Below are 71,679 nucleotides of genomic sequence, written 5' to 3' on the forward strand. Positions count from 1 at the left end.
ACCAACAGCCTTTTACAGCTGAGGGGTGAAAAGTTTTTTATTTGAGGAAAAATGCTTCTTTGGTGTCACTCTATTTGGCTGCTCTATTACAGCATGACATAAACTGTACAGCTGTGTGGTTCTTTCGGGTGACCCAAAATGTTATCTAGAGCCGTCACTGATCTGTGGTGCTGAAGCAGAGCTGTGGACAATTTAAAATAGAAGCTCAAAATACTGAAAGGACAGCATCATATGGCTTTTATCACCAACATCACACACATTTTTTTTTATTGTTGTTGTTAATCTTTGAAACAAAAATTACATTGCGCCTAATTTGACATTGCCTCTGCTTTCTGTGTACTTATACATAACCAGGACATCACCAAGAATGAACTCTTCCTATATTACCAAGTGCAGCTTGTCCAAATGAACATGACTGTGAGTCTTAAAAACAGTACGGCTAGAATAAACCCCAGGTTACAACCTTTAGAGAGAACTGTGATGGCTTTCCACTGAACGAACACACGCACCACCCAGAATGTCCAGCAGGGGGCTCTGTTACCCAGTTCACGTTATTCCGCATATGTAGCCTTGGAAGAGTCCAAAGTTCAGAATTACATCTCAGACAATTATGCCTCCAGGCCTTTAATGACTTGCACAATATACCCGAGTCTAACAATATTATCGCCTTTTGGTCTGATCATGTGACATAATAAGCAAACTAGAGCTGAAAAGCAAAAGGTTACAAGTTATATGGGGGGGAAAAAACTTTTGAAAAAAAGATAGCCATCTTGGATAGACATTAATATGGGCAATTTATTTTTAAAGACATATTTAATATTGTTTCTTTAGTATAATAAGGCATAAGGCCTGGAGAGTATAAATTTAATAGCAGCGCTTAAGGTAGCTTTATCTGTTCAGGTGTATCACAAGTGATAGAAATACGGTGGATAAAGTATATGCACTTATTATTCAACAAGTCAAAGTGCAATAGTGATTCTTTATAGCAGGCAAAAAACTGTTGAGCCCCTATAGTATGGATCTGAAATATTACATTTGTGGCAACGGTCGTTCATTGTACCTGATATAAAGCTTAATAAAATTTGAAGGATTAAACCAGTGATTTCAGTTACAGTGGGAATCCAGTGTAACACGCTTGTCCTATAAATGGTGTGTTTGTACACCCATTGTCAGTGTTCATGAAGAAGTTGAGTGCTATAATATTGTGTATCCTTTCTGTTTTAGTTCTTTTTAAATTATTCTTCTTAATGCCATGCTCTTCCACCCTTTCCTCTCCTTTCTGAGCCCTCCTCTTCCTCTCCCCCTTTTCGTCATTACGTGTTGGCCGGTCAGACCTCCTCGCGCCCTCCCCTCCTCTGTCTCCCCCCTCCTCCTTCCCTCCCTGGGTCTTTTTCTCTGGCTTTTTCCAGGCTTCATGTCATACCACGGCTAATTCCTGAAATTCCTGCCCTCCTCTCGCTTCAAACAAGCGGCTTCAGGAAGGAGACGAGGCAGCAGAAAACAAACAAAGAGGGAAAAAAAATAAGAAGAAAACCCCCTACGGACTCCTTATTTTATTTTTAAAAAAATCATAATAATAAAATAAAATACTACTCTACCTGCCCGCCTGCCTGCCTGCCGGACTGCTAACAGGAGTTTGACCAGGTAAGCCGGTGCAAATGTTTCACAGTTTTCTGAGTGTTGAGCGCTGTTCAGGTTTCAGTTGCGGGGTCTGTCGGAGTGAAACTTTCAGTTTGTTGAACAATGTGGATGTGAAGTCAGTTGTTTGAGCGCCTTCTCTCTGAAACAGCTCACACTCGCTGTCGGAGACAACATTCCATAAATTACTCGCATTTCTTCGCTGGAATTCCTGCATTTCCCCCCCTTCTTTTAATTCCAGCGGTGGAGTAAGTGAGCTCTGACTTTCTGTGCTTTAGCCGGAACCTTTCTCCTTCTCTCTCTCTTTCTTTTTTTTTAGTGTGAGGGAATAACGTCAGGGCTGTGCGGTCAAACATTAGCGCCCGTCTGGGTAAAGTTTTACTCCGGGATCATTCAAACGGTGTATTTATTAACCCGCAGGATTAATTAAGTTTTCTGCCCTCCACCACTCCCCTTCTTTTCTTCTCAACAAGTGTGAGTAGTGTGTAAGTGTTTTGACAGGGTAGTGCCTTCTCAGTCTGCTATTGATTGAATTGTATTTAAGTGTGATTAAAAGCTGGGATAAATGATGTCATCAGTGGGACGATGAGGTAGAACTTCAAGTAGAATCGTACTAGCAAAATAAAAAAAAATTGCTTCGTGTCTTTTTAAACTATAATTTATTATGTCATGAACTGTGGTACTCCCGATGGGTTTTTTTTTTTATTTAATTTTTTTAAATGTCTAATATATTTGTTTAGTTCGGCAAATAGGCTACAGTCAGCGGAATTAAAGACATGACGTGTTTTGCATGTATGCATTTACCCTGCGCTCTAGATTATAATCAAAGCAGTTTTTTGGCCATTTAAAATATCTGTTATGTTATATTTGTTGCCGTTTCTGCTGCTCTCTTGACCAGGTCTGTCTCGAAAAAGAGTTTTGAAATCTCAGACTATTTAAAGGATGTATAAAAATCACTTGAACAAACAATGATTGTAGCTTCTACCTTGTGGACAGAAGGGTTCTTAGATGACTTGATATCATTCACGAGGGATCTGCTTTGATACCTTACAGGTCGACAAGCCATTTACAGCAGTTTAATTACTGCCAATACTTTATTTTATTTTATTTATTTATTTTGAATACTGGTGTTGTGCAAAAAAAAGTGATCAACTGTCAAAAGTCATTTCCGATGTTTGTGTGTAAATATCTACCAAATTGCTTATACTGGTAACTTGAATGTAGTCAGGATAAAGAAATGACATGTCTCGTTGGTATCTTTATGATTGTGCTTTATTGTCTTTTTTGGTTGTTTAAATGTCCCACAGAACTGTGATGTTGTATTTTTTGCAGTCTCTGCCTTCGTCTTGGCCAGATCTCTTTTAAAAAATACATTTTAATGTTCTTTTTGGCTAAAATGACTTGATATCATTCATTAGAGATATGGGGTTGTTGTTTTTTTTGTTTGTTTTTTTTACTTTTTAGGACATATGTAAGAGGTAAGATGGAGCTGTCATTTGCTTTTTAGTGTATATCCACTTAATAGTTGTAGTCATGCTTTAAGGCGTAATGTACTCATCATAGTGTTGCACACTGAAGAGGAGTTGAGTTCAGCTTTTAACAGTTGTGTAAATCATTACAAGACTTGTTCTCATACTCTTTATTTTCAAAGAAGCTGTACCTGAAAAAATAAAAATAAATGGAAATAAACAAGCAGAGAAGAAGCCCTGCGTATTTGCACTTAAGCAAAATCCAAAAATACAGTGTAATTAGTTGCTGTACACTGCGTCAATGCACACATACTCCTCAGCTTTTAGTGGTGGTAGTAATGAAGTTTAAAATAGTTATGCAGTTCTACTTTATGCGTGTATTTGATTTGGCAGCTCAAAGTTTTGCAGATTATGACAAATTGGTGCGATGTGAATCACAATAACAGCATGTAGTGTGGTAAACCTCTTAGAGTTAGAAAGCAACTGTCTGCACTCATCAACGCACTATATTGTCTAAATTCTCATTACACTGTAACGCATCAGCAGCGGTGTATCAGTCAACACAAGATGTAAATGTGGTTTGGATAGGAGGCCTTCATGCTTATGCTGGATTATAGATTCTGGATCATGTTTCTTTTTGTAATACCCACAGTGACATGGGAATCTGTGGAACTGCTAGAAATGAAATACAAGAAAAGAAAATCTACACAAAGCAATTTTATAGTGTATAAGTCTCTATTAATAGGTGAGCTGTGAAAACGATCTTTAAAAAAAAACAAAAAACTAGTTTGCAAAGCTTTATTGATGTTTTCAGTTAAGTGTGTGTGTGTGTACAGTGTGTACAGTGGCTGGGACAATTGCATTTAAGCAGCTTTGCTTCAAAGCGAAAAGAAAAAAAGTATTTCATATTATTATTTTTGTCTCAATTTCTGATTTTAGCTTTACTGCTGTGTCCATTTTGGCTCATCCAGATGAATACCTGTCATGTCCCTTAGGTCAGGCTGCTAAACACAAGAAAAGGTCCTATCAAGACTTGTTGATTAGTTTGTCTGTTCTGGGCTACTGTAGAAACATGGTGGTATCTACCATGGATCGATTCCCTGGCTACTCTGAAGTGCATGTCGAATTATCCTTGGGCAGGATACTGAACCCTGAGTTGCCCCTGATGAATCCATCATCAGTGTGTATGAGTGTTACACAAAGCAGTTATAGAATCAAATCAAATCACTTTTATTGTCACATCACATGTGCAGGTACATTGGTACAGCACATGTGAGTGAAATTCTTGTGTGCGAGCTTCACAAGCAACAGAGTTGTGCAAAATACAATAATGTAAACAAGCAAAATACAAGAATGGCTACATCTGAAACTAATAAATATATGTACAATATATAATAATATATGCATTTCTGGATGTGTATACTAAATATTTTTCTACGTGTGTGTGTGTGTGTACACATATTTTACAAATTAAATAGAGTAAACAATAAATAAAATATATAAAAATATACAGAGTTAGAAAAATGCATGAATGTGTGTGTCATTGAGTGAATGAGGTTTGTAGTAAAAGTTTTGAGTAGAAAAGCGCGGTCCATTCACTCACTACTTCGCAAAGGAGAACAGAACTAATAGAACCAAAGCAGTTCCTATTTTCAGGTATTAATACACAAAGCAAAGCATGCTTATAGATACTTTATTCCTTTCCTCCTGCATATCCACCAAAATCCTACACACCGGATCTTTAAAACAATAAAAATACTCAGATTTCAACCTTATGAGTGTATTATAGACTTTTCATTGTTCAATATATTTTAATACATGTACAGTTCAGAGTGTGGATCGTGTGTGTGTGTGTTATGGTGTTTGTAGGTCAGCTGAGTGAGTATATTTTTCAGAGGAGCAACAGGTGTGAAGGAGCAGGAGTGACTGTGATGGAAGGGTAAAAATCACACCTGCCAGAGCCTCCTCTGAAGAGTCTGGCAGCTAGAGGAGTTGGCCTTTCTGTTTTCAAGGCTTTGGGTTCACTCTTGTCCCAGACACATGAATTATAATGTAATCTGAACTCTAAGGTTGCTTTGTTCACACTGGAGTAGCATTTGTGTGCGTGTGGGTGGATGTGGCTGGGCCTAGAGGTGGATGTGTTTGTGTGTTTGTGTGGGTGAATGAGTGGAACGAGAGGGGAGGTTAAAAAAGGTGTGTGATCAAGAAGAGAAATATGTGCGCTTTCATCCTTGTTTGGGAATCATTGTGTGTTTGTGTGTGCATAGCTGCCCTGAGACAGGTCCTCTCCACAGTGGAGGAGTTTCTTTTTTTTTTTTTCCTGTACTCATCCCACATAGCGATCATTCCTCCTCCGCTTGCACGAGAAAAACGAATAATGCCTCAGATATGAGCCTTGTAGAACAAAGACTTTTTGCACAGCCCTCCCCTCCTTTTCTGCTAACGCTGCTGAGCACCCGTAGCACTGTGCAGTGTGTGTCTGTGTTGTCTATTGATTCCAGACAGTCTGATAAATCTTTACATTTGGATTATCTGGGATTCATATGAAAGACCTCAGCTCTTTTTCCCACTGGCATGTAGAAAGGGCAGAAGTTAAGTCTTAACTGTGGGATTCTGTATTATAATAGCAAATTAACAAAAGAAGCAAAAGTCTTTACCAGCCCTCATCATGTTCAAGCAGTTACGGAAGCATTTACACCTTGGACTGTTGAGAACAACCACTCCACTAACTTTTGGCAGCTTAACATACCGCATGTTATTAGTGTTAATAGTTTGTTGTCATTACCTGCTTATCAGCCCAGCATTTGGAGCCCCCTGTTTTACTTAGTTTAAACCCACCATGACTGATTTTATTTGCACAGCTTCCTGTCGCCACAAGTCTATAAGACTCTTGATTGATGCTGGGAATTTAGAGCAGCCTGCTGCAGGTGAACGCTACATCTGGCTGCAAGCGGTGAGACCAAATGATCATAGAGGGGTTGTGGACTGTGCAACCAGGCAGAGCTGTCAGATGATCATTTGCACTTTAAGTGCTAATCAGTCAACTGATCAATATATCGACAGGATGATTGTGAAAACAACCTTTGGCTGCTGCTTGTGATGTGTAAATATACTGTGAGGGGTTGACATTGCCGTATCAAAGTCGTCCTTTTATGTCTAATATGCAAAATATGCAAAAGCCACTGTGTTTGTTTAGTGTGTGGAGCTCGGAGACTCCCGCTGGGGCAGCCCAGTGGGACTCGGTGCCAGAGAACACGTGCTCTCAGCAAAAACCTAACAAAACAAACCTGTTTGCAGCCAGAGGCTCTCACTGCCACTTTATTTCTATCACGTAGCCTGATCCCATACTACTGCCTTTTTGCCAGAATGTTTTCTGCCTGTCTTTACATTCCCGGCCCGATTAGTGGAGATTGTGACCACTTCAGCACAACGCACACACTCGCACACAGACACACTCTGTGAGTGTAGCAAGTACTGTGACTTCTGGATATCTACACAGTATCTGTCTCAGTCTCTGTGTCCCTGTGTGGCCTCATGCTCACAGTAACACTGCTAATAGGTGAAAATTGTTTCCTTCTGAAGAACATGAGGTTTTACGCTAAAACCACTAAGATGAAGCTCGGGGTGCAATTAAAATAATCAGGACATTACCAAAGTCATTAGCAGTGTCTGCCAGTACAGTGTTTCCAATAACTAGTGTTGTTGGTGTTGAACTGCACAGCTGATTGACGTTGTTTATAAAAAGCTGCCCTGCTTGCCCACCTGGCTGGCTCTGGTCCAGAACAACCTGAGGCTCAACTACCTGCAGCTGCTTGTTGCTCATGTTTTACAATATGTGTCAGTGTGTGTGTCAGAGGGAAGGTTTCATTGTTTCTCTGTATGTGTGCCTCAGCCTTGCATACGACCCTGCTCTGATAAAGTCTTTGTTAGCGTTTTAACTTGTGTATGTGTGGGCATATTTGTGTTTTTGTGTGTCCCAAGTGTGTTTTTTTTTTCCCCCTCTGTCTCACAAGTTTTAACCATGACCGGGTTTGCTTAGTTGGTCAGTGTGTACAGTTGTGTAAAGGAGTCGGGGCAGCCAAGGGGTTACGTGGCCCCTTGACCACAGCACCAGCTGGGGGATTATCCTGTTGAGCAGATCCAGTGTAGAGGGGCCACGCTGGGGCTGGTCTGGAGGCGTGAGGGAGGGGAGAGGGCTGTTTTAAGGCATGGCTTAGGTTAATTAACCTCCTGGACGCTTCGAGAGAGGCACAGAGCTCCACACTAATGGTTTATGGCCCCCACAGTTCTCACTTTGACATGCAGTGACCCTGAACTGGAGTTGTGTTTAGTTTAAAATCACGTCCATAAACAATAGAAATGTCACACTGGGATTATATCTGTCAGTTTCAGAAAGTTTAGTTTTATCGCAATCCATTAGCTCTTGACTAGCTGGTGAGCTTGTGATCGAGATTACGCCTTACATAAGCTTTTTAACTAGTTTGAGTTATGTGAGGGATTTAATTCAGAAAACTTAGGTTGGATAAGGCTGGAGGGATCGTTTAAGCGAGCCATGTTATGTGACTTGGTTTCCTAGTTTTCTTCTTAATGGCAATAGGTCTGTTAAAATCTGTGGATAAACTAACGCCACTCCGTTACACCGCACATGTCACACAGATGCTTGGCTAGGCCGAGTATTTTTTAAGCATACGTTATAAAAGCAGTGCCACTTTGACCTTCACAGCGTCACAAGAGAAGATCTGTTAACTAGTTGATTATGAACAATGTCACACTTTGAGTGCAGGATCAGGTCAGATTTTTTTCCTTGAGGGTTATCCAGAGTTCAAAGGTTTGACTCCTGTTTACAAATGAATCATCACCTGGACACACGGCGAGTGCGTTATGCATTTTATTAATGATTAAATCTTTAAAATGGGAATTCTCGCAGTTTATAGAGATGAAACCATGAAACCTTATCCAATGGATGCTTCAAATGCTTCTTTCACAAACCCTAATCCTAAGTAGAACCGTTTTCCTGAATCCTTTTTATATTTTAAACGTCAGAATTAAACACTGAGAAGAATTGCTCATAGGTTTGTGTATGGACAGTCTGCTCCCTTAGTAAATATGGCATACTGCTTTTAGTGTTTTCTGACTTTTTGCTTTTCATGTGTTGGAGTTTGTGTGGGTTCAAGTTGTTTTTAAAATCTATATCCGTTGTTGTTTGTACACATGTAAGTTCATGCGTGTGTAAGAAACAGAATTTGATGGGGCCGAATGGCTGACTGGCCGGACGCCTTGCAGGAAGCTTTGTGGAACATCGGGGCGCTCAGAGGAAGTGCAGGGGTGGGGAGAGCAGGGGGTGGGGGATGGCTGGAGAGTCTTACTCACTCCCCAGATCTCTTGCCAATCACAGCCTTTTTCGTTTGAGATCCTTGTACTCTCTCCACACACGTTCAGGTTTGGCATTATAACTGACGTAATGGTCACCGCTTTTCTCGTTGCTGCCCTAAATGGCCATGGAGAGCACCGGCAGGAAAAAAGTCAGTGACACAAACCCCTGTTTGTATTGACTCATGAGTGCGGAGCTCTTTCTTCACCGCGTCCTACTATTGTGGCCGTTCTCCCGTTTTTCTCCTCCTTCTCCATTTGTCAAGAGGAAGCGGTGGAGCCGACAACTGTCTCATTCTCCCCTCCCAAATATACATAAGGGCTGTGTGCATATCCTAAAGAAATTGGTGCGTAGGGAAAACAGGATGTGAATCTGCTGCGACTCAAACATCCCTACACTGTCACCCTTCCCTCTGGATTTCAGCACTGTTTAGAAGTTTGTTTGTTTTCCCCCCCTGTCGCAAACAGTCACAGGAATGCATAAGTTAATCGTTTTAATAACTCATCTTGTTGTTACAACACTCTTACACCCCAAACAATGCATAAACACATTGATTAGGACCTCAGCTGAGGATTGTAATAACACAGTCACTTATAGCGCTGGTGAAGAAATGGACAATCCTTAAAAAAGCCCCATGGCTTTAATATCCTGCTGTGATTCCACTTGGCATGTGGGTCTAAGTGTGTCTGAGGATGCAACTTGCAACGTGACGCAACTTTAATGTGTCTTCTCATTTGTCACACCCCTCCTCTCCTCCAACACCACATGCCCTCCGTTATTTGTTTTCATGTTGGCATTAAACTTATTATTAATCTTTTTTTCCCCCAGTGAGGGTTAGCAGATGTTGAGCTGATGTGATCTAATAATGGCCCTAATGTAGCAGCTAGGTTGCTAATAGTGTAGCTAAGAACTGGGTCTCAGTGACATTTCCTCAACATGATTCACTTTTCTGAAGATATTATGAAGGCATGAAGATATTTGCTCAGTATTAAGAAAATAATAACATCCCACTGCCCCTTACATCTTCAGCATATCCCTTTTGCTTTCCATCCCTGTGATCTGTTGATGATGCTGTTGTAAATCAACATTTATTACTTAAGCATAAGTTAGCTACTGAAAAAAAGCGAGCAGAAACAGAATAGAAATGTTAAATTGCAATTAAAAAAGTTTTTTAAAGGTGCCGTGTAGTTTCAAACTGCAGCTTTTCAAACAGCTCCAAAAATTTGTCACAAAATGTTTCTGTGAGCTAAATGTACAGTTTCTCCCAGGGAGAGACCCCCCCCCCCAAATAAAAAAGGAGAGGAAAGGACAGGTGTAGCTGCTCAGCTAGTATATTTTCCTAATCTTTCAATTTTATTGTCCTGATTTATTAGTTTTAATTCCGATATTGGATATTGTGTTTTTGTGTTTTTGTGAAATGTCATGAAAAATAAGTTGTTACTAGTTTTGTGTTATTCACTGGTTACCAGGCACTTTAGTCCAGGCTACCTTTTATACTAACTTTGTAGTGTCTAGGTGATCGAAATCTGCCATGTAGCTCACTTAAGATCTGCTTATATCAGTTGTCAAAATCCACAAAGAGCAGTGATGTCGGAGTAGCAACACAAATCAGCTGATCACATTCTGTACACAAAGAACATTGTACTGGAATGCACAAAACAAATTATTATGTGACTCTTTTCTGGTTAATTCTGCATTGCTACACCTGATCTTCAGGTTCCCCAACGCACCGAAGTCCATTTTAACCCCTGCTTCTAAATGAAAGAACTAAGATTTTGAATAATGGTCTTTACAGGCTGTGTGTGGTAACTGTTGTAGCTGCTGACCAAATAAGCTGAATAAATGATAAAATTATAAAATGTTAGTTAATAACAGTCATTGGTTTTGTGAAATGCTTATCATAGGAAATGTTCTATTGTTGCTGTTTTAGTAACAGCACAAATGATATCAAACGTTTAAAAGCATACATATAAGTGGTTGTCCTTGTTAGATAACAAAAAACACTATTGTTATCTACACACTATTTTGGAAATAATGTAAAATCATTAAAACATTTTGTGTAAACTGACAGAGCACCACTTCAATTTTTTCCTCTTCTGCCTTTCTTTTCTGTCCTGCCACATCCAGACGCAGCATCACCATCACACCTGTGCAGTTCATACAGACAGATTTGCTCCCTGCGGACACCTCGATCTCCTTCCACGTCCATCTACCACAAAGCTCAGACCCTCTACCACTCGCTCTGTGGTCCTCTCTCTGTCATCCCACCACGTCTGCAGAGTGGGTGCCAGCTCCCTCCCCCAGGGGTGGGAGTGAGGAGCTGGGGGACGGACTCGACAAACCCCTAGAGAATGATGCCGAGGGTGTGTGGAGCCCTGACATCGAGCAGAGCTTCCAGGAGGCCCTGGCCATCTACCCACCCTGTGGCCGTAGGAAGATCATCCTCTCAGATGAGGGCAAGATGTACGGTACGCCCATCTCTATAGTCTACTCTCCCTGTGAAGGACAGGATGATGTTCTCATGTGAACCAGGGTTGAGGATAATTCTCCTTAAATTAAACAAGTCAAGAAGTCTCCAATTTGATTTAACAATATGTTACACTTTCAGACACACAGGTCCTTAATGCATAGTGTATCATATTTGATACACAGAGTCTTTATGAGTTGTTAAGACTTCTACATCATTGGTGTGTGTTTTTGTTCTTTTCTCTACCAAAAAAACCTACAACTCTATAATATGTTTTCAAGTGCTAAACTGCAAAAAAAAAAAATGCTGGATGTAGCAAATATGACACAAATTAAAACATATATATAGAAATGGATGATTTTTTAAATTTGTCAGAAAGTTTAATAATCACTTCCCCCAAAAAAAGAATTTTATGACAATTAATTCACAGTTGAGGCTTTAAAGGGTTAAGCCATATTCACTTGCTATATATATATATGCACTCTTGACTCTTGACAACCATGCAAATCATTTGGCTTACTAAGACACTCAGAAATTGGCATGTCACAGCTGACCTTTTTATATTATAGACTAGGGGTGTCAAACATAAGGCCCTGGGAACTTAATCAGCCTGGCAAAGACTCCGGCAACAACAAAAACCTTCTGCTTTATAAATACAGAACAGTCTGGGCAACGAACCTTTTCTTTAATTGTACACATTTATTTCTCAAGATTTAGGTCCAAAGATTTCTGCAGCATTTCTTTAGCATTTAAAAAAACTGAGATGAAATTACATTTCTTTTTCTCATATTGACATTTCTCAGGGATTAAATTACTTTACACTGAAAGAAAGGGGATTTTTACTGGTCTTGCCACTTAAGATCAAAGTGAGCTGTATGTGGCTCATGATGTAAGATGCATTTGACATCCGTAGCAAGAGTGTTAAAGTATTACATTTATAAATTAAGAATGATTTTATTTTTTTTACATTCACAACACAAATGTTGGTCATGGCATATAAAGCAAATAGTGTGAAGGTATCTCCATGAATTAGATTTTGCCTCAACAGAAAAGACAGCTGAGGTGGGATCCAAATTCTTTGACTGTGCTAAATGTGCTGTTTGAATAATATATTGATTAATATACAGTTAACTTTTCTGATGCATTCAAAACTGTGAGAAATTAATGTGTTCATTGCTGGTTTGTCAGTAACATAATGATTTCTTGTAACTGGACTATTGTGAAAATCCACCTGTGAGCCTCTTTGAATACTTCCAAACCTTTATAACTTGTTGTGGGGCAAAAAGAGATAAATATTCACCCCCACACACGCCTCATTATAAACTGAACTGTATATCTGCTTAAATTAGGGCCAGTGACATTTTTAGATATGTGTTTGCATATACATGCATGGGTTTAGGTTAACTGGTGATCCAAAAATGCCCTTAGGAGTGAATGTGAGCATGAATAGTTGCTCTGCGACAGACTGGCAACCTGTCTAGGGCGTACCGTGCCTCGTGGCCTTTGACAGCTAGGTTTCGAACACATCTACATATCAGTGTTTGGCAATTATCATAGGGCCACCAAGTGGATACAGGAAATATTTCATGCTTTGATGTACTTCTTCCTCCTGTTATATGACAGATAACCAGAAACCTTCAGACCTTGAGTCCTGGCTATATTTAAAAAATTCTGAGCTTGCATAGAATGGTGCATCCTATCAGTATGGTAAATGCGAAGTTACTGTAGAGGTAATAGGGATGCTTAAAAACAGTATGAAATATCGAACACACTGAGATGTGGTAGCAGCTTTTCAGTTTTTATGGGTCTTGCATGTGAGAGTGGCGAAATGGCTCTATAGCACCAGCACAAAATTTCAAAAAAGAAGCCCTACATTTCATCTTCATATATGAAATCTAACATCCCAAATTCAACCCTAAAATAGTCGTCTTTAGTTTGTAGTTGCTACATAACTACACTGCAGGTCTTTCGATAATGAATGTGTGGAAAATGTCATTCCCAAACAGGTGTTGGGAAGGTGAGGTGACATGCCTTTACAGCATTTTGCTGAAAGATGTTTGGCGACAGATGGTTTGGCCCCCTGAGTGACTGTTTGATAGTAGATCTGGTAGGTGGAAAACAGAGCAGCCAGAGGTAGTGGTGCTTTCAGACAGACTCTGTCATCGCCTTGTTTTGTCACCGTGCCAGACAGCTCCTTTAACTGTTAGCTTTGCCTGGCCTAGCTTGGTGACCTATTGAGGTCATGGCCATCCTCTGATCATCACTTAAACCCTTATAAAGCCTGTAATAATAGTTGGAGTAGGGCATGAGAGAGGGGCAGGTGTGTCACTCTGTGTCACGGGGCCGTGGCGAGGGGTGGGGGAGGACTGGATCAGCAAAGATGTGGGGTTAGGGGTTTTTTTTTGTCAAGGAAAGCACTGAGGGACCCCTTCCTCCCTGTGGGGGTCAGGGGCAGGCGATGCGTGCCAGGGAGTGCGTCGGCTTGCCAAGAATGGCATGCACGCTTGAAGCCCGGGGGTTCAAGGCAGCTTGGCTGTAACCCTAAACCAGAATAGACGTTTACCCTTTGAGCGCCTGGAGGGGGGAGGAGGGGTGGACAAATAAACACCAAGGTGGGCAGCGGTGTCGTGTATGGCCTCGATGCACGGCACAACTCTCTCACACCTGTCTCAGCTGTGCGTATATCTGTCAGTTTCATTTTAGGTAGAAGTCATATTCTGTTTTTCTGCTATCTCTGATTTACCGCCCTCATATCTTTTAGTCTCAGTCTCTTTTCGTTCTTAATGAACAACCGCTTTTCTCTCTCTCTCTCGTGTCTGCTGGTGTAGCCGCCTTTCATTTCGCCTCCAGCTGTTCCCTGAGTTCAACCTGACAGCCTTGTGGCAAATCCGGATTTATGACTTGAGAAATGAGGCAGGACTGAGCCCATGCATGGCCCACTTTGCCCCCATTGCCTCTAAACAGAAAGAGCAGCCCGTCCCTTAAAGCCTTTGCAGCCCCTGCAGCTCCCCTTTTATCGCCATCCCCGAGGTCACCGGTGGCCAACAACTCAAGTTATTCAAGCAACCACAATCGATGCAAAGCCACTTTGAAGGTCTTTAGTGTCGTTAATGTTGTTAAAGCGCAGATGGGTGGTCTTTAATCAGGTAGCTAAATCAAATATCAACTTAGAATATCTCTAAAGGCATACATGAAATAGTAAATCCATGACTTAATGCTTTTAGAAATGTGATTTACAGTGGGGCAAAAAAGTATTTAGTCAGCCACCGATTGTGCAAGTTCCCCCACTTAAAATGATGACAGAGGTCAGTAATTTGCACCAGAGGTACACTTCAACTGTGAGAGACAGAATGTGAAAAAAAAATCCATGAATCCACATGGTAGGATTTGTAAAGAATTTATTCGTAAATCAGGGTGGAAAATAAGTATTTGGTCAATAACAAAAATACAACTCAATACTTTGTAACATAACCTTTGTTGGCAATAACAGAGGTCAAACGTTTACTATAGGTCTTTACCAGGTTTGCACACACAGTAGCTGGTATTTTGGCCCATTCCTCCATGCAGATCTTCTCGAGAGCAGTGATGTTTTGGGGCTGTCGCCGAGCAACACGGACTTTCAACTCCCGCCACAGATTTTCTATGGGGTTGAGGTCTGGAGACTGGCTAGGCCACTCCAGGACTTTCAAATGCTTCTTACGGAGCCACTCCTTTGTTGCCTGGGCGGTGTGTTTTGGATCATTCTCATGTTGGAAGACCCAGCCTCTTTTCATCTTCAAAGTTCTCACTGATGGAAGGAGGTTTTGGCTCAAAATCTCACGATACATGGCCCCATTCATTCTGTCCTTAACACGGATCAGTCGTCCTGTCCCCTTGGCAGAAAAACAGCTCCATAGCATGATGTTTCCACCCCCATGCTTCACAGTAGGTATGGTGTTCTTGGGATGCAACTCAGTATTCTTCTTCCTCCAAACACGACGAGTTGAGTTTATACCAAAAAGTTCTACTTTGGTTTCATCTGACCACATGACATTCTCCCAATCCTCTGCTGTATCATCCATGTGCTCTCTGGCAAACTTCAGACGGGCCTGGACATGCACTGGCTTCAGCAGCGGAACACGTCTGGCACTGCGGGATTTGATTCCCTGCCGTTGTAGTGTGTTACTGATGGTGACCTTTGTTACTTTGGTCCCAGCTCTCTGCAGGTCATTCACCAGGTCCCCCCGTGTGGTTCTGGGATCTTTGCTCACCGTTCTCATGATCATTTTGACCCCACGGGATGAGATCTTGCGTGGAGCCCCAGATCGAGGGAGATTATCAGTGGTCTTGTATGTCTTCCATTTTCTGATGATTGCTCCCACAGTTGATTTCTTCACACCAAGCTGCTTGCCTATTGAAGATTCACTCTTCCCAGTCTGGTGCAGGTCTACAATACTTTTCCTGGTGTCCTTCGAAAGCTCTTTGGTCTTGGCCATGGCGGAGTTTGGAGTCTGACTGTTTGAGGCTGTGGACAGGTGTCTTTTATACAGATGATGAGTTCAAACAGGTGCCATTCATACAGGTAACGAGTGGGGGACAGAAAAGCTTCTTACAGAAGACGTTACAGGTCTGTGAGAGCCAGAGATTTTCCTTGTTTGAGGTGACCAAATACTTTTTTTCCACCCTAATTTACGAATAAATTCTTTACAAATCCTACCATGTGGATTCATGGATTTTTTTTTCACATTCTGTCTCTCACAGTTGAAGTGTACCTCTGGTGCAAATTACTGACCTCTGTCATCATTTTAAGTGGGGGAACTTGCACAATCGGTGGCTGACTAAATACTTTTTTGCCCCACTGTAGTTGTCTAGTGCAGGTTAAATATGGATACATAGACAAAACAAACTGTTAGCAAAATAACTGTGTGTCTGTTGGCTGAGGACGACATGCTCCGAATTTCAGGTTGAATTCCACTTCGAAGAATGAATGCCATTCTTTGCTAAACAATATGATATTGAGTCTCCAGGCAGGCAAAACAGAAGCAGAGTGTTTGGATCACCTTCTGCATTGTAAATTCCTAAATCGAATAAAAGCTTTTTCACTGCATACTCTGCATATACGCGCCACATTTTTTCCCATAATACCATGTATTGCCCCGGCCCCCGTGCCCATTACTCAACAGACGTATTAGCTTGCTTATTAGGGACGGTGTCACGGAAATTGTGGCGGTTATGTGCTTCAGCAGTAATTCGACATGCATCTGCCAAGGAAAACATTTCCTGCCTTGTGTGGCTCTCAGCAAGCGATGTGCCCCGTGGTCAGAACGAAGGCCCCATGCTGCAATAATGGAAAGAAAGTCCCAAAATGTGTTGACAGCTCTCACTAAAAGAATGTAGCTCTGGAAATATGATTATCTCCCCCCGTTTATTTGTGGCCATATATCTGCCACGCTAATTTATGTGCTGCTTTTGCAAATGTAATTGTTTTCTTTTAATGATGTCTTTTTAATACCTTCCTTTTTTAAATTTAGCAGCATTATCTCTTTTTTATTATCTCTTGCGTCACACAAAGTTTTATGCAGCTGTTTGGTTTTGTCATTCTGGATTTCATAACATCTGTGTAGGGAGCACTTTTCTCACATTTTGACGTGTCTTATTTCCTCTTTGGAAAAAAAAAAAGTCTGTGTTAGTGAAGTGAATAAACTCAACAAAGCTCCCGACAGTAGTGACATATTCTTTCTGTCAGTTCAGAACAAAGAATACCCACACAGTGAATCATGCTCCCACCGCGCTTGGCTTGCGCAACGTGTCAGCCCATTGTCGCTTTTTGTCAGGCGATGCAAACGTGTTTTTGTCTCAAGTCGTGCTCCTAATGAACATAACGGTAAAGGTCAGTGGAAAGCTAACAGCGAGTCCTCACCTAGGTCCAGACTGTGGCAGTAAAGTGAGAGATTCACCAGCAGTGTTGACCCGGTGACCTTTGAGGAAGCTGAAGGCCTGTGTTTTCAAGTGGTTTCCTTCAGTAGCTCTGCCTCAGTTGCCTGCTTGAAGAAGTGAGATCATATATGTAGGTAGAGGTGAAATGAAGACACTGATACAGACATAGTGCCATCGTTTGGAAAAATGAATAATGTGTTTTTTTATTTACTTAGGGGTTTTTTTGTAGCAGTCCAGATTTTGAATTAGTGACATTATTTGTTTAACCTGAAAATAATTTAGAAATAATAGAAAGTCATTTATTTAATCACCTTAATGAACTGATAATAGTATACTGCCACACAAGTGTTTGTGGATATATTTTTCCTGCAATTACATTGCATATGAATCATTTATGGGAGACACCCAAACCTTAGTGATGATAGGATGATGATAGGATGACATGGAAGGTTCTCATGAGAAATCTGGAGTCTTTACTCCAGGTTTAAGGCTGTCATGGGATTTGATGCTGTCCGGAGACACCCCCCCTTTGCTGACTTCTGGAATCTTACACACTACTCTCTCGCCTTTTTTTCACCAATGACTTCTCTCTCTGTCTCAGAGTGCAACCAGTAAGATATGGTGAGCAGCACCATCCATGCAACAGGGTTGCCTCTGCCACTTTATTTAATCTTTTCAGATCTACAAGGTTGAAAGAAACAAGTAGAAAGATGTGCCTGCAAAATTACACACACACTTCCCTGCGTAAGTCATAGCAACTCTTAAGACACTAGTGGATTTGAAATCTGTTAGATCTTCACGCCTCTGCTCTAGTCTGATCATGGAAGTTACTCTGATATAGGGCTGCCACAAACGATTATTTTGATAGTCGACTAGTCACCGATTATTTTTGCAATTAGTGACTAATCAGATCATCATCCATTGGACGTAAAACGTACAGCTTATTACACCAGCAGCATCTGCTCTTATATAACTATCATTAGCTTACAGCTTTAAGTGTTTAAGGTATGTGCTAACTAAAAATAAAGACAATATGATAGTTTATTAAATTTTAATGAAATTTGCAGATTGTTTCGGTGAAGTTTAATAAACTCCTTGCTATCTAAAATATAACAGGACACTGGAGTATATTCTCGAGCATCTCACACTTCTGATAATCAGCTGTCTGCTTGACGTTTATTCAGTTGTGTAAAACTATAACTTTAATCTCAGCCAAACCGATTTACCCCAGAACTTTAAAAAAAAAAAGCCAAACAATAACATTTTTAAGTTATCTAAGTGACTTATATATGTTTAACCTGAGTAGCAAAAGACCGTGGGGAGTTTGAAAACGATTTGCGGGGAGTCCGGTGTTCTCACGGCTCTAGTTAGCCTTGCCCCCGGCTAGCTATCGAGCTAGTGGGTAACAGACGTCTCCGAAAACGTCGGAGCGCTTTTGAAAATATGTGGCGTCTTGATAAACTGAGCAGATATTTGAGGTTTACACAGCTACATTCTCGCCTGAAAATATGTTAAACGTTTATTTTGTGACCCAGAAAGAATAATAAGAGTAATATTAAAACTAACTAGCTACCGCCATTGTTGGAAACTGAGCTGAGCTGCGCTATGAATTCTGGGACACAGCTTCTTCTTCTTCGGGGTTTAACGGCAGCTGGCATCCTTGTACATGCAGTGCTGCCATCTTCGGTTTCAGTCCGTTATTACACTCTTAAATTCTACTACTTTTTCCTGCGTCTTTTGTGATCTTACAAAGCTTCAAACGACGCGTCGACTATTAAATGAGTCGTCGACGATTTTGATAGTCAAGGTAATCGTGACTAGTCGACTAGTCGACTACTGTGATAGGACAGTTTGGTTTTTGGAAGTATGCATGACACATAGAAACTCATAGAAACACACAAATACAAAGGTCAGATACAAATACAAAGACACATCAAATACAGATGTGTCTTTGGAGAGTATCATAGGAATTTCTAAACAGTTATTATTACTATTGTTATTAACGCTTAAATATGGCAAAGATGCAACACAGCGTAGTGTATGGATATTTGACACATTGTTTTATGTGTATCAGTTAATGTGGTATGGATATCCATAGGACTTTATGCAAAAAGGGTTATTTATTTACACATATATACATATATAATGGATAAAAGAAAATGTCAAAACAGTCCATGCAGGACCCAGCACACCAGTCGGTGTCTATATGGTAATGTCATGAATGCACTGGGTAGAGAGAAACACTGAAAAGCAGAGGGAGTGAGATCAGACCGGGCCAGTTATAACTGCATCTGCATCTCTGAAGGGCAAATTTATGAATTTTACTACCAGCCAGGCCCGGCGGTTGACTTTGACAGAACTTTACAAAACCCGTCCACTTTTCCCTGATCTTTATCAACAGGCCTGAGGAGGAAGAGGAGAAGACAAAAGACAAAAGAAGGCAACAGCTTTTCTAACGTCTTGCATGACTTTTTTTTTCTCCATTACTGAATACAGTTAAGAGATGTTTTCAATTGTCTACAGGCTGGAACAGGGGCAGCTGTTTTTATGCTTCTTTTATACAAATAGAAATGTTTCTTTTAAAATAACTTTATTTCAACACCAGTATTTTATTTGAAACCCACCTCCCAACTATTAGTTTGATAATCCAAACAACTAATTTGATTAGCATTTGGCATACAAAAAGTGTACATGTTCTAAAAATACGAAATCAGATGTGCAACATTCATAACTTATAACTCTACTTTGCTGAAATGTAACCACTTGTCACCGTTGTAAGTTAACTGTTATATAAATGACAAATCAGATTGCTGTGAGGGGGTACATGCTTTTCTATGTAATATTACTATGCCTTGAAGGTTCTGTAAGGACTGTCACATTCAGAGGTGGGTAATATATTTCCTATAGCAATGATATCACAATATGACATCACATAAACATTTATACCTGTATAATCACGGGCGATATGACAAGGCATGACACTAGTGACATTATAACTTTAAATTGGAGGAAAAGAGAACACCGAGTCACAACCCAGTGACTCAGTATTGGCCAGTGCCCTAAAATGAGGTGTCAAAATTCTTATCTGAAGTGAAAAAGCTGGATCATGTCACACATCTTGTTTGCTGACCACGCGATTTTTACTTGTGGTATTGTTGCAGTACATGTTGGATGTTGTAAATACATTTTACTTTGGCTTATTCAAAAAATATTACGCAACTAACAAAGTATACATTAACCTTCCACTAACCATTCAGTTGTCTTGTTAACAGTTAACAGGTGTGTCTCTTTGAATGGTGGTCCAAGTGTGAAATAATGTTATAGATGATTTTTTTTATAGTAATGTTATTACAGCTTTATAGAAGCTCTTCTAACTTACACTTTTCCCTCACTCATATGGTGGTGATATTATTATAAACTTTTTCCTACATTGCAAAGCCCAGCAGTATATCTTGAGCGCAGTAAAACCCTGACTTGGCTTCTTCTACATCACTTTTCGTACCCTTAAGAAATGTTTCCAGAATCAGATTCCCCCTTAGACGAGTCCGTGACTGCAGGCAGTGTGATAAACAACATCAGACCGCTGACCACTGGGTGATGGTATAATGTTCCTACTGACTTTCCTGCAGCCTTGGCTGGCACTGGTTCTCTGTCTGTGCTGGTCCCATTGGATATCATGATCTCATCGCTGTGTGACTGAGTCGCCTCTCTGATCTCATGGGTGTGTTGGAGGGTATTTTTGAGGGGCCCTTCCCCAAGCACACTAGGAGTGGCAGGGCATCTGATATGTGAGCATGAGGCGAAGTGTGTTTGACGGCTCCTTAATGACGTTGTGTATCGCTTGGAATACATACAATATTGTCATACTGTCCATCGCTATGGTGACAGAATAATTTTGAAATCATTCAATTTTGAATTGAATTGTTAAATTGTTTCACTTTACTATAGAACAGAAAAACAATAGCTCTTAGGAGCTGTTGTTTTTTTTTGTTTTTTTTTAACCATACAGCCTTTCAGGAAGCTACAGCTCTAGGTTAGAGCTACAGCTCTAACCTCACTGTCTTTTGCTTGCTCTAAGAATGGCACTTTACAGGTTGATCAAGTTTTACAACAACTTACATTCAGGGCATGACAAAGGTTCAAAAAATCTGGCGAGAAAAATGACAAAATTGAAGAACTGCATTCATCTGTGGAGACATGCTCACACATCTGTGTCTGCTACTTTGAAAATCCCTATTGGATATGCAACGTACATCTTACTGTACACTGAAGATAAATCGGTGGGAACTGGAAGAACTTGCTGCTGTAATGTGAGGAACTCAATGCAGGCAACTTAATGTTCATTTGAGGTCAAGTACTGTGAGGACTTTGACAAAGCTCTGTGTTCGTCTTTTCAAGAGTTTGATTGCAAGGAAATGTGGAACACTTTCTTAATCCCTGGGGAATTAAAGAAATATGCATTTAGGGGCTCAAACAATCGGCCAGCGAGTGCACCTCCTGATAAACACTAAACGGTTGAGGAGTTACAGCCCTGAAAGGAAAATAAGATTGAGACGGAATGAATGCCGCAGCTGGGGCTGGAGTGTGTGTGTGTGTGTGTGTGTGTGTGTGTGTGTGTGTGTGTGTGCCAGTATATGTCTATATCGACTTGTGTGGTTGTGTGTATAAACTGGAGTGCAAAGCATTTTGGAGCAGGGTTTAGTCCACAAAAGCCTTATACAAAAGCAGTCCTACAGTTGGATAATACTGAATGTGTGTGTGAGTGTGTATGTGTTTCAGGGGCCTGAAGCTTTAGGCAGAATAATATCGACCATTTTTTCCTCTTTTACTCTCCAAACCGACTCTCATTTATTCTAATTCATGTCCTTATACCTTGACCATAGCAGCACGTTAAGAAAACACATTTTCTGCATATTTCAACCGTGTTATATAATGTGTAACACTTTTAGAGTTTTTACATGAACTGTAGTCCTTTTGACTCAGACCACCAGATCAGTAAAGTCTTCCACATGTTTTTCTAGTGGGAAAGGAGGAATAATATATTTTATTGTTAATTCCTCAGTGGCACCATAGACCTATAGGTTGCTCATTGTTTTATTTTATTTTATTTTTTGTGCAGTAGGAATTTGTGAGTCCCACATTTCCAAAAGCGTTTCATCAAGCTGATCTAAGTTTAAGTCATTTATAGCTATTTGAGTTGGTTCAGGCAGCCAACAAAGTCAAGCTTGGCCTCAAGTTGCCTAAGTTGCTTTAGTTGCTCACTGTTTTGTTTTCAAGCGATGTCTGACGTAATCAGTGGCAATGAATGTCCTGGCTCAAATACCTGAATACAAGAATATGAATATATATACATAGAAATCATAGATCTGCCTTTGAGTTTTTGCAGTAAGGCCATCAAACCTTTGCTTGTGCTCGACCCAATCTCTCACTGCTTAGTATTTTTACTACAGTTGGATTGCTGAGGTCGGGAAATATAACACAAGTCTCCTGGGGCAAGAAACACATGCCGTCACAGAGTCAGTTTTTTAAACTGACTTGGAGTAAAAAACTATAAACTTACTACAAAAGCAGACCCAGACAAAACGGATGGCTTGTTTTAAACTGGTTAGTCTGCCAGTTGGTGTTACTCAATGTCTGACTTCTTGGAATGGTGTTCTGCGCTGGTTCGAGAGCTTTGAGTAGAGTGAGAGTGATGGTGCAAATGGTGAAACCAAGACAAGAACTTGTGATGAAATGTAATTCTAGTTTTGATTTAACTGATACTTAATCAGTGCATCAAAGCTCTCCATCCAGAACACAACGTGGGTTGTAATACGTTATAATTATCTATTTGAGGTTTCAAGAAAGCGCTTTACAAGTGGCAGATGTCTGGTTGAAAGGTTGTCTGTTTGTATATTTAGCAGCAAAGCCTTCGTTAACACGTGCTTTCGAAAAGCATTAGGTGGAAATTCATGTCTGAGTGAACTGCATGGGTGGGATCTAAGTTTACCATGATCTCCGAGTAGAAACTGTTTTGAATTCCGCACAAAATCTGATCACTTTTACTGGCTGACAAAATGTTTGATGGGGCTTGAGCCAGGTGTTAGGTTTCCATTTTTTCATCATTCAGAGTCATCTGATTGGCCGGTTTGAGTAGCGTTGTGAGGTCTGACCCAAACATCACTATGTGAGGGGAAAATCTGACGGGTTTATACCAGGTTGTGTGTCGTGACTGATCCGTGTGTTAATTCACATGGAGATGTGGTGCCAGGGGAAAAATGACCGTGTTTAAGAGGTGGTGCAAAGACTAGCAAACTCTTGTGTGACTGGTTGTTTATATTTTTGTGAGTTTGCGTGGGTGCACGAGAGGTCCTTCGAGAGTGATTCACTCAGTATGTGAGTGATCCGGGGAGTTTGTCTGTGTCCTCGCTTTTTCGTAGTGCCTAAAATAATGTGAATGTGTTGCTGCAGGGTTTCCATTAATAAATATGTTTCTAATTGCTCCCTTGAATAATCAATTATGAAAAAAAAGCCTCTTCGAATTTCCTAGCACCCACGTTGACATTAAACTGGTTATTTTGTGATCATTTACACTTACAAAAGAGTCACATGGTTGAGAAATTGCAGCCAGGTAATATGTGACCCTTTGGTCAGTGGCCTGTGTCGTGTCTGTCCTGAGTCCGGTCTGAGGATCGCATGGCTGCAGCCTCCACCTGCTCTGCCAATTGGACCTGTCTGTCAGCAGTGGCAGAGCACAGGCACACACTGTGGGGATATGAGCTCAGCGTATACTGGGGGGGGGGTCACCCCGGGACTGATGCAAGCTCTCTCACAGGCAGACATGTAAACTTAGCGATATACTTACACTTTCTGCCTTCAGCGTTGACACATTTGACAGCCTTGTGGTTACTTCGGGCACGTGTGTTTGCAAAGTTCTCTATACGTACAGCCATCTAAATGCTTACAACAATGTGCACACTCAGGCAAATCTGTTTCAAGCTATTCATTTTGCTGATTATATTCCTGATATGTGAACACGTAAACAGAGATTGTCTTGCCTTATCTATTCAATTGTTTCAGTTTTCCTAACAAAGAAGCCGCGACAATCAATTCATGTCCATCAGTACGATTGCAATGCACTAGATGATGAGTTAGATCTGTTTCAAACCTCTGTAAAATTTCCAGTAACTGGTCCTTGTAATTAAAAAGTAAAATATGTTTTTTTCTCTCTCTCTTTTTGGACCCTTGCAGGAAGAAATGAGTTGATTGCACGATACATCAAACTTCGCACAGGGAAAACGCGGACCAGGAAGCAGGTGAGTTCTCTGCAAATACCATTTGTAGCAGCCTCTATTTTTGAACCCCTTCAGAAAATCCACTCCTGTTGAGTGATGCGCCAACACCCTATACATCCCCCCCCACTGAACCCTCAATCCCTGGAGGGCTGGAGATGATGATTGATTTAGGGCCGTGGCCCAATGCACAGATGCTATAAGATCATGTGTCGGTGTTGTATCTTCACCACCTTGTGGATCTGGTGCTTGTTAGTAGGGAAACGAAGCTGGGGAAAACAGTGGTCTGGATGGGAAACTGAGGCAGGACGTGGAGGGATTTGGAACTCAATCCTCAGTCCGGTATCTGATATGGAAGAACTGATGTATGAGGCTGTGATGGATGTGGAGAGAAAGGGTCTCTGCTAAGTCATCTGTCGGAGACACTGTGGGAATGAAAAGAGATGATTAGAGATGGAAACAGAAGGAGGGGCAGTGGTAGATCAGAGATGAGTAGTAAGACAGGTTGGAGGCAGAGAGGGACACCTGCTGGTTTATCTGTGGCAAACTGACTGCTGTTCTCCAGAATGACTACATAAGACTATAGACCCCATAATTATAGAATTCAAGCGAGAAATGGGATGAAAATGACAGTGTTTCAATAAAAATACATAAAAGCAAATTAGTTATCAATGAGTTTGTTTAACAGGTCATAACTTAAAAACTGAAACTTGAACTAGTGTGTAGTTTGTACACTTTTTACTTATCGTTTTATTAAAGTATATACATTTCAGTTACATGTCTATCACTGTTTTTTTTCTTGTTTTATAGTTTTTGTTTATTAGTGAATGAAGGGAATAAAACATTTGAATCCATGTAAGCATCTCCATGTGGCAGAGGCCCAAAATGCAAAGCATTTATACCACATTGTTGTTAAAGCAGCTACGCACACCAAAGCTCTGCGTTACAAACATACATCCAACTCTTGAGATCTGCTTTTAGACACTGTCTCATGCACCACCGCAGACAGATCAAAACTTCTTTTTTCTTTGACTTCAGTAACACACAGCAGCAGGTTAAACAATTCAGTTAAATCCAATTTCTTTATGTAGCATCAAAATACAACAACAGTCACCTCAAGATGCTTCATATGGTAAAGACCCTAAAATAGTATAGAGAAAACCCCAGTAATCAGATGACCCCCTATGAGCAAGCACTTGGTGACAGTGGGAAGGGAAAAATCATTTTAACAGGAACAACCAGAATCAGAGAGGGACAGCCATCTGCTGCCACCATTTGGTGGTGAAAGGGGGGAAGACAGGACAAAAGACACACTGTGGAGGAGAGCCAGAGATTAATAATAGCTAATTCTATCTCCAAAGTGAGAAAAGGAGCTGTGCACAATTTGAGTAAGTGGCACATTTGTCCTCTGGGGTTTCATTTTGGTCTTACATATCCAAACTGTGTGGTTTTTTGGGGGGGTTTTTTTGTGCACATCAGACAGCTGTGCTACGCATGTATTCAGTTCCTACAGTGAGATCATTGGGAAAACATGGATTGTGCTCAGGATTGATCCATCACAACTGTAGCTAAGTTTTAATTATTATTATTATTATTTCCTCTAGAGAATCATTATTCTTTAAAAGTGTTCAATTACTGAAGGAATTTCAGTTTTGCACCATAAATGCAGTATCATTTGCAAAAGTGATATTGCTGTGAGTATGAAACCTATCTAATCATTTAAGTATATAAAAAATAAGGCAACAGACAGGTGGTTAAGAAATCTATGTTCAGCCTATAGGTTTACTTTAGATACCACTTTTGCTAAGTGGTATCTTTTCTTTATATGCACACCTGGAATGTCAGAATTCCCGGAAAAAGAAAATAAATGTTGATACTTTTCACCGGGCTTTACAGATTTCAGTGTTCCTCATTTAAAAGGCTGTTTAACCAGAAAGCACTGTACATAAATACATTTTTTTAAACACACCAAGAGAAAACAGGACTGAAAAATAACACATAAAATTTTAGCTGCAACAAATCTTCCCAGGAACAGTCTTTGCAACTCTGAGTATCCCAGAAGAAAAAAGTAACTACTTTAATAAACTCCTAGGCACTAAACTCAGTGGACAATGGTTCACTTTTCTCATAAACCATAAATCTCATAAATCCTAATTTAACCCCTGGATATACCATACATTTCCTATCAAATAACAGGTATCAAATAACAGTGACAACGTGAAAGGGATCACTTATAGTGATGCACATGTGGCTTGAAAACAACTTCAGATGGATGATAATGTTTGTCTCTGACTACTGGACATGTAATAGTAATTAATATTAGTTGACCTTAGGTTTAAATTAACACCGTTTTTTAAAGTTGCTGATCGTCCGTGGATTAGAAAAAGAATAGCTCGTAGTTGCCACGCGGTCAAACATGTACACCTTTGGCCAGAGTTTCCAGTTCACCTGCCTTTGTCTTTTAAACTGTGCGAGGAAGCTCGACCAGTGGGAAAACCATGTAAACAGACCGTTTTTGTGGTTTATTACATTCAGTTGTTTTTGTTGTCTGTGCTTTCCAGGTGTCTAGTCATATCCAGGTTCTAGCTCGACGGAAGGCCAGGGAGATCCAGGTGAAGCTGAAGGTACGCTACGTGAGTCAAACTATTTTTATACATTCTCAAAATGCTTTTGACTATTCAAGATGTTGTTATTATCACTATTACTGCTAGATTTGACTTCAGGCTATAATCAGACCAAAGTATCAGAACTGAGGTGCCGTTAATGCGGTGATATTAATCAGCTTGAGCAGTAACAGATGGAAAAGGGGTGAAAATATAATTACCCTATATTATTTTCTTTCATACTGAAGAAAAAAGCGCTGCCGTTCACATTCCTTTAAAACAAATACACAAATGACCAGCTATCTTAATTGCACCCTCTAATTGGTGCCGGTTTTAAATGCGATGCTGGCACATTTCAGTGAAATGTGAACATGTTTCCCCAAAGCCCGAGGCTTTCTGTGCACGCCTGTGAATATGATGATCCAAACACAGTTTTCAGGAAATATATGAATCCCTGCATTATTACTGCCAGGTATTACATTTATTAAGTGCCACAATAAAAGTGTTCCGAGTGGTACGCTGAGCATTTACACATCCCTGTCCCCCCAGTACTTTCTCAGTTTGCATTTCTCATCCGCATGCGCTCGCATAGTCGCAGTCACAGCAGGCAACAGGACTCTTCCTCGCCTTGGATGGTAGCCACGAGGGTTCAGCTGGCAGGGCTCTGCGCTGGTCACAGGGTTGGCCCCTGTGACAGGCCTTTTTTAAATGCGTCTTTGGTGTAACTGAGATCCCTGCCACATGTACCCCCCATATTTCAGCTATGCCCTTGTGTTAGCCAGTTCTGGGAAGAAGAATGCACCCCGTGGCCTTGCCCATTTGGGCTTGGCGGCAAGTGCTTGTAGTCCTCTGTGGTCTGCGGCCTGCTGAAGGAGTGGATTCAAAAACAAGAGCGATATCACTTTACAGTATTCCTCATAGTTTAAACATTTTGTCCTTTATCTCTTTTAAAAAAATCCTTTTTGTGACATTAGAATTTACCAGTTCTGGGATTGTTATGGTAAGCATATCAACATATCACCCCGTTGCCTGCAGTGACTTAAAGTATGACCTCTAACAGAAGCTAGTTGTCATCACTGGCTTGCCCCTGCCAAAGCAATAAACTTAACTCTTGACCTAAAGGTCCTTGACTGTAATATCACCTTCTCTGCAGCTCTCTGACTGGCAGGGATTCACCGATGATGCAAGCTGGCCTCTGCCTTTCATTTCCCCTTTAAGGGCTCTGCTTGTGTTAGTGGAGAAGTAGGACGCAGACTTAAATGGAGTCTGATGAGTGCTGTCCTTTTGCTTTCTACTGTCTGTTTAATCTTACTCTCGCTCTCTCGTCTTCTGTCTCTGTAGGATCAGGCTGCCAAAGACAAGGCCCTCCAGAGCATGGCCACCATGTCATCAGCCCAGATCATATCGCCCACAGCCTTCCAGAACAAGATGGCTCTCCAGGGCCTGTCTCGGCCAGCTTACCCCACTAGTGGTGGGGTGAGTCTTCACGTCTTCCTAAAACCCTGAGCAGTAGCACAGAATCCATCAAGGATTCTGTGGGTTTAATCCAAATGTTTTAAAAATCATATACTCGTACATGTATATCATATTCTGGTAGGCGAGTTATTTGGTGAATTCAGATTGTCTGCTTACAATTTTTACCTTTCAATTGTGAATAAGGAAGCTTGATTTCTTTTAAGAAGCACTTGTCAGCTCAGGCTTACATCTTGAATACATAATAAGCACCTCAGTATGAGGATTACTGGTATGATGCAACAATTTAATGTACTTTCCCTTCTTTCTGTTTTGTAAGTTTTGGCACGGGGCACTTCCAGCACAGCCAGGAAGCCATGAAGAGTAAGTAGTTGCTGTCTATCATTAGTTTCTCATGCTATAAGTTTATTAACCATCAGATAAATTTCACCTGGGGAATTCATCTCAAAGCAAATGAAAACACATCAGTGCAATTATAAAGAAAAGTCTTCAGCTGCCTGACATTCAGCATACCACTCTAGCTCCTGCGTCTTTAGAGGTCAGGTGCTCCAATTAGTAAATGAGAAGGGGTCATGAGGCCAAGACGGTGCATAATGTCTCTCCCCCTCTCTTGTCTGTCTCTTCTCTCCAGCATTAAGCCCTTTTCCCAACAGAGCTATGCCATGCAAGCGTCTGGCCCTGCCCCGATAACAGGTGGGTGTTGACAGAAGGCTGTCGTGTCAGCAAAGTGCCGAGACAACCCAGCTCATCATAAAGAGCTTGCATAATGCTCACACAAATCGCAGCAATTTTGCTGCATTATCAACTTTTACTCAAGTCACAGTCAAACGACACGTTCACATGGTTGCGGCCTTTCCTTCTGCAGTTTATGATAACACACAGGGGCTGTCCATGTCTCCTGGTGCCCCCCCTTGGCAGGGTCGAAGTATTGCCAGCTCCAAGCTGCGAATGCTGGAGTTCTCCGCCTTCCTAGAGCAACCTCAAGACCCGGAGACTGTAAGTAAAGTGGATCCATCAGTGGTTTAGTTAGCGTTATTATTACCATAGTTGAAACAAAGGCTTACTCTTAAAAAATGAAAATGAATAAATAAAAGAATCCTGCTCACTTCATTTACACCTGACAGTGGTCCTTATACCTTGATTAGGAAATATTTTTGTCCTATAAACAAAAGTAAAGCTACAAATTCTGAAGGCAATAAGTAACTTTTCTGCTACTTTTGATTTTATTTTATGGCAAAAGCCGATGTTAAAAGCTAATCTGGCAATTGAAAACTGCATTGAACTATCCAAGTGTGACTGCAACTAAAAAAAGATCATGAGATGATCTCAAAGAATACACACAACACATCAGATGATCAGGAATGTTGCAAGTGGAAAGAAAAAGGGTGGGACCCTTGAGACAGGTGATGGGATATCACAATGAAGGCGATCAAATGTAGCGGCTGGCTTCTTATAACAGATGTCAGATAGCAGCCAACAGAGCTCGGCATTCAGCAAATGAAACATTTGCCATTTCTGGATGCGTTCATTTCCTGATATGCACTTTTGTTTCTCCAGTTCAACAAGCACCTGTTTGTGCATATCGGCCAGTCCAATCCGAGCTACAGCGACCCCTATCTGGAGTCGGTGGACATCAGGCAGATCTATGACAAGTTCCCAGAGAAGAAAGGGGGCCTGAAAGAGCTGTTTGACAAGGGGCCACCCAACGCTTTCTTTCTCGTCAAGTTCTGGGTAAAACATTTCTCTGCATTTGTTTTTTTTTAATCTCTTAATAGTTTTATATGATCTTCCCTTGTTTCTTCCTTCTAAGCTCACTTCGTTTATCTCAAACTAATTTCAGATGAAAACCTCCACTGTAATTTTTTACTCCATATAAAGCCCAGTATGATAGCTGTGTGTGGCATGTTTTATACATCATCATATAATCCTCCTGAAGTCAAGAAGGTGAAGTGAGAGTACAGTGAATGCTCTTGTTAATGTTTTGTACCACCTGTTGGCTGTTAATGGCCTTACGGTGTTAACTGTGTTGAGATAGCTTAAGCATTGGAGTTAAATGAACTTAAGTGTGATTTAGGGCTAGAATGAATGGAAAGTCATGGCTCCCTGACCTGATTGGTGGTTTATATGCCAGCAAAGAAGGCCTTGCTGTCCAACATGCATTTGCCTTGTGCGTATTTGTATATTTGCCTGTGATGTGTGTGTATGTGAGTGTGTGAATGTGTGTGTGTGACAGGAACCTTGGGGAGAGTGGCAGGCCTGATCTTTCACTAGGAGAAATGTGATCCGAGACACCTGTCTCTGCACTATTAGACTGACCAACCCTCATACCCCCTCCTTATATTCTTATTTATAGATAAGCCCCACCAAAAGTGCATACACACACACACACACACACACACACACACACACACACACACACACACACACACACACACACACACAGACAACAACGAATCACTCTCATTACCCCCACCATCACACATTGAGAGTGATTTAGGGAATAAAGCATGATAACAAAGTCAGCATAAGATACAAGCAGACGAATAGATGGTAGTGTGATTCCCGATTATCCACTGGAAATCTGAGGAAACTCCAAGTTGAGGACATAAAAATGGGACAGAGAAGGGAGAAAGAGAGCAAGAGACACAGACATTGACTTTGTTCATTCTTTTGATTTGTTTCTCTGGCCATGTTGCTTTAGTATTTGCCTCACTTCTCCACATAATATCAAATAAAAACACTTTTAAAAGGACCAACTCTGAAGTAAATAAATGACAGAAAATCAAGGATGGACAGCCTCTTTGCCAGTGGCTGTGATAGAGCAGGTCATCTGCTAACCTAAAGGTTGGTGGTTCAATCACTGGTTCCCTGGTTACTCCAGTCAAAGTATTATTGTACAAGATGCTGAACTCCAAGTTGCCCTCCAGTGGATTCATCCAAGATAGGAAAATAGAAAAAAATGTGGTAAATGACGACAGTGTAGAGTAGATAAAACAATCGGTCTATTTACCAGTAAGACTTAGTGAGTTTATAAGAATCCAACAACAATATATAACTTGGCTATGGGCAGACAGTTAAGGCTTATGCATTATTTTAGTGTGTGAAGGGTTGTGTGGGGTTAAATCTATGTGACAAACACATCCAAAGCAGAGGTTTTGCTGTCTGAGACAGACGGCAGTGCTCAGTGTTTCCCACTGATGTTCAATAAACAGATCGGCATCCAACAGTTGCCGAATCTGACACATTGGGGTGGGGTGGAATTACCTTTAAGCTTAAAATGAGTTGAAAGTACGTTTGAGGAGAAGCGTTGTAAACAGCCATAGGTTTCATACAGCCTTGTGTATACTTTCACCACTTTGCTGTGTTGCTTGCATGTTGATGGCTGAGGCAGAATGGAGGCTGAAGTAACTAAAAACAGTCAAATCTTACTGCTTTAACAAATTACTGAATCGTTTCACACAAAAATATGGCCATGTCAAGGTGACATGGTATATTAAAGCGTTAACTGCTGCTGTGTGACGCCTCCAAAGATGCTGAATGTCAGGTTCAAAGTGCCGCCTTGCATCCGATTCCACCAGATGGCTTCGTATGTATGCCATTACCCTTCTCACATGCTTGACTTACATATTATTTATTGTAGACAGATAAAAGACATTGGTGAGTGGCACCATATTGGAAGTAGTTTACTCCAGGGTTGGGAAGAGCAGCTGGTCGAGCTGTGGCATTTGAATCGGGGGCGAGGGGAAGAAGGGGATGAGTAGCCTCGCCATATATCACTGAAAGAAAAGAGAGCAAGACAGCAATAACGGGCAGGAGGTAGAAATAGAGACACAGAAGGTGTGAACAAGAGATAGGGATAGCAGGATAAATGCTGGGTGGCATTAACCCAACAATTCACCATTGAAATATTACTCTCTTGATTCATGTCAGAGCCTGGTGGAGTCAACAGTTATGACATATCCAACTTGCTAGAGGAAAACAAGCTCATAACACTGTCCCCCCCTCCCCCCAAGCCTGTTCATTTTATCATGTCCCAAGGGGGTCCTCCAATTCTCAAGGCATCCATGACAAAACCCAGAAATGCTGCAAAAACAGCTGGGTATTTCAACAGCTACAGTGGAGAAACCCCCAGAAAAGACGCTCTTGGCCATGAGAATAAGCAAAATGAAATCCTTAACACATCTGAAAATATGATAACCTTATTTAAGCCATTGTAAAAGCTGGAAAGAGGCTATTTGGTATCACTGCAGTCATATAGCCACATAGCAGGTTGTGACTTCGGGGTGTGCTGAGGCGCAGGTTGGCATGGTGATGGTGACAGGCGGCTGACCCGTCTCCAAAGCTATGGTATTCTAGATTGAATTTCCAGCAAACCTCCCTGTCGGCCACTCTCTGCCCTGCTCCTCTCCCCATCTTCCTCTCCTTCACCCCCTCGGCGCCCGTGGCCCTGTCCTAACGGATTGTCTCACGCCTTTGAAGTGCAGAGGGAATCTGATTTGAGCTGGCTCTGCTAAATTGTTACACAGCCAGCCTGCCCACCATGATCTAATCAGCCAATTGCACGCTGCTGATTGTAATTGGATGAATTCCCTCGCAGGCTGTTAGGGAAGCAGGGAATGGCAGTTTGAGGAGGGTCACTAGGCCCCAGGGATGAAGACAAATAGAGGAATTACATGAGCCAGGGATGAAGATGAACGGGGTGATGAAGAGATGAGAGGAGGCTGAGCGGTGTCTCAATGGCCCATTAGGAGACAAGAGCCCGACAGGGGAAAAGGTAAAGCAGCTCAGCTGTCTGACAGAAGAGGCGTCACCTCAGTCTGATCCAAAATCTGATTATGCTCACCTCAGTTCAAACTTGAGCCAGTGGGGGGATTAGAGGTGGGTGAAGCTGCTTCATCTGAGAATAAAGAAAGTTGAATCTAAGCTGCCTTTGAACTTGTGAGGCCATATTCTTCTCATAGAAACGGTTCAGCATTCCAGCACTTTTGGTTCTTGCTTATGACAGATGTCAAAATAGTTTCTTTTTCACAATCTATGCAACTTATCGTCTTGCCTCGGGCTGCTACATGTTATATAGATTTTGTGATTTTTGATTAGAAACACTACAAGTCCAAGATAAATCCAGTGGACGCTTCTTGTAAGTAGAGTGAACACAATGCCACTGGAATGCAAAATCATCTTGCACGCTTATACATACAGCGAGGCAGAGGAATTATATGAGCCATGAAGATGAACGGGGTGATGAAGAGATGAGAGGGGAGCTAGGCGGTACATCTTGGCAATCTTTAGGCTGGATTCGACTTGGGTAAATGAGGATCTGTCCTGTAAGCACTTCTTGGCTTACCAAGGTTACCTCTCAAGCTTTGTTGAGCCGGAGCACCTTTGACGCAGAGATCCATAGGTGTGGAAATTTGTAGATTACAGAGCTGTATGAACTGTTTATCCTCAAGTATGTGAATGTGCAGTGTGGTGCATGGGTAGTGCACACATCTCCATTTAAAGGGGCTGAGGTTTGTAGGTCTTTATACACCACCAAGCTGTTTTAATCACCATGGTTCCCTTTGGCCAAGTATATATTAACACATTATCTCTTTCTTCCTTCCAGGCGGACCTTAGTGTAAACCTGCAGGATGACAGCAGCTTCTTTTATGGTGTGTCCAGCCAGTACGAGAGCTCTGAGAACATGATTATCACCTCATCCACCAAGGTCTGTTCCTTTGGCAAACAGGTGGTGGAGAAAGTTGAGGTAAGAATGCGATACTGGAAGGTGTCAAGTGTCATTTGTTATGTCATCTTTTATTAGAGTATATACACTTATGCTGCCATGTTAATGGAATTTTTGCACTATTTTGCATATGTTTTCGGCACAATTTGTTTTTCTTACTTTTTCCAGCCTATTCATCCAAATGTGCCCATTGGGCAAAGAGTCAGGCTTCCTCTTATTTGTTTGGGGTCCCAGTAGAGATGTTATCTAACAGATGTGGCTAACTTCTTGGCTCGGAGCAATGCCGTCTTCAGAGTTTATTAAAGAGGCCCTTTGAAATATTTATGACATGAGCAGAAATGACATTTTATGATTTTATAGCTGTTCCTTTTATGAGAATTGTTTATGAAAAAAACTCTTGTCGGACCAATAAACGTCATATAACCTGTAATTCTAGCTGCTGTCACTCTGGAAATGTACCCAGCAACAGACTGGGATATCTCTACATGCTAGTCAGGACTGAGAAAAATTAAATTTGCAGCTTTTTTGTTAAATAAGATAGTTATGTTTGAAAGATTTTAATCGCTATTAAAAATGTTCTTATTGAGAAGATGTGAATTTCATCCAAAACTAGATTCAGCTGGAGGAATATTTTTAGTCATCAGTGATTCAATTTTTTTGTTGGTGAGATATGAATATTAAATTAATACATTACAAAATGTGACCACTTAATTTTTAAGCAACATTTATTAGTCAGCCATTTTTTTCCTGTAAATATCATTTTTTAGTTTAGCTGCTTTACAAAACTGACACCTTCCACTTTTCCCATTTATCGGCAGTAACGTATATATTTGGCTCCAATTCAGGAAGTTTGCGTCACCGATTGAATGATGGAGGAGTGATGTTACGACATAAAGAGGTCATGACCACATCAAAAGCCACACTTATCACACTGGGGAGTGAATAACCCCCACCGCAGATTCCAGTCAGTTACTGCTGATCTGTGGTCTGTAAACTGACGCGATTCACAAATTTCCCCAATATGAATAACTGTTATGTTTCCCGTTAACCGTACACAATAGCCGCCCCCACTCGCTGCTGATGGATTGTACAATATAAGCACATACACACATATCCCTAGGTAGAGCCATCTGCCTCAATCGGCCACATGATGATATTTAATGGCTTCATTATTTGATTACGGTTGTCACAAGAAATATGTTTATTGTCATATCTGGCATGCCATATGCCGCATTAGGTATATTATATTACAAACAATACTGCTTATCACATACAGTAGACCTAGACGTTCATATCCAATGCATCCATTTGAGTTTCAGTGGCCTATGTATCCCTGCGTTTTTGCAACAGATTTCACATTTCATCCATACATTTTTAAATTCTCTTTCAGTGTGATATATGTTCGCAGATATTAAACTTCACTCGTATGTGTCTGTTCCCCTAGACGGAGTACGCGCGTTTCGAAAATGGACGCTATGTGTTTCGGATCCACCGCTCTCCGTTGTGCGAATACATGATCAACTTTATCCACAAGCTTAAACACCTGCCGGAGAAGTACATGATGAACAGCGTACTGGAAAACTTCACTATCTTACAGGTACCAACTTTCAAATCTGTGTAGTACGTATAAAACTGCAGCTTACCTTTCCCCAGGCTGTTAATGACAAGAAATAAGCTTCTTCTCTTAAGCTGCACTGATATCATATAGTTTGGACTCAAATTATGAGCAGCAGAGTGGGGTCGAAGTATTTCACATCACAACTCAGAAACTAGACTCAAAATAAACAGTTTAGCCAGCTAGTAAATACTAATGGAGAATACAAAACTATAATCACTTGTTTTCATAAAATCATATATTTCCACACTACTTCACCCTGGATTCACTTGCTAACTAATTACAAATATGCAACAACAGAAAATAAATTTTGGTTTTGTTTGAGTCGTAATTTAGGCATCTAAATTCTTTTTGTTTTAGTCTAGTTTTAGTTGAATAAATCAAATCAAGCGATTATCCAGCTGACTAAAGTATAAAGTGTAAAAGTTTTGGTCCACACAGTCAGTCTTCTTTTAAGGGTCTTATTTTCAATATCAAATGCAACCTGTTTCTATTCTTATCTTTCTCCCAAGCATTGACATTTTGTCATGTTTTCGTGAGAAACAAGGAGCTTGGAAGCAACTGTTACCCCCCCCCATGACAGACCAGAAACAGCTGGAACCATTTTAATTTTATGCCTTCTAGTTGGACTTTTCTGAATGAGCCGGTGTGCTCCTCAGTGGATAGTGGGGTGTATTGTCATAGTAACCAGAGGGGCCTAAAAGACAGGGTTTTTAAAAATGTGTTTCTTCTATTGGAGGCTCCATTCCTACACTCCTAGCAAAGGCACAATGACCATATTGAGCCCACACTGATGACTACATGGCAGCATGTCATTAGGCTTCTCAATGGAGTTATTTAGCTCATATGAACCACAAACGTCTCATACACAGATGTTCACATACATATAGATGACAATACACACAGACAATGCTGCAGGGCTGAGCACAATGATGTGACAAAAGTTGCTTTCAGTGCAACGTTGTTAAACATAAGGAGTTTTTTTTCCTGTCATGTTATGCATGTTGCCTTTCCATGAATGCCAAGCAGTACTTTAGATACATATCAGCCTTATGTATAGAATAGCACCATTTCAGCCAAGGGATTGTGTGTCCAGTTACTCATTATTAGTGTGTATGTGTCAGTAATTAGTCAGTATATTTAACTAATGAACCGGCCAGGGAGACTAGTTAGGGTTAGGTGTCTAGGCTCTAAGCTCATCACTCCACATGAATGTGCTACATTTAAAACTGGGAAGCGATAAGTAAATACGCCCTATCCACCATCCCCACAGCCTAAAGGTTGATGCTGGGCTGGTGGAGAGGTTGAAACGGCGAGCACTGATGAAGGGAACTGGTGGCAATGTGATGTCCAAGTGAGCATCGGGAAACTTTACTGCTTAAATCAACTGCCAAATTGGGAGGGTGTATTCGGTATCGGCGTGAGAAGAGGGAGGCATGTTACGTGGGTATGACGCAGTGGAGCTCGAGTTGCCTGCCTAAACTAGCTGGCAGGCTCACTTCATTAGTGATGTAGCAGAAAGCCACAGCTCTGCCAGAACCACAAAAAAAAAAAAATAAGAAGAAGCTATAAAAATCGGTGTTGTCCAAACTGTGGGTAAATTTACATTGTAAGTAAAAACACGACAAACGAAGCTTCACAATATGACACCAGTTTGTGTTTGTCTACAGGTGGTGACTAACAGGGACACACTGGAGACCCTGCTGTGCATAGCCTACGTCTTCGAGGTGTCCACTAGCGAGCACGGAGCGCAGCATCATATTTACAGGCTAGTCAAAGACTGACACGGCCTCTCACTCTGAACTTACCAGTTCTAGACCCATTGTAGCACACCGGTGAGCAACAACACTAAACAATAGACTACTTCCTCTACAAGATGAATTCATACGAGGCGGTCGGGAGCCTGGAGAAGCACAGGCTGTGACGGTTTGTGCAGGAACACAACTACTGCTGAACAAGAGTTAGATTTGGGACTGTGGAAGTTGAAACTGGCTGTGTGTGAAGAGGAGGACCACTGTGTACACTGTGGTTTCTATGCCAAAGGAGCCAAACATAGCTAAGAAGACCTGCATGAGAGAGTTGTAATTGGTGGTGTTTTTTTCCATCTCATTTTTACTAGCGCTTGTTTTTAATTTAGATTCTTTTACACACATGCATGTGCAGGGGATGTTTGTGACAGAGAAGTCTGGCTGCCTCAGGGTGCCATCTAGTGACTTAAATATAAATATATATAAAAATGGGAAAAATAATAAAAGTATACTGAGAATCCCTTATTTGCACATCCGAAAGAAAAAAAATCACTGTTTTTTTGTGCCAATGTTTTGCGATTATGTACAGTGCCACAACCTTCTCTTAACAGAGTTACGTTGACAGGTGGCTAAAACGATTTAAAAGAACTTGTATTCACTTTGTTTGATGTTGAATGTTGAATGTTTCTTGTCTTACTGTTTTTTGATTGAAAACTGTCTGACTGCAACAAAAGGCACATAATAACACTGCTAACTTGAACCAGATTTGGACTTGTAAGCCGATTATCGAAGTTGTCTGCATCTGTAACTTGCCCTGAGGTGTCACATGAAAATACAAGTGTTTCTTACATAAGTCCTCGCTGGTTTTGTAGTATTTCCACTAACTGCTACACGCTGCATAAACGTGTTTAGGAGAATTATAAAATGTGCAGGATTTGACAGAGCTGTCAGAGAGACTTTCCTTTGACAGCTTTTTACAGCTTTCCCAGTATGTTGTGTGCACACTGGAAAGGTGATAAAATAAATATATTGAAAGTTTAAAGTGTGCATAGTAAATCAGTTTACTTTTGGAAGGTGTTGTTGATGAGCACCATACTGTTCTATAGTGTATGAACAGCCTCATGCTGAAGAAAGTCAAAACTAATTGCAGATGGCAGTGCTTTTGCTCCAGTGAGGCCCCGGAAACCAAAAAGTAAGTATTTAAGGGTGCAGATTAAAATGACTGATTAACCTGTTGGTCGTTAATTTTCTCTGATTGTTAATGTAGAGAGGATTGTGTAAGCAAATCATCACATTTAAGAGGCTAAAGTAAAAAATAATTTCAGCTATTTTTACTAAATAGCTGACCAAAATCATGAATTAGTTATCAACATAAATGTGTAACAACATTTTAATTTCTCTTAGTGGGTTTTTTGGTGGGCAGTGTCACTACATGCTCACAGTTTTAATCACATCCACGTATGCATCCGATATTTTATATTTAAAAAAAAAGAACTACTACAGCAAGCGCAGAGAATACACTTTTTTAATGTAGTAGAGACACAGATGTTGTTAACAGTAGTGACGATTGCCATCTAGTGGTGTTTTGGCAACATTACACTTTGTTAGTTTGATTTAACTTGGTAGGTTAGAATCGGTGTAAGAAGTGTAGAAGCAAATCACAAATGTAGTATTTCAAGGCGCCATATTTTGTATTGTAAGAAACCTTACACATCATACTCCGATGCTCATGTGACTTTATTAATATGTGAACTCGCACTTACAACTTCTTATCCAGTCCATGGTAACAGGGAGCTGGAGCCTGTCCCAGCAATCATAGTGCGAAAGACAAAGTACAGTTCAACGGGGTTAAACCAAACCTTCTTTTTATTATTTTATTATTTATTTTTAAAAAAAATCCACTTGATTGCTTCTATTTTTAAATCACTCTATCAACTTTAGTCTGCTATGGTATTTGTTAGAGCTGCATTATGCTACAGAGAGTGCATAGTTAAAAATAAATACACAAATAAATAAACACTGGCATACTTTGTGGTAAAATATAAAGTACGTACATTTTAAAGGGGGTAACAGATAATACAGATATGTCTTTTGGTGCCATTATTCTGGTAATGTCATTTGACCGACCTAACCCGTAAGAGCCCAGACCGGTCAGAAAAACTACGGGAGAGTCAATGGCTGTGTCCCAATTCAGGGTCTGCACGCTTGAAGTACGCATTTTAAGTGCGGTTACGTCACCGCCACGCGACGACGGCTGTCCCAATTCGAAGTGTGCTTCAAATGCATACTCCAAATGCGCCGTCGATTTCCCCAAATATCAAGCGTGGTCCGGTGCACGCTTCGTGGTCCCATATATCCCACAATTCATAGCGCGGCGGTGGGTGGAGCGGCTGAAGAGGTTTTTTCTTTTTTTTTTCAAAACTTTTTTGAAATTATAAAGCGAACAGTCAGTCATTCCAGTTCAGTTTGTACAGTAGACATACAAGGCAAATAAGAGTAACAATATACAGTACAATGAAATAAGAAGGATAAATAAATAAAGGATAAAAAAGAAAAAAAGAAAAAAAAAGGGGGGAGTGACAGACTTCATAACAACTTTGTACTTGAAAGTTGTGACAGCTCATTCGTTAAACATTTCTGAATGAATTTCAATCAATGTTAAACCTTTTATATTGGAAGGTAATTTAAGAGAGTTCGAGTAATATTCAATTTCAATCAAAAACAAATTAAATGATGGGGTTGAGTCTTGAAATTGACATTTATGTATATGGAATTTCCCTAATAAGATGGAGCGGCCGAAGAGTGAACTGTCAAAAGTACTGAATATGACGTCACTTATTTATGTGCGAATGTTTAATAATTAAAGTCAGTCATATATCCACAAACACAACAAGCTGAAAGTCAGATATATATATATATATATATATATATATATATATATATATATATATATATATCACAATAATCTGACAATAATATATATATATGTATATATATATATATATAATATATATATATATATATATATATATAACGAAAACGAAAACGAATGCAGATTATGAAACGTATTTATGGCCACAGTGTAAATTCACATAATTTGAACATTTGAATATCAACATTTGTTGATTTTATTTGTAAAGTAAGTTGATCCCATTATGTTGGTCAAGCAGCCTAGTGCACTCACACGTGGCACAGCCCTGGACACCTTACGCACGGCTGGGTCTCCACCTCCTGTAGGTGCGTAGTTGTGACACAGCTGGCACCAGTAAAACCAAAGCACTGGCCCCATTTCATGCCTGTCAACTCCAAGTAATCAGCTCCCAAATATGTCGAGGCTTTGTCTTGATTGCAATCTAACATGGTGTGATTTACAATATGCGCAATGAACGCCGCATGGGGTTTGCTGGCGGTTTTCAGTCTGGTGTGTCGCGTTGAGTCGAGGTGCTCACCGACCTCCTATTATAAGAACTGCTGGATTAGACGGTTCCCGGGGATTTTCATCGATATTGAGGAATCTCAGAGGAGAGGGGCGCAGCTTTTGAAGCATTATCAAGAAGAGACCGCGCTGAAATGCAGCCGCACCTGTTGCCTTACCAGAAACTGTGAGTTATACGATCATCACTGGTTTTCTCTTCTTTTACTCCTGATTAATCCTCTTTCTGTCTTTTCTCATAGTTTCCTGTAATCTGGCTATATTCCACTATGATACCACTCAAGAAATCTTGAACTGCTTTCACCTCCACTGTCCGACTCTGGGGAGCTGCATTCTGAGTCACAGAGACAACGTTGTTCTCTACAATATCACAAAGGGTAGGTCGCTTTAGTGTCTGGTAGAGGTGGACTTCTGTTCTTTTAATGATATGAATACTGTGCATATCAAATCCTTTTAGATCCTGTTAGATTCTTAGGGATTAGATGTAAATTTGAAATAACAATTTCAAAATACTATATCTTACAGTAAATGTCTATAACTATAGATGGTTCAAATTCTGCATACAGTACTGTGTAAAAGTCTTGAGTCACCCCTGATTTTGTGTATTTTGCTTCCAAGGAGTCAGACTTCCTTGGAATTTGGAAGTCAAGTGGTCTTGAGCAATAGTTCTCCAGGCTTTCTGAAGCCCTTTCAATTTTTTTTTCTTTGGACAGTGGCTGCTTTTCACTCATTTGTTCCTGACTATTTTCATATAACTTTGTGTGTGTCTGTGTGTTAAGGCTCTTAACATTCAAGTATAAAAAACAATACAAACCTCCCCCCAATTTTAAATTGTATCTTTAGCACCTTGTTAATATCAGCCTCTGGCAAAAACACATAACATGTTTGATGTTCAAGTTATCATCAGTATTTACAGAGGAGGTCAGGAGAGAGGCATCGGTGTAACTTTGTGCTGAACATGGGGGGGTCAAGATCTCTGTCTAAATAAATAAATAAATCTGGGTAAATTCCCAGATGATTAAACATGCGACTATTTTGCTGGTAATAAAGAAAATCAACAGTCTATTTATGCAAGATAATTCATAATTTTATTGGGGGGGGGGGTTATATTGGTTGGGTCTGATCATTGAGGGGGTCATAACCCTCCTGGAAATTACACCCCTGGAGAGAGGTACAGCAGTGGGTGTCTACAGCAAAACATGGACATGATGGTGTAAATAAAAAAAGTACAGTCAGATTTTTGATCCATCATGCAATGCCATCTGGAAAGTATCTTATTGGCAATGATTTAATTTTTTTGCATGAAAATGATCCCAAACTCACTGCCTAATGCAGTCGATGTATACCTGGACAATAAAGTGTACAGTGGAACACTTTTAGTCATGCATTGGCCTTCCCCAGAGCCCCCAACCTTAATGTCACTGAAGCAGGGTGGGATCATCTTGACAAAGAACAGAACTAAAGGCAGCCAACACCCAAAGAAGAGCTTTGAATGTCCTTCAAGAAGTCTGGAGAACTATTGCTGAAGACTGCTTAAAGAAATTACAAGAAAGCTCACTCAGAGAGTTCAGGCTGTGATGGAGAATAAAAGTCATTATATCAAATACTGACTTTTGTTAGACTTGTACAACCACTGTTTTTACCTTGTATACTGCATTTCCATGTAGGTTTACATGTAGGTAAACTGTTGCACCTACTTCACTTACTTTAAAAAAAATGTAAAGACATGAGTTGTTTGGAACTTTTGCATAGTACTATGTAAAAAATATGATTGATCAGTCGATAAAATATTTATCCAAGTGACCAATAGTAGTTAAAACGATCCCCACCAGCGGCAAAGCAAATATATACGACTGAGAATCAAATATTTCTAATATTTCTTCTTCTGATTTTAGCATGTTGCATAGGAGATTCCCAACTTCAGTGAAGTAAATTATCTGAAAATCGTTTTGCTTCCAGCTTTGCTTTTCTTGCAAAAGATGCATAGCATTTGTAGTTGTCACTTATTTTGGAATAACAAAAAAAATCACTCGCTATTAAACGTTTAGATAAAAACACCAGCAAAAACATGAAAAGCAAACAAACAAGCACATTTTTTCGTATTCTAGGTGTGGATCCTGATCTGTTGGTGTTTGGAAAATACTTCACCTCTAACGTGCGTGTGTTACCCCACCACTACAGCCGCAATAACGCCTCAGAGCCATTGCTGTCAGACAAGCGCCAATTTATTCATCCGCCTCCGCCCGTTAAACCCTCCACTACAGCTGGCAGAGTTCATGCCCCCACAGAGGCGTCTGTCATTGCCACCACAGCACTGCAGAGCACCGGTCAGCCTTTAGCAGTTTCCACAACTACGACTGCTGTGCCTTCCACTGAAAAAACTCCCCCATCTTCAAAAAAGTATGCACAAACAACAGCCGCAGTTGTCTCCACCACTTCTCTTCCAGATAGCATTACTCCATCTCCTTCATTCACCACAGTTAGCACTCTGGGCCATTACAATTCCAAGATTCTGTCTGCTTTTTCTACCACAAGTCCACAATCCCCAGTATCCACCCCTACCCGTCATCCCACCGCCACTTTCTCTCAGTTGGCCAGCAGCCCTCCAACTTCTGCAGCTCTTATAAGCTACACAGAAAGCAGCAAGCTGTATCTAAATGAGACCAAGGGCAACCATGGGAGGAACCACACAGTAAGCAACGAGGGAGCCAGTGGAGATGACACCCTACCAGGCCTCGGACATGGGTGGTATGTGGCTGCTGACACCTTGCTGGTTGCTGTGGCCATTTGTATCACAGTGCTGCTGAGCTGCTGTTGCTCTATCCTGCTGGTGGTGAGCTGGAGGGGTCAAAGAAAGAGGATGGGACGCTACAGTACATCATGGAGAGGGAAACGAGACTCCATGCGTCTGATAAAATACGTGCTGGTCAAGGAGAGCTCCTGAAAGTGAGGATATTTTGTAACATTGTTGAGGAAGAAATCCAAAATGAAAGGACAATTTACTTAGAATGTATATGATTACATAAAGGATTATTTTAGGTTAAAGTATTTTGTTTTATTCTAACTAGATGGGGATGGACAGCTAAGGCAGCTCACCTGTGTTTTCCAGTTCTATAAAAGCTGGACCAGATAAACTGCTTAGTCTCTTTCTGCCACTCCGACAGGACTCAACCTATTTGTGATGTTTATCTGTTGGTTAGATTATGTTAATTAAATTATTTTTTTATTTCTGTAAACCTTTTGTGTGGACTTGCTCCTTATCACCTAATTTGTGCCAATTTGTCATAAATGGGGGCTTGTCCGGGATATTGAAACCTGTTGGTAAGATTAAAGTGTATGCAGTGTTGATGGCTAAGTTTAGCTTATGGTTTGATAAATACTTAGCCTAGTTTGGATATTTAACACTGTGACCAAAGTTTTAGGGACTTCCACACATGAATTAGATTAATTAATTACATACATTAATTAATTTTGAGTTATTTTTTTAGGCGATGTTGGAAGAGAGCAGGATTAATCCCTATTTTTTAAATTGGTCTTCAAACCAAATGTCTTTATCTTTTTGAGTGAGTCTAACCACATGTGTAAGAGCCATGCATCCCATCAGATTAAACTGGTTTATTAGGAGACCAACCAAGTTTTTTTTTTTTTTGTTTTTTTTTAGTGAGCCTTGAGGCACCTGTTGTTGTGATTTGGCACTATATAAATAAAAAAATACCATGAATTGAATAGTGTGGTGGAGAATGTGGTTGATGAAATTGTCTTTGGAACATTTCTGTTTTCTTTCCAAAAACTACAAAGTTTCTGGCTCGTTGGTGCCAGTGGAACTGGTGGTGCAAGCACTAACAAGTATATGTCTAAAGACTGAGATTAAGATTAGTTTGTACTCAATAAATAGGACTAGATAGCCTGCACTCTGTGGTTAGTTCATCACTATTGAACTTCTTATGAGTAGTCCTCCTTGCTCTCCTGCAAGCCTTACAAATGTGTTTGGAATTCTCAAAGATATTTGTGGTACAATTGCGTGCAGTAAATGTACACAACTGGTAAATGTATGATGGGTAAGAACTGCAATTAGTTCGGTTCCCTCTTTGTTAACGTTTTAGACATCTTGATTGGTTCGATAGCCTTGCTTTGGAGGAACCTTGTTGTATGATACTTTGGTTCATACTCAAACTTTAATTCCAGGTTTGTTTGTAGCTGGAATATTTGCAAAGAAGTGTGATGTTTGTTTGTAGCTGCAGGCAGGCCATATGGTGCTGGGATCATTGTGAGGAACTCTGGTGTTCATTCAGGGAGCAACGCTTTGATTTGCTGTTGAAATTAACCAGTTTTCTTGCAAGATTAAAACTGCTATTTAAGGGAGGAAACTTGTTGCGCTTTTCTCTATGCCAGTTTGATTTTTTTTTTTTAAACAAACTGTTTTAAGCACCTTACTCTATGATACCTTCTTTACTGGTAGTTTCCCGTTGCCCTTCATTTGCTCTGACAAGGGAAAACCTGGGCTGGTAAGATGGGTGGAGCTGGCAGGGAGTACAGGTAGTTTGCGGTTGCCACTTTAATGACTGGGTATATTTTTTACATTTTCTGTTACCTTGATTTATAACTTTTTAGGTTAAGTTCTAGTTTTGAGGTGGAACCTTGATTTTAAGATGGTGTGGGGGGTGACACCATCTCAATGTCTGAAGGAACTCCTGGCCTGTTATCAATTGCCTGACATGGGAGGATTGTCAGCTAGTGCAGATCCCTTGTGCCTTTCAGGCTCTAGATTAACTGTTTAGTCTCTCTTAGACTCCACTTGGATTCAACCCATTTGTAATGTTTGTCTGTTGGTTAGATTATGTTGAATAAATTATCTTCTATTTAAGAAAACCTCTTGTGTGGACTCTCTCCTTTGAGCCAATTTGTGACATTAAGGTTTAGGTGAAACAACCAAAAACATAGCTGCAATGGTTCTGGTTTCATTCTGATGCAATGAATGAACACAAGAGCTGCCTACACCCATTTTCTTTAAGAAATTCGATATAGTGTCCTTTTGGCTGGCCTACATTTTGATGTACTTCAGTCACTTTAAATGTAATTGATGCCAAACCTCAAAACATTGGCCACTTGTCTACACCAGTAGTAGGTGGAACTTAATGGGCACTTTTAAGCAATTAATGACTACGATTCAAGGATTGTTTAGGTCATCAATTAGTCGTCTTTAGTGGGATTGATGACAGATTGCTTTTGGATCTGTGGCTTTTAGTGTTTAACCTTTAATTCATCACACCAGGCTGCCCCTGACCTAAAAGTGCACAGATCACAGATGAAACTAAAAGTACCTTTCAACAGCTTGCTGGTGAAAGCGTGCATTCACGGGGTGCTGTTCTCTGAATTCACAGTGCGGGAAAGGGATAGACGTTAGAGCAGTAACTCTTACAGTATGTTTTTATTGCGTTAAAGCATCGCCTTGTCATGAAACACTCCGCATACAGTTTTATCTTTGTATTAATGACCTCCTCGCATGCCAGTGAATATTTGTGAAAATATATACAACTAACACATTCAGACCCATGATGTTGAAATATCCTGATGCATTATGTACAGGGACAATTCCAAGTATGTAAAAATGTTTCTTCTTGTTGCTCTTGTTCACTGACATTACATATTGAATACTTTCTTGACTGCCTCTTTGTACTGCAGCATGCTGCTCTCGCTCTCCCCTTCGTTCTTCAGCCGTGTGACCGAGTCTTTATAGTCTTGAACGTCTTTCCTTCCCAGCAGCTGCTGTCGCACTTCTTCACCATCTCCCTCTCCTGTCACTTTCATGCGTAGGATTACATCCAAGATATTCTTCTGAGACGGGCTGTCCTCCCAACTGTAGTCCTCCATGTCTGCCACAGTCTTCTCGGCCTCCCAGGCCTCAGTTTTCTAAAGAAAGAAAGAGAATAACATTTCTAACTTTAAACAAGCAAAACAAATGACCACAGGTTAAATTATGAAAAAGAAAAAGAAAGTTTGGATTTGTAATTCAAGCCACATTTTGATTGGAGTTCTGGTTCAGCAATTCCCACTCTTTGAAGCTCCTCTCACAGAGATGGTATTTCCCATATGTAACTCTCCGTTTGCCGCCTGTCTCGTTCTCATCACATTCCCTGAAGAACAATACGACCCATTGTGCAGCAGCTTAAAGCAGGGCAGCAACAGGGTCCTGCTCGCAGGTGTTTGGAGGTTAATGACCATCATTAGCTACATATATGTATATTTGATCCCCATGCTGTCTCCAGCAAGTCCAGATCTAGTGACTGAAGAGCAATCAATACTTCAGAATAGGTAAGCAGCAGCTATTCTACTGTTAATCACAAGCATGAAGCAGTTCTTCAGCCTTGTGACTGAGTCTTAATGAATAATAGCTTTACATTTTTTGGAGTGGGTTTGCAGCTGACACACTGACGCTCTAACATTTTATTTTTCCACATTTAGAGATTAATACAAAATAAAACAATGCAAAGTGTTGTGATGTTTGCTGTATGCAATGCTCAGTAGTTTGATCAACAGGCAGGATATTTGATAGCTCACCAGTGGGTTAAATGCCCCCCAGTTTCTTGAAATGACAGGTGCTAGGCATGCGGGCACAAAAGCAGGCAGAGTGCCTCTTAGTGGTAAATGCGTGTGCATGTTGGAGGCAGCTTTGAGCGGTCAGCCCAAACGCTGGCCTGAATTAGCACACACTGGAATTAACAGGCAAAGTCCATCTCTCTGACTGAGGAGATATAATCACCTCGGTGGCTGCTAACAATTGGCCCCTTTGTGAGCTATCGTTACAACCTGATCAGTACGCCACTCTCACAGCTTCCACAAGCCTGCTGGACAAGCACTGTGCCTTCCATTGTGTGTTCAAAAGGGCAGTGGACAGTGTTTTGCTTCCTGGCTTTAACAGCCTTTTCTCAACTTAAACTGGCTAAGCCATGTCAGGAAGAGCTCCTAAAGGCAGAGGTTGCACAATCGTGCTCTTTTATGTGGCTGGCTGCAGATTCATGCCAACAGTGCCTAAGCACTGTTGGCCTGGTGGCACACCTCTCCGATGTGGCATGGTTTGCTTAATGTGAATGAGTATCAAGGTCAACACCTGAGAGGGGAGTCTGTTTTCTCCTCTTCTGTGGGTAAATGTCAACTGGACAATGCTGCTGTTTGCCATCCTTCTGCCCATTCAACTCTGCTACCTCCCTAATGGGCTTTAGTCTCTCAGATCGCTAAGCAAGATGGACAAGATTGCCCACAGTGAAAGGTGTGCCATGTTGCTAGTTGTACGTAAATGCCACCAAAGATGAAACGATATGAAAACATTTTCAGTTTTTGTGTAACTTGGTGTACCCCAGGCTTTGACCCAGTTTCTCTTCCTTACAAATGGCTTCTTGACAGCTGTCATTCGACTGAGACCATTTCTGAGGAGACTTCAGTGAACAATAGATGGACCAACTGAAGGGTCAAAAAATGTTTTGGGTCCGTGTCGGATGTTTGCTGGATTTTTTTCGTTTCTTAAGGACATGACCTTTAGATAATGTTCATCTGCTGTCGATAGTTTTTTAGGACACTTCTTGTTTTCTACTCTCCCATTTTCCTCAAATTTTTTTAGGGAAACACTGCACACCATGTCAAGATATGCCAAGTTTTAGTAGCTCTTGGGGAACCACCTCGTGGCTACAAAAATACTTTACATTTGTAGATGTAACTGCAGATTCAACTAAAGAAATGGGAACAAGTTAAGCAGTTTTGTGACATGCTGTTATTAACAAAGTGCCTAAAAATACAATTAAAATCAGTTGTTTGCTAATTATCTGTTATGTGTAGACACAGCAATGGTTTAGCCCCTTAAGTTACTTGACCTGTTGTGCTTGAATGATTCATATTCTATCAAAATTTAAACTAATGTCCTCATGTGTGGATCTGGCACAAAAAAAAAAAAAGGTAATTCTTTGTTTTTACATTCATCAGGTCCCAATCAGCCCAAATAGCAAAGAGAAATTAAAAATGCATGCCATGAAAGAGTTCAGGTCTTAGGAGGTTATTAAAAAAGAAAATTTCCTTTGGAAGTGGTCTGAAAATTAGTGAAAAAGTAGCCAATACCCGAAGATTATTTTAAAGACCTTCAGAAATGCTGCAGAACTATTGCTCAGGATTACTTTTAAAAAATGTATAAGAAAGTCAAAATATAACGAAAGGGGGTTACTCAAGATCTCAGCACTGCATTTATTCCAATCTGGGGTGATCATGATATGATCATGACAAAGAAGGGATTTCATATGAAAAGAAGCTACAAATATAAAAATATTAGAAATCTGAAAAAGAAATGCCGTCAAAATAAGACTTCACTGGCTTTTCTGCTAAATGGTCTAAGGTACCAATTTGTTGGTATCTAGTGCAGGAGATACTGTTTTTTCTAAAATATTGAAGTTTTGCCTTTTGTCCTCATAAACCAAATATACAAGACAACACACAAAATCTCCCCCACATCAGCGCTGTGTTTATATTTCACATATCCACACTAAAAAGCAATTATTTTAAATTACATATCTTTTTATAATGGCAAAAAATAGATCAAGTAAGAACCCTCCGCTGATGAAGGCCCTGTGACACTTGTACATTGCATAGAGTGGTGCATTAGGTAAGACATCATGATGCATTTGAACTAAAACCTCTCCAGGGCAAATGCGTTAAAAGTGACAGCGGGTTGTAGAGGGTACGAGTAATGCCAGACAGCACCTGGCCTTTAAATGAATGGATGCTTGTTGAAAGAAGACAAAAGGTTAGAAAACAAAAAGAGAAACTCAAGTGGACGTAGAAAAGGCACAAATATCCCATCTAACACCAGGTAGAGTTGCGGAGTTGGGCCGAAGACTTTTACCATGGATATCCTGTTTGAAACTGTGAGTTCAGTAAGTCCGACTCACTCAGTTTACTGCTCCTTCAGTATTCAGTCACTGAGGCCAATTTATCGGACCTCCCTTCAGTTGACACAAGAACTAGTTAGAGTGGAAGAAAAATGTACAACTTACCCAAGACTCGTGGTAGAGAACTGTGAGCAGATACATGGCATAGTCATAGTTCTGCTGTCTCAGCGGGCAGCTAGCAGAGAGGAGAAGAAAAAAAAAATGTACGAGGACATCAGTTTAATCTTCTTTTAACCCTATATTTTCAGGAAGAGGTGTTTACCTGTCAGTTTTGATGGTGAGGACATCTGTGTTTTTGCAGTATCTCTCGCCAAGGAGTTTGATCATTTTCTTCCTTGCATGGTCATCTAAGTTCAAACTGGACAGCTTTACCTTGAAAGTTGAAGATGTGAATAGATTACCACATAATTTAAATCTAGTCCTTCCGTGACACTTCACTAAATAAAGAGACGTTCACAACGAGATTAGGGCAAATGTGATGTGCTTATGTGCTATAACTCCACCATACATCTGTCTCTAAGGATTTAAGAATAAAACCTAAAGTCTGAACTGCAATATGTAATATTTATTTTTTTAACCTTTGCAAAGCTTAGACTGCGTGGATTAAAAAAAACCCTATAATTTTTACAGATCAAACACATGCCGTGTCCCAGAATCACATAAGCTGCTTGTAGAGATGATAGATTTTACCTCCACTGCATTGTTTATGGCTCTGCTTTGAACAATGCAACATTACTCCATTTATAGGTAATACAAAGCACAGGTGAACATTTATTTTGTGCACTGCACTGAGGTACTGCTGTTACAAACATGCACAGAGCTGCTACAATGGTTGAGACTATGTGTCCAGCATAAATAAACCTCTGTCACAGAATTGATTTCCAGGATTTTCCTCCTATAAAATATTAAACCACAAATCAAAAATAGAAAATATATGTTAATTCAAATATTGATGCCCCCCACCCCTCTTACAAATAAGGGCTTAGTCAACTTGTTCTAGATTTGGAATCTAACTGTGTGAGATTTGCCCTTCAATCTATCTCCCTGCCTAATCCACCTGGATTACTGTTTAATTCCTATCTTGCTGATATAATCTAAGGCAATGTGTCAGGAGCAGATGGCTGGCGATTAATGGTAAAAAAAAACAAAACAAAAAAAAGCCAAACCCCAAACATTCCAGTCTGGGAAAGAAATCGCACATTTGTCAAAGGCAGTTTGTGATGCAAAGCAGGATTTCTTTGGCACTTTTTGGAGTTAAAATGACTACAGGCAGTGTGATAGAATGGGACAAGGAAACAACAGCTTTGTTTGTCAAGGTTCAGCTGAAGGAAGTTGTGTTTTTCTCTCCTCTACCCTTAACATCACCCTGTAAAATAGAACACAGGCCCAGTAACTTCACAATTAAGAGGGCATTATTTATTACATTTAATTGATTCTTGCAGTTAAGTTAAAGAGACGTGCATTTCCATGTATGGTCCTGCTCATAGGGAAGGATTGCATATTGATCGATTAGTTTTGGGAGGGGGATTAAAAAGAATATTAAAATGTCTCAGCAAATATTATTTTTAAAAAAAATGTTGTTACTTCTTTTATTGAAAACTAAAAAGTTGCCAAAAACCCCATAACAATTAACAAGAATATTGACAGAGCCTTGGCACAGGAAATATAAAGTAATGACCAAAGACTAATCTCTCTGTTGACTCAATAGCATCATTTTGCAGATTTTAGGTCACTAGACGATGAAGATCTTTCTAGGAAGTCAGACAGACACGATGTCAGCTGGTGATTATGTATCCCAGTAAATCTTTAATCTCATTTTACATGTGAGGTTTTTGATCACCTGTACATTAACAAAACCCAGTTAAAGTCAGCATCAAGTAAAAATGGCAAAACTCACTCTGAGACGGACGATACGAGCTGAAGGGTTTCTGAGAGAAGGGCCAGCGGACACATACTCTTTGCTCTCTAATTTAATGGGGAAATGCTCATCACACTTGGTATCAGTCTCCAAGGCAGAGGGCCACTCTGTACAGAAAGCTGATAGCACAGAAAGGCATTTAAATGTGCTGCTGAACAATAATGAAAGAAAGAAACTGCTTTTCTCTAACTAGATTAGTAAAATATGAACTTACGTTTCAGAGCTTCACAGTGTTTCTTAATGGCTGCTGGTGTCAAATGTAGAAAGTTTGGTATCTGAAACAGAGAAAAAGAGAAACGTGACAAACTTTCCCTCTCTTGATTTCACTCTCTTGGCAAACTTAAATCAGCAAGTCTACAAACTGTGAAAAAGTATTTGCCCACTACCTGATTTCTTTGTTCTTTTGCATATTTGCCAAACTTACATGCTTCAGATCAAACAATATTAGTCAAAGATAACCAGAGTAAATACAAAATGTCATTTTTAAATTTGGGTGTGGGTAAGTTGGGTTAACTTGAACAGAACCTTTCTGACAAAGTGAAGCAGGCTAAAAAAACAAACAAAAAATAAAACAAATCACAGTTAAAGTCATCCACAAATGGAGAATAACCCAAGAGTGACTGGCCTATAAACATGTCCAAGAGTCCATCAACGACTCATCCAGGGGGTCACAAAATAACCCAGAACAAGACTTAAAGAACTACAGTTCTCACTTGGTTCAGTTAAGGTCAGTGTTCATGATTCAACAATAAGAAAGAGACCAAAAAAAACGAGTTACAAGGTGAAAACCACAGCTGACCAAAAAGAACACAAACCCTGGTCTCATCTGCTGAAAAAAACAAAACATCTCCATGAACCCAAAGGACTTTTGGGAAAATATTCTGTAGACTGACAATACACAGGTGGAACCTTTTAGAAGGTTCGAGTCCTGTTACATCTGGCATAAAACTAACACAGCACTTCATTAAAAGAACATCAGACCAACTGTCAAGCATGGTGGTGGTATTGTGATGATGTGTGGCTGTTTTGCTACATCAGAACCTGGACGTCTTATTGAAATTGATGGAATCATGAATTCTGCTCTCTATCAGAAAATCATGAAGGAGTTTGTCTGGATACTTGAGGGTGCATGGGAGTTTGCCCAACCAGTCTACATGTGTTTTGTGGACTTGGAGAAGGCATTCGACCGTGTCCCTCGGGGTGTCCTGTGGGAGGTGTTGCGGGAATATGGGGTGTCTGGCCCATTGCTATGGGCCATTCGATCCCTATACAACCGTTGCAAGAGCTTGGTTCGCATTGCCGGCAATAAGTCGGACTCGTTCCCGGTGGGTGATGGGCTCCGCCAGGGCTGCCCTTTGTCTCCGGTTCTGTTCATAATTTTTATGGACAGGATTTCTAGGCGCAGCCAAGTGGCGGAGGGCTTTCGCTTTGGTGGCCTCAGAATCTCATCTCTGATCTTTGCAGATGATGTGGTTCTGTTGGCTTCATCGGGTGAGGGCCTCCAGCTCGCACTGGAATGGTTCGCAGCCGAGTGTGAAGCAGCGGGAATGAGGATCAGCACCTCCAAATCTGAGGCCATGGTTCTCAGCCGGAAAAGGGTGGAGTGCCCACTCCGGGTCGGGGATGAGTTCCTGCCCCAAGTGGAGGAGTTCAAGTATCTCGGGGTCTTGTTCGCGAGTGATGGGAGAAGGGAGCCGGAGATCGACAGACGGATTGGGGCTGCAGCTGCAGTAATGCGGACGCTGCACCGGTCCGTCGTGGTGAAGAGGGAGCTGAGTGTAAAAGCGAAGCTCTCAATTTACCGGTCGGTCTACGTCCCTACCCTCACCTATGGCCACGAGCTGTGGGTAGTGACCGAAAGAACGAGATCGCGGATACAAGCGGCAGAAATGAGCTTCCTCCGAAGGGTGGCTGGCCTCTCCCTTAGAGATAGGGTGAGAAGTTCGGCCATCCGGGAGGGGCTCAGAGTAGAGCAGCTGCTGCTCCACATCGAAAGGAGCCAGCTGAGGTGGTTCAGGCATCTGACAAGGATGCCCCCTGGGCGCCTCCTGGGTGAGGTGTTCCAGGCATGTCCCACCGGGAGGAGGCCCCGGGGCAGACCCAGGACACGCTGGAGAGATTATATCTCTCGGCTGGCCTGGGAACGCCTTGGTATTCCCCCGGATAAGCTGGAGGAGGTGGCTGGGGAGAGGGAGGTCTGGGCCTCTTTGCTTAGGCTGCTGCCCCCGTGACCCGGCCCCGGACAAAGCGGATGAGGATGGATGGATGGATGGAGTTTGTCTGGCCTTCAGTTTGTTTTTTACTTCTCATCCGTAAATAATCTGCTCTTTCACGTGATTCAGTTTATTTTGAAAAGTCTCAACAGGATCTTGAGCTTTATTGTGAAAGGTTTATGTTGAAAATAAACAAGCGGACACGCGACGGTCTTACCGTCGCTGTTGCTAACGACAATGCATAAAAACAGGCGCTTGTCCATCCATAGTGTGGTTATATAAAATATAAGAGAAAGAGAGAACTTTAAGAAATTAATATAGCCACTACAGTGACCATCAAAACGATGAAAAAATATTGCCGTAAACAGTTTATTTTGCGACCGCACAAAACAAACGATTGCGTAAAATGAAACTATAGACGTTTTTATATCGTCATCCGATGTATTTCGTTATATCGAACAGCCCTAGTATGTCACATTATATTTGCACACACACTAGAATAGATTTCTTTACCGCCAAGTCTGAGCTCCTTAGAACAGCTGAGTATGATCTGCATGATACAATCTACGTCCAAACTATCATTCATCTATAGATGACAAACAGTTCATGACCTTTACAACAGAGCTTAAATTATATTCAGACATAAACATCACCCATTTCACGTGAGTGTTCAAAAGCAAATCTCTGGGGCTGCATCAGCTGATTTGCAATCAAGTGGGGCGCCAGAAAGTATGTGTTAAGAAGTTAGAACATCAACAAAAAGCTGAAAGATGCAGTTGAAAGCAGTTTACTGATAAAACATGAGCATGGTAACAAGAAAAGCCAGATGCTTTGATTTTAAACCACTGAGTTGGTACAGATGTTTAAAAAAGGTGATTTTTCTTGGTTTACTTTGTTTTATTAGGCATTCCCATATTTGTTTGAAAGATTAAAGAAATCTTTATTGCGAATGAGTAAAAACCGTTTTGAGGCACTTTAACCTCCATCTATCTGTAAATGAACACAAGCCTTCGAATTTCTCCCAGATGTAAGAGCTACAAAATGAATTCAGCATTAGCTGCTGCCATTAGTAAAGATCACATGAACCACAGACGGGCCAGTGACAATGAACAAAAAGAATATCAGCTAACACCAATGTTTGGCCAATAAATCAAGTCATCCATTATAACTTATTTTTTGAACTGAGGAATCGGGGACCACCAACTGAACTGACAGAGGCAGTGAGAGTCGATTTCAATCAAATATAACTCGTTAACAAATGCCAGACACAAAAGATAACTTCAATAAAAAAAAAAAAATAAATAAAAGTGGAGCCTCACTGTGTGGAGTTTCCATATTCTACCTGCGCCTGTGGAGTTCTCTCCTGGTATTTGATCTATCTCCCACAGTACAAGGACATGCACATAACAGTATTTGGCAATACTAAATTGCTGTAGGTATGAATGGCTGTCTGTCAGGCCTGCACGGGAATGACCACTAAAGCCTGATGTTATCAGTCCATATTAGCTTTGTCCCAATAAATTGGTATTGGCATTTACAATGGCCAAAAATGAAAATTTAAAAAGTAAAAGAGGTGGGAATAAGCATTGATGTGTCATAGTTTGTCCATTAGGGGGCACTCTGTAACTTCCCTGTTTTTAAACTGCATCGTTATGTTATCTAGAGATGAATTATATATATCTATGCAATATAATATATTAAACAAACGTTATGACTAGCTATATATATCTTTTGTGCGTCTGAAACAAAGGAAAAAAATATCGGCCAATATATTAGAATATTGGAATTTTTAAATCATCAAATATCGGTATCAGTCTGGAAAAAAAAACTATACTGATCAGTTCCACTGTCTGCCTGTCCAGGATGTAACCCACCCCTTGCCCTATGACAGCTGGGATGTAACCCACCCCTTGCCCTATGACAGCTGGGACAAGTTCCAGCTCCTTTGCGACGCTGAATTAGATAAGCTGAAGATGACGGCTGAATGGTTGATTTATACCCTTTTCTCCTACTGAAAGCACATCATTATGCTCACTGATCCACCACAACACTCCGCTTGCAGAGGGAGGCCACTAAAGTGATGATAAACAAAGGCCCTCTAAATTCTATTCTTTTGAATAGAATATATCAAAACCGAGTTCAAACCATCTTCACCCTTAACCCCTGTTGGAGGTGTTACGTGTTTGTTCTGATTTAATTAATGGAGGATGTTGGAGTAGCAGAACAGAATTTGAACACGTGACAGTGCTAACCACTACATCACTGTGGTGCCCCTAAATACAGATATCTTCTGTTTTTAAAATTTTATTGGTGGAACTTTTTGCTCATTCTCCACATATTCATGTTTTTGCTATTATGATCTACTTGCACATTTTCATATCTGCATAAATAAAAGCTTGGAAAAAACAAAAAAAAATCTTATTGTACAAATCATATTAAGAGGATCCATAAAGTGTATATTAGAATAAGTTGGTTGAACCCGACCTTTCAAGATAAAAGGTCTGGATCTGAAAGATAAGCAAACCAAATATGGTTTAAGGCTTTAAATATGTATAAATATGTTTAAAATTATATAAAAAGGTTGAGTTTCTTAATGCCCCTAAAAATGGATTGCTCATCTTTTCATTCATAAAGTAAAACACAAACATATAGATGCTATCCAATGTAAATGCTGGAAAATGTAAGGTATATAATATATAAATCTATGGGCCAAAATGTTGGACAGCAGTTACAGAAATATCTACATCCCAGAAAATAGAAGTGACACATTTCAAACACAGAATCATTATAATGCTCTAGATAAAAACATTCAGCACTGAATTGTTCAGAATACGCTGCTTTTAAAGGGCATGTAAACAAAGTGAAAAACAAAATCCGCTTGATCCTTTTGAGTGAAGGATATTATAAGACAAACAATTATATAAATTATCCTATACTGACACCAAAGTAAACTTAATGGTTCACAGTCGTGGCAAACGATTACACAAAAACCCATCTATGACTTATAATTAAAAAAGAAAAAAACAAAAACAAATCACCAAGCGTAACCAAGGGACATACAGCAGTTTAGCTCCTCATGATGAGCTGAGAGAATGAAATCAATATTGTTATGCTGCAGATATCTAGCTGTGATGGGTGAAACTAGCGGATCTGCAAGTGGCTTGAGTCCAGATAGAGCAGCTGGTGTCTGGACATAGCAGCTCAGTAATCCGGGCACAGAGATACAGCGACTAAAGCCATGCAGGAGAGCAAAAAGGGCTCAACTGGAACTGCAGGAGCACTCGCCAGCTTCAATTAACTCAAACCATCAAAGATAAACAAAGAGAATACATCCAGATACAGCCCAGAGTCAAACGTGTGCAGCTAAATGTTGTGTAAATAATCATTCAGTTCATCACAAAACCATTTGTTCTGTCATTCTTTATCAGATTAATTCATACTTTGTGCATATTTATCACTTTATCTGAGGAGAAAATGTTGTTTTCTTTAGGGCCTCTTTAGGGCATGCTGGAAGTAATGAGGTCTGACCTTGATTAGCTCCAAATTGCCTTTCTTCTCTGGAGGAATGCCCCCCTTCACAGGGTACCCCATCCTCAAAGGGAGGGGGACGGATCCTGGCCTGAAGGTCGCGGCCGATGGATAAACTGCAGTCCAGTCCTGATCCACTGGCATCTTTCCTGTCCTGGGCTCCCCTGCCTTTAACCCCACACAGAGTGCAAAGGAAACCATGAAGGAAAAAAATCGTGCCTGTGTGTGTCTTTATGTATTGTTTTTTTGTGGTGGTTGTTGTATAACCACAATGGCAACTTTTTATCGTATCATTCAAAGTGCATGCATTGTGTTACACTCAGTTTTGATAAAAGCTGCACACTCACTTCTCTTCTGGGCCTTCGAACAAAGGGTCCTCTACCACCTCTGTCTGGAAGGCCTAAAATAAAGTATCATATACATTATATTTTTATGAAAACACTCAAATAGAGTAAATGTCACAACGTTGTTAAACATTAGACTACATCTAGCAACTTTATCTGTGATCACACACTCTTAACAAACAGTAGGTTGTGTATTGTATGCAGGACCTTTGTTTCACTTTTGCTTTTTTGCTCTTAATTCAGTTTGTCAATGCACAGATAAATAAACCACTGTAAACCAAGAACTCAGTTAACTTTGCTTTTAAATAAATTTAGTATATGTATTTCTTATATGGATAAAGTAAATGTGTAGCATTCATTTAATTGTTAAGTAATAAATATCAAATGAAAAAGGTGTTTGACTGAGTTAAACACCTAAAAATTATTCTTATTATCACTCTACATGTATGTAAATGATGTACTTGAATAGAACTTGTTATTATAATGAACATAACAAAATAAAAACAAAATGAGTAAACTATACTGAAGAAGTATCCCATGCCAACATGTTCTCATCAGTCTGAAAAGCTATCATTTTAAATAGCTATAGATAGCACTATTATCACACTAACCTTCAAAACAATCTACCTTGAAGAGGAGGTCAGAGGTCAAATGTGACAATTTGTTAAAATCTTTATACAGCACTTGCTATACATTGACAACACATACCACACTTGTAAGATTCAGTTCTTGCATTATAATGCTTTTTCTCAATTTTTGATCAATAAATCATTAAGTTGACCTTGAAGACATTGATGGATTAACATGTCTCTGCTCTACACACCTACAAAGTTTTATCAAAATCCATTCAAAACCTTTCGAACTACCGTGTTTACAGACAGACTGCCATGCAAACGCTACCAAAAACATAACCTCCTTGGCAGAGGTAATTAAAGTTTAGGACCATCTTTTGCTGCTACTTTAACTATTATTTTATCTCTTCTTTCCCCTTAGCCCCACAATGTATCCTAGCAGGTGGCTGCCACTCCCTTAGCCTGGGTCTACTCTTCCTGTTAAAAGGGAGTTCTTTCTTCCCACTCTTGCAAAGCACTTGCTCATAGTAGGGCTGGGCGATATATCGAGTTTTTAAAAAATATCGATATATTTTCATACGAGATATAAGATGTGACAATATCGTTTATATTGATATAGTCTATGTTACGTTATAATTATACTTGTGGAGCCCAGGTTTGCCTCTCTTTCGTCCACTTATGTCTCTACGCAACGTTACTCGGCCTCGCCTCTCCTTCACTGAACACAACTCCCCCTCCCCCATAGCTTTACCTGCAGGCAATGACAAGATGAAAGAGGAAAATCTCCGTTAGCGAGTTACCTCGGATCGCCCCGTGCATGGGGCTGGACGGTGTCAACGTGTTAGCGAGCTAACCGCGCTAACGACATGCAGCCAGGAGGGGCTATATCGAGATATGAATTTTGGGTAATATCGCCCAGCCCTAGCTCATAGCAGCTTGCCTGATTGTTGAGATTCTCTCTCTATTAATTGTAAGGTCTTTGCCTTGCAATATAAAGCACCTTGGTGAAACCATTATTGACAGATGGAGCTATATAAACAAATATAGAATCTAGTTTTTACTTTTATTTTTGGTTAATTTGATTTTGGTTAACTGAAACGTTCTTTTCAAATTTACCTTTACTTTTTTGGTTTTAGTTAACTAGCCTTGGCATTACTTTCTTTTCTCAGGAGTGGAATGAAAAATTGGATAAAGGAGCCTTCGTTCATAGACCGTCTATAAGTATCTGTCTTTGTAGGGCTGCTCAATTAATCGAATTTTAATCACGATTATGATCTGGGCTTTCAACGATCATTAAAAATGACTGAGCCGATTATTAGCCCCTCCCTCGTACTTTACTCTCGCGCTGCTCCGTGTGGCAAATCGAGCGCACCTCTCTGCATTTCGAACACGTGTCACAACAATTAAGAGCAGCGGTCCCCAACCTTTTTTGCGCCACGGACCTGTTTATGCCCGACAATATTTTCATTGACCGGCCTTTAAGGTGCCGCAGATAAATACAACAAAATAAAACTAGTACCGGTACCGAAAACATTATTACTAACACACATGAAAAGACCAAGGAAAACCGAGTAAACGATAAAAACGATAACAAAATAACGCTGAAAACCGATAAAAACCCTGAAAACTATACATTTCACACCTGAGCCTCAACTCTCGCGGCCCGGTACCAAACGACTCGCGGACCGGTACCGGTCCGGGGGTTGGGGACCACTGATTAAGGGGACCCGAGGGAAGCGGAAGCTCGGAAAGCTAAGCAGAAGTTATTTGGAGAGGAGAGTGACTGCCGCTGGTTGAAAAGAGGTAAAAAAAAAAAACTAAAAAAAAACTTCAGTGGTGTGGAAACATTATGGGTTCGCGGAGTCAGACGTGGATCAAGTAGACATAGTGTGTAAACTCTGCTACAGTGTCATAGCTGCACCACAGAGCAACACTGCAAAGTTCACTAAACATAGATGTTTACATTTTTCATTTATTTTTTATATTGCAAACATTTGCACTGTTATCAGTATTTGCACACTATTTTATGACAATCTTTAAAGCCATTATTCAATACATTGTTATTGTTAAATAAATATCGTCAAATAATCGAGATCTCAATTTCAGTGAAAATAATCGTGATTATCATTTTTGCCATAATCGAGCAGCCCTATGTCTTTGTACTTCTGCTGCTACTGTGCCTACACATCTTTTTGCGAGAGCAATGGAGAGTTTTTTCTTGTAATGATGATCTGCCATAATTTACAGCAAGTGTCTATCTTTCGGTTGATTGTGATGAGCAGTGTGGTCACTGACAGCCCAGGTAGTGACACATGGTGAAGCAAAAACAGATATAGGAAGCTCAAAAGGACATCAAAGACTTTCAACAACCCAGACATGGTCACCAGACACATCCGCTTTTCGTTTAACTAGTCACCTAAGTTTGGATGCTACAGAAGTCTACACAGGATATTCTATAGCTACTCTTGTTAATAACAGCACTTCATGCAGTTAGCTTAGCTTGCAGCTATGGTTTTGAATTGGCATAAATTCCCTTATAGCGACAGTGAAACTCACCTTTATTTCCAGAAGAAGAATTTATAGACAGAGCCGTTGCATATGTGGCTTTACCGGATGGTTTATTGAATCCAAGGAGAGGGATATTTATTCGACCTAGGGACAGAAATGTCTTGCTTGTGCGTGAAGCCATGTTTTCTCAGTGAACTACGGAAGCCAGCGAGGGACGGTCAAACCCGATTGCGAAGCTTTTTACTCAGCGCGGAGCAGCACAGGCGCAGTTAAGCGTTTAGATAAGAACACGTGTGAAACGGCTCACCGCGTGTCGTAAACACTGGTTTATCTGGTAGGTGATACTTTAACAAAGCAGTCATAATAAGATACTACTACAATGTTAATGGAGGTACTCCTGTTTCTTTGTGAGTCAAGTGAGAGGACTCTGCCAGCTGCTGCTTTTTGAAACATAGGGTGCGTTCAAAGACCGTTTGAAAATATTAATTAGAAAGTTGCAAAGCAAACAACTAAACAACAACAACAAAAAGATGAAAGTGTTAAACATCTTAATATCTTAACGGATTGGAAGTGTGGAAGGCTGTATTTTAAAAAAGATTTTGAAATCTGTTTTATGAATTTGGAATTTGAAAATGGTTTCTGAAATTCCTTTTTTATTCAGTTTTTTTTGTGAAATCGTTTTGAAGTATCTATTAACTGGTCAATAATTCATTTAAAAGTATTTGTAATTTATCTTTACTTTGTTTTAAATTAAAATATTGGAGAATACATTACTATAGTAATATCTAAATAAATAAAAGAATTAAAAATCTAATTTGTATTTAATTTAATGAGGTATTAATAAATGTTTATTCTAACTCAAATGACGATTAAAGGGCAACTAATTTCGTCATATTCGTCACTTTGTGGTCATGCTGTCACATTCAAAATATGTAGTAAAGTTTATGACTTCATGAACCTGTTCTGGTGCCTCTGAGTAAAAACTTATTCCCTTGGTTGTTCTCTTCATTACCATAACTAGATTTGCTTCTTCTTCTTTTTTAATTGGAAAAAAACAACATGTGACGGTGGTTAATTGTAACAATATGCTAATAAAATACATTAGCCTTTCACAACATTAAAATATGCTTTGAATATTACCCCCAGCACACCTGAACAAGCAGTTCATTTATGAAATAACCTGGTATGTTCGTAAAATCAAAATGTGACTGAAAACTGAGCGTTTGTTATTTCGGCATCAGAATATATTTGAGGGCGTGACTTTCGATATAGACAGCACGTGATCGATTGTTTGCCATCGCTATTATTTTACTGAGTGACTGAAGAAATATCGATTGGATTAACACAACAACAAGAACAAAGTTATAACTGTCACTTGGTTGTTAGAGAACTTATTACAAAAACGATAAATCTGGTATATGTACTATATTTTAATTATATTTTAAGATTTCCTCTCGCCCGTAAAGGCATCGCGTGTCCTGGCAGAAGCGACGATGCTCTTCAAAGGGACAAGTCCTGCAGACTGCAGCCGCTTAAAGAACTGTGGCATCCCGGTGTTTGCGGCGTTCCTTATGTGTTTGAGCGCTGGAGCATCATTTCTATCTGAAGGAAGCGAGTACCTGGAACTTGCTGTGACACAAAGCAGAAAAAGAGGAACTTGGTGCCCCGAAAACAACTTGAGTTGTGGTGTGTAAGTTAAAGGTAAGGTCTAACGCAATATTCTCACGTTGTTGTTTAGGACAGCAGTGTTTGTGTAGTGTTAAGTGACGGAGACAGCACTTTCATTAAAACAGAATTTACGCACTTATGCTGCTTTCAGGAGTAATGTTTAACAGATGGACGGGGGGTTGGAGGTTTTTAGTTAGTGTGAGGCGTTTTATGTTTAAAAGCCCACACGCTATCATTTGATTTGTTATATGCCCCCACCTGCCCACCCACATGGGTCGGTTCAGTTTAACGGAAAGTCACATAATACTCTGTAACCGTAGAGTCCCACAGCAGCCTATGCATGTCTGGCAGTTCATTGTGTGCCTCATGACTGTGTGGTTTCCATTTTTTAAAGGTAGAAACTCTATCTAAAGGGAGACATGTGGCTCCTGTCATCACTTCCACCGTAGCCGAGGACAGATATGGACGGGGCTCGTTGCCTCCAATTAGATCTTTATTTTTTCCGATCCTTTTAGGTAACATCCGGTCATCTATCACACCGCCTTGTTGAGTATCTTTCCAGAGAAGACACTATATCGCCTACCCGCTGTTTATACATTCATTAATTGTACATATGATAGCAAGCAGAGGCTTTGATTTGGTCAGATGGAAAGTTGTCGACTTGCCAGAATTAGGTTGTTTGCCCCCATGCACACACAGGTGGTTGTTGTTTGTGACATGGACAACACAGCTTACTAACTGTCCTGTAGATCCTTCTTCGTGTAGAGTTAAAAGATCTGTAATCAGTGACTTCCTTAATGCTTACATTAACATGTGCTGGCCTAAAGTGATGAAGAGTAGTGCTGTAAATACTGCACATTCTGGTATTGGTGTGATACCGGATGTAATATACTCACAATATACTCTGTAATATACTCACATATCTATATTATTGCTAATATATATTGTAATATATCTATATCACTAAAGCACTTCTGGATGGATGCAAACTGCATTTCGTTGCCCTGTACCTGTGCATGTGCAATGACAATAAAGTTGAATTCTATTCTATTCTATTCTATACCAAGTAAATACAGGGACAGTATTGCCAATACCAGTATCTATACTTTAAAAAAGGCAGCTTATTTAGGGGAGAGCATGATTTATGAGATGGATCATCCTCAAATTCTGAACACATTTTAATGACCTTTAAATGAGTAAATTACTTTCCAAAATTATTAGTTAGTACAAGAAAACACCCTTTTGAGCTTTTCAGGTATTTTGAAAGAGAGTTTTTTGGAGACCTGGAATATAAAAATGCCTGCCACTAAAGCACTTCGGTATTAATCCTATTACAATAGTATCAATCTGATAACAATACACATCTGTATCAATACTGTCAATATTTGGAACATCCACCAACCTCTCGTGAAGAGTCATTTAGCATAAATTAGTTTTATGTTAGAAGGGCTCTTTTTTTTAAGATAAGATATTCTTTATTAGTCCCAGAGGTGAGAAATTCACATTTCTACAGCAGGAGAGTGGACAAGGCAAAAATAAATAGATGCAGAATAACCTAATTATAATAATATTGTGCAAAAAAAAAAGTACAATATATAAAGTAGAGAAATATAATTTAAATAATTATGTATATATGATAAAACAATACAGCTGACTACTTTTTTGTGAATTTGTGTGCATCTTTAAGTAAAGACGCACAACTTTAACCTTGATCTGACTACATAAGAAACAAGTTGGAGAAAGGTGAGAAAGAAGCCACAAAAATAATCATTCACGTGGTTGCAGCCACCCAGCGCTTTAATCGGTCTAATTTTTGGGCGGTTGCACGTTGATTAAGCGTTTGCGGTGTGACACACTTTGTGTAACCAGCGCTGAAGGTGACATTGTGACAGCACAAGCTTAAATGCCGTCACTGGCTGCTAAACACACTGCGTTTTTTTTTTCTCTGAATTTAAACTGAACTGTAACCGAGTGCACACCGCGCATCTGCATTGCCTTCCAGATGGAAGAGGAGAGAGGTTGTGACACCCATCAGCGATACTCTTAACAGGATGCTGTTTTTTTTTTTACAGTAGAAAATCTCCATCAGAAAGAGCTGGTGAAAATGGACTAGTGTGTTGACCTGTCACTCCCACATTAACTAGTGTGCGCTCGGGTCTTGGGAATATTATGTGCCTGTTACACTTTCATAATGCTCACAGCTTACAAGTCACAGCATAGCGGTCTAAGCAGCAGGGAGAGCTAAAAGGAATATTGCTGGGAATTCTTTACTTTCATTTTCTTTCTGTCTCAAACAAAAGAAAAAAAAAACTAGCAATAGCCATGACGCTATACCTTCTGAAGGTGCATCTTAGAGCAAAAACTAGGGCAATTAGAGTTACACAATGAAGAGCTTTAATCAGCATCAGTGCCCTAAGCATAAAACATCCCTGATCCGCATATGGTCACAGTTCAAAAGCAACAGGCTAAAGGGAACCACATTTAGTATTTGTCAGATTCTAATCTGTTAATATTTTTAGAGTCAGCATGTTTCGGTTTTTGCTGTCAATGTCAATCATTTAATCCAGGTGATATAATACAAAAAGGGCTTTTTATAAGAGTATCTCTCCTTTCCAGCATCCAATTATCATTTTGTCTTTCGACACTAAAATAACAAGTGTTATAATAAGGCTTTCTCTCAGACTAATGTAACATCTTCTGCTGCAGGTATGGACACAGATGCAGCCCAGCAAAGAGAACTCTTCTCAGCAGCAGGTAGCTAGCCATGCCTGGCTAGTTTTTTAATTTGGCTGCCCTGTTCCCTTCGCTAGAACAATCAGGATTTCCCAAGGCTTTTTGTTCCCCTTTGGCCCTCTTCTTTGAACTGGACCATCCCGCGGGGCGACATGGGGGAAAGACGGACACGCTCCTTTCGCGCGACGTGCCGGGTGCAGCGTGACTGTGGCAGCAGGCTGGGGAGCTCCTTCATAAGTTGCAGCCCAAACGGATGCACCAGCACCAGCATCAGCCTGGACCAGGAGATGGACGTTGGCCTCGCGCCTCCCACCTGCGCGGCTACCAGCAGCACAGCCCTCAGGTCCCCTGCACCTGACAGGAGCCACTACTCTCCTGTTTCACTGGAACCGGAGCCCGCGGCGGTGAATAATGGATCAGGCATTCCCTGCTGTCCGCCTGCAGACACAAAGGACCCGGCCCTGCAGATTTTACAGAGCCAGCCCTCTCTCACCGCCATCCCGCCACCTCTCCCTCGTTCAAGCTGGCTGCGTCATCATCAAAAGGAATTCCACAGCCCTTACATCAAGACTAGCATGCAGGGGGATATTTACAACTTCCTAGAGAGGCCTGCTGGATTGAAGTGCTTCCTCTACCACTTCCTTGTGTGAGTACCTGTCAGTTTCTGTGCACACTGATTTAAGTCCACACTTCACAGGTGAAGTGAGTCGATTGCAGAAGACGATGAGCTTGTGTTAGGTACAGTTGGTAATCTGAGAGAGTTGCAAGTGCTCAAAATCTCAATCCACGTGAATAAGGTTAAAAATAAAGTCTAGTTAAGTAAGAATAGGCTCCCATGAAAATTACCTGGGTGACGATGTACAAACTTTCACAGAAGTGTTAGAAGATTCACAAAACAGACTCTGGTGTCATTTCATTAACTCCAGACGCTCTCTTGTTAATTACATCTAGCGCTTCTTCATCCAGTTATAGGCTCTGGTTCCCGGTAGCAGGAGGAGCAGTGTCTTTAGGCCTGCTGTGTGTCGGTGGTTGTTTTAAGAAAGCCCAGCAGAATCAGGTCAATGTGATCTGGCTAATCGCACGTCTGGTTCTGAGTTGCCAGGTTATTTCTGCTCTTTGTTTTGTCAACAGATGAAATGAACTCATCCATAAAAGCAGAGTTTTTTATGCTGTGCTGCATAAGCATGTTTTGTCTGACCCATGTCAGGTACTCTAGAAAATAAAATGAATTCCTTTGAATAGTAATTGAAATATTATGATAAAGCTTCATCCATCGATTTTCTTCCTCTTATTCAGCTGTCACAAGAAAATAAAAACATCCAGTTAGCTTACTTAAAACAGAAGTGGTAAGATTAGAAACTGTGGAACTCAAATTTATTCAGGAGCCCGGCATCACATCACACACCGAGTCCATAGATAGAATAGAATAGAATTCAACTTTATTGTCTTTGCACATGTCACAAATACAAGGCAACAATTTAGACCACATTGAAGGAAAATAGAAATAAGTCAGAATTTTAACTTCCTCCACTCAACAAAATAGAAGCGATGCTATCTGGGAAAGTGATCTCAGTGATAAAGTCTCTGTATTTCAAAGATGTTTTCTCCTTTACCTTAATTCTGATGAGTGGTTTTAAGTTGTCTGCGGAGATGACAGCATTTGGGCTTGATGTCGATTTCAAATAAGATTATAATATAATATATAATATAATATATAGCTTACTACTGTTCATCTGCCTCTGTAAAGCTGTGCTTGAAGAGAAGTCGAATTAGTCTGTCTCATTAGTTTTGTCGGTCACAGATACGTGGAAACAGTGCAAAGATTCTGTTTGCATTGCTGATCGTCCTTAATTGAGGCTCTAAAGTTCAAACAGTGACAGTGAACCCGAGACTGCTCTTCATTCAATATTAAACCGATCCTCACTGACGCTCCTTTAAGTAACTCTTACGTGTCGAAGACTATAGCCGGCGGCCATTCAATCCCTCGTCCCTTTTCTCGGATTTGGCAGGGGAGAGCAACGATACAAAGGACCTCTTCCAGCACTCATGACAGCACTAATAGGTCAGCTTGAAAAGCCCTGCTCTACATCAAGATGACATACACACAAACAGCACACACACAATGCAGCTAGTTAGTTAATTCATCACTGCCTTTATTGTGCAACGGTCAGGGACATTTCCAGCGAATCGGCACATGTGCAGATGCTGAAATTTGGGTGGACTGCAGAATAAAATGCTGGTAAATCCATATCTAAAAACAAACAATCAAACAAAAAAAACCAATCTCATAATATCTAGAATGTATTAGTTATTTTTGTGACCGTTTATAGATGTGATATTACAGTATACCAGTGATGGTCTTGAGATCACGTGTTCAGAAGGGCCGTTTTTCCATTATTATGTAAGAAGAGACAAGTGAAGCAAAGATAGCGTTACCTCAGCTGAAGTGTTGGTAATGTCATTTAAGTTGACGACAGGTGTTTGTGTTACTATACGTGTAATGAAAGCACCTAATAAGTGTTGGCACCTTCAAATGCTTTGCTTATGACCAGGTGATTGTCCACCTTGTCTTATGTTTTAAATCCGTACTGTGAATTTCCTCTTTCTCACTGGAACAACACAGAATTCTGTGTTCCAGGTCTTTTAATTTACACATTAAGCAGTGTTAGTTTGTCTCCTGAGCCGGTGCTGTATCCCCTTCTGTTTAGCAGAACAACTTGTCCCTGTACTGTACTTTCTGTCTTTCACGTGCACAGGGAAAGTATGGTGAAGGGACTACGCAAGCATTACTTTGAGGGACTTATTTTGCTTATTCATTTATGAAAAATACTTTAAGATTTTGGATCAACAGGTATAGTTTTTTTTTTATTTGAAGGACTTTAACCCATTTTACAAGCAATCCTTAAATGAAAGTTTTAAAAAGAAGTGAAGGTGAGCTTTACGGGGATATTTGGTCTATTACAGTAGCACAAAGCATTTGTCTGAACACAGTTCAAAAAATAAGCTCTACCTGGATTTTAACTTGTGGGTTTCACATTACCACAGCTCATCATCCATGTTGGGCTAAAGAGAAATTTAAAATGGGCCCTGATAGATGAGATTTTATTTCTTTAATTTATTGCCAAAATTAAATAATAATAACTCCAGGTGCCCCATGTAAGAGAGATAAGATAAGATAAAACTTTATTAATCCCTCGGGTGGGTTCCTCTGGGAAATTCGGTTTCCAAAAAAGCACAGCACCGACAGAAGTTACAGAGTTACAGAATATTATATACACACACACACACACACACACACACACACACACACACACACACACACACACACACACACACATATATATATAAATACAGAGACATGTAAACTTGGGTCATACAAACTTTAGAGAAGGATTACAGAAATTTATGAATTATTCACATTCACATAATCATTAGATAATTAGATGAAATATATAAACAGTTATATTTAATATGGGCCCAGCACACTGACAGGAACACAAGCAGGCACATGCCACACTAATGATGCCCGAGTTAGTCAAAGTGGGCAGAAATCCTTTGGACCCCAGACAGCATACGTGGACATGTGTCCGAAAAGAGTCTTATGCAATACACACTCACCAGTGTACAGAGAACCTGGGGCAATGATCCACTCCATGTTTGGGCCACTCCCTCTGAGTCTTTTACATAACCAGAGGGAATAAACATGTATATCCTCATGATTTCTAAATGCCCTTCTCGGACTCCAAGCTGGATACCTCTTGGTCCCTTTATCAGTCGAGTTTATCCATCAGTTTCTTTCAAACATACCTGGACAAAAAAAAGTTGAACTTATAAAATAAATGACATCAACTTATTATCCAAGCCACATTTTATTTTTAACTACCTATGTGTGTGTTAAAAATGTTGGCGTATGATTAAAAATAGCTTTACGAAACCCAACCAGTTTGCAGTGGAGGAAGAATTGCAGCTGTTTATCCTCTTGAAAAAAGCACTGGGCCAGATGTTGTCTTAAATACTGGCTTTTGTTGTGTGTTTTTATATCTGGACAGATTATTGAAATGGCTATAGTGAATCCTCAGCTTCCAGGCATTCCCCTCTATCTATGCAGGTAGAGCGGAGAACTCTTGTATCTGCTTACGAGAGATTACTGCTAGACTGGAGTGAACTGTATGTCTCATGTCCATTTTACTGTAAAACACCAGTGTATTCAGGGAATTCTTTAGGGGCATGTTTCGCTCATCAAGTGATGCGATTTTTAATAGTTTAGTGATATTTTTTAAATAACATATCCATAGGCTTATTTTTAACAGTCAGTATTGTTTACTAACTGCAATAACTACTTACATGGAAAATAATTATATAATTTAAAATTATTATTATTTAATACATTATCCTCCTCATGACAGATTGATCACCCAGCATTTTAACATCCTGATCCGGCTAATTCAGCGGGAATGACACACGGTTCTAGAAACCTAGATGTTTGTCTTTGTCTGTGGCTTGTTTAGTAGTTACATTGTTACAGTGTTTTGTAGTAAATATATTGTTGGGTGTGTACATTTGCAATTGACATGGGTGTAGAAGCTAAGGATTTGACTTTGGGTGCTTCTGATGCTAAATGTACATTATGTAAGGTTCAGTTACGTTTTTCCTTAATTTATCTACAGTTAATATCTAAAGTTCCACATGTAAGACATATCAGTGCATGAAGGCACGTAGACATGATGGAGATGAGCTGCTGAAGTTTAAACCTAGTAACAGAATGGGGAAGAAAGGCGATCAAAGTGACTCTGAACATGGTGGCTCTTAGAATAGAATAGAATAGAATAGAATAGCCCTTTCTTTTTATTGTACATGTACAACCAAATTGTGGGTGGTCCATATCAATGTGCGGGAATAAAATATAAATAGAAAGACAGCAGGAATAAACAACAAATGCAAGAAATATATACAGGCAGAAGAATTATGTACAAACAGGAGGGATATATACAAAAAAAGCAAACGGCACACAATAGAAAAGGCACCCATTAGGGGACAGGTTGCATAGGGCCAGGTTGGATTGGTCTGCCTTGTTGATGTCAGAGGTCAGAGGTCAGAGGAGAAGCTCCAGGTCAGTTTCTGCTAAGGCATTTGGATGTCAGGATCCAAGTCAACAGTAAAAAAGTATACCTAATAAAATATCTGGGGAGTTTATTCAGAGCTTTTATCTCGTGACTTAAGGCACTTTTTGCGGTGAATATACCTGAGTTTTGTTTGCACGGGGCAACAAGCATTGCGTCCGTGGATTTGGGTATTTTCGGCCATTGGTTTGGCAGTCTCTCGAGCTCAGTTAACCTGGATGGCATCTGTCGGCTGTCAGCCAATTTCAGGAGCCGTTTTCTAGAAATGTTTGTGAATTGAAGTGTGTCTGTTGGTAGGTGTTACAGTGTAACAAGTCCCCCTCCCACTTACCTGGTTTTCCTGTTCACTGCCTGCACTTCTGACTAACCTGAGCTAAATGTGTCTGTGTCTGAATAATAAACGTATTTTTTCCCTTTTTGATAAACAAAAAAATTTGGCTTTGTTGCCATAAAATAGTGAGTTTAGATAAGAGAAAAAATACATAAAAATCTGTTTAGCATAAGCAGCATAAATGTGAAAAAGAAGTGAGGAAGTCTCAATGTTGAACTGTATACTGGTGCATGATACTGGTTATGAATGACATGGCCATGTGAACTATTTCTCTAACTATTTCTCTATGATTGATCTTGTGCTCCAGCCTATGAGGAGATTTTTCTTCTCTATTTTCCAAGTATTTGATGGACAAAATGATAACTAAGCCAGGATAGAATATCCGTGTTTATGGCCGGTGGCTGATGTGGTGTAATCCACCTTAAGCTCTTTCATGGATGGGATTGGGAGGGCACGTGGGTTAATAAAGAGGGTTTTGGAGGGCTCTCTGACCCTGCTCTCTAGCAGAATGGTAAGGGCAATTTATGTTTGTTTAGCTCTAAGTTGTTTTGTTTTTTGTTTTTTCACTAAATTCACAGATGTGATGTTGGTCTGAGACTGTGGTTACAGGCAAATGTAGACCTTAGATGCTAAAAAAGCATTAAAAAGCACCTACAGTGAAGCTAAGAAGAAAGCAGAGTCTCTATCAATTCTAAGAGTTTATTTAATGTGACGTAGTAAAAATAATCTGGACATCAGGACACCTTGAAACAATCTAAATACAACCTCGGATAAAATACAAAACAACCAAGTCAAAATGCTGTGTTGTATTTCTGTCAGTGTCTTTTTCCGTCTTTGTTATCATTTGTAGTTTCACTCTTCTTGTTTCTGAGTTTAGTGTTTGTCTTTTGGTTATTTCCTGTTTTACTGTGAAAGCCAGCTTTCTGTTGTGTTTCCTTTTCCTTTTTAGTTTTTCCTCCTGTGTGATCGCCATCCTCGCTCTTACTGATTTCACCTGTATTCTTCTGCCTTTTTAGGTTAAATAGTCCACTGTGTAGTCCTGTGTTCCTCTTTTAGGCTGTCCCCTGCATTTTCACTTCAATATT

At 40.2% G+C, this 71,679-nt stretch overlaps 4 protein-coding genes across 6 annotated transcripts in view; 3 read left to right on the top strand and 1 right to left on the bottom strand.

Moving 5' to 3' along the window:
* Positions 1-2,064: 2,064 nt before the first annotated feature.
* Positions 2,065-38,303, top strand: tead4 (TEA domain transcription factor 4). 3 transcript variants are annotated; one of them, XM_085359394.1, is made up of 12 exons: positions 2,065-2,123; positions 10,606-10,946; positions 24,092-24,156; positions 26,694-26,765; positions 28,077-28,211; positions 28,528-28,571; positions 28,840-28,901; positions 29,074-29,204; positions 29,766-29,939; positions 33,814-33,954; positions 35,378-35,530; positions 37,219-38,302. In XM_085359394.1, the coding sequence occupies exons 2-12, from the start codon at positions 10,940-10,942 to the stop codon at positions 37,330-37,332; spliced, it is 1,098 nt and encodes a 365-aa protein (XP_085215520.1). In that variant the 5' UTR covers positions 2,065-2,123; positions 10,606-10,939; the 3' UTR covers positions 37,333-38,302. The 3 variants fall into 3 exon arrangements, with proteins under 3 accessions (XP_085215520.1, XP_085215518.1, XP_085215519.1); XM_085359392.1 differs by lacking the exons at positions 2,065-2,123; positions 10,606-10,946 and adding an exon at positions 23,520-23,759 and having other exon boundaries at positions 37,219-38,303; XM_085359393.1 differs by lacking the exons at positions 2,065-2,123; positions 10,606-10,946 and adding an exon at positions 23,520-23,759 and having other exon boundaries at positions 26,694-26,756; positions 37,219-38,303.
* Positions 38,304-40,678: 2,375 nt separating this feature from the next.
* On the top strand, positions 40,679-43,673 carry mansc4 (MANSC domain containing 4). Its single transcript, XM_085357637.1, has 3 exons — positions 40,679-40,898; positions 40,972-41,106; positions 42,838-43,673. Exons 1-3 carry the CDS (start codon positions 40,679-40,681, stop codon positions 43,671-43,673), a joined length of 1,191 nt encoding a protein of 396 aa, XP_085213763.1.
* A 2,474-nt stretch (positions 43,674-46,147) lies between these two features.
* Positions 46,148-60,923, bottom strand: mrps35 (mitochondrial ribosomal protein S35). The gene is made up of 8 exons (XM_085359395.1): positions 60,791-60,923; positions 57,666-57,718; positions 57,319-57,486; positions 51,792-51,852; positions 51,557-51,696; positions 49,922-50,031; positions 49,765-49,834; positions 46,148-46,639 (listed from the first exon to the last, which is right to left on the bottom strand). Exons 1-8 carry the CDS (start codon positions 60,921-60,923, stop codon positions 46,370-46,372), a joined length of 1,005 nt encoding a protein of 334 aa, XP_085215521.1. The 3' UTR covers positions 46,148-46,369.
* A 4,372-nt stretch (positions 60,924-65,295) lies between these two features.
* Positions 65,296-71,679, top strand: part of kcnq1.2 (potassium voltage-gated channel, KQT-like subfamily, member 1.2) — a 172,037-nt gene continuing 165,653 nt past the window's right edge. Inside the window, exon 1 of the mRNA XM_085357638.1 lies at positions 65,296-65,789. Within this exon, the coding sequence (XP_085213764.1) occupies positions 65,296-65,789 (494 nt within the window). The remainder of the gene's footprint in view (positions 65,790-71,679) is intronic.

This window comes from Diplotaxodon limnothrissa, linkage group LG7 (assembly GCF_057381915.1).
Source record: "Diplotaxodon limnothrissa isolate DT_005_m linkage group LG7, D_limnothrissa_male_GT1.1, whole genome shotgun sequence".
Lineage (NCBI taxonomy): Eukaryota > Metazoa > Chordata > Actinopteri > Cichliformes > Cichlidae > Diplotaxodon > Diplotaxodon limnothrissa.

Excerpts from the sequence above, each read along its gene's own strand:
- tead4 (XM_085359392.1), top strand. The coding sequence starts at position 23,537 with ATGGCTGCAGCCTCCACCTGCTCTGCCAATTGGACCTGTCTGTCAGCA. Across the intron at positions 28,902-29,073 it reads TGGCCCTGCCCCGATAACAG|TTTATGATAACACACAGGGG; the intron begins GTGGGTGTTGAC and ends TTCCTTCTGCAG. Across the intron at positions 33,955-35,377 it reads AGGTGGTGGAGAAAGTTGAG|ACGGAGTACGCGCGTTTCGA; the intron begins GTAAGAATGCGA and ends CTGTTCCCCTAG.
- mansc4 (XM_085357637.1), top strand. The coding sequence starts at position 40,679 with ATGAACGCCGCATGGGGTTTGCTGGCGGTTTTCAGTCTGGTGTGTCGC. Across the intron at positions 40,899-40,971 it reads CTGTTGCCTTACCAGAAACT|TTTCCTGTAATCTGGCTATA; the intron begins GTGAGTTATACG and ends CTTTTCTCATAG. Across the intron at positions 41,107-42,837 it reads TCTCTACAATATCACAAAGG|GTGTGGATCCTGATCTGTTG; the intron begins GTAGGTCGCTTT and ends TTCGTATTCTAG.
- mrps35 (XM_085359395.1), bottom strand. The coding sequence starts at position 60,923 with ATGGCTTCACGCACAAGCAAGACATTTCTGTCCCTAGGTCGAATAAAT. Across the intron at positions 49,835-49,921 it reads CTCACCATCAAAACTGACAG|CTGCCCGCTGAGACAGCAGA; the intron begins GTAAACACCTCT and ends CCTCTCTGCTAG. Across the intron at positions 46,640-49,764 it reads TTCTCTACCACGAGTCTTGG|AAAACTGAGGCCTGGGAGGC; the intron begins GTAAGTTGTACA and ends TTCTTTCTTTAG.